We start from the raw sequence: 72,089 nt of genomic DNA on the forward strand, positions 1-72,089 counted from the left end.
CGAAGCATCGACATGTGAAACACACTGTGGACTAGATCCAGCTATGGTGGCAATGCTAAACGGTAAGCCATAGTCCCAATCCTTGCCAAAACATCGAATGGCCCAATATATCGAGGAGACAATTTCCCCTTTTTCCCAAACCGAATAACTCCCCGGTGCAGTCTGATTTTTAGGAACACATGAAAGATAAGGGTCTGCTCCTTTTGTCTGAGTAAATTTTTTGACGACTCTGGGCGGTAAGTAGTTTCTGTCGAATCACCTTAATCTTTTCAGTCGTATTTCTGACCAGATCTGGTCCAATCAATCCGGCTCCAACATCAGCCCCACAAACCGGTGATCGATAGGGTCTTCCGTACAAAGCTTCGAAGGGTGCCATCTCGATGCTTGATTGATAGCTGTTGTTGTAAGCAAATTCGATCAGAGACAATTGTTGTTCCCAGTTTCTAGAGAAATCAAGTGCACAAGCCCTCAGCATGTCCTCCAGAATCTAAATTGTCCTTTCTGTCTGTGGGTGAAAAGCGGTACTGAGCAGAATGTCAGTTCCTAAAGCTTTCTGCAACCCCTTCCAAAAATTGGATACGAATCTCGGATCATGGTCAGATACGATAGATACAAGTACTCCATGTAAGCGTACAATTCCTTGGATGTAGAGTAAACTTAAAGCCTCCACGTTCTCCGTCATCTTTACCGGTAAGTAATGCGCAGATTTAGTGAGACAGTCAACTATTACCCAAATAGCAGTGTTAGACTTAGGCGTCTAGGGTAAGCCGGTCACAAAATCCATGGAAATATGCTCCCACTTCCACGTCGATATTGGTAAAGGTTGAAGATCCCCTCCAGGCTTCTGGTGTTCAGCTTTGACTTGTTGACAGACCAAACATGTTGACACAAAGCTAGCTACATCTTTCTTCATTCCCTCCCACTAGTACGTCCTTCGCAGATCGTGGTACATCTTAGTACCCCCAGGATGAACAGCGAAATTCGAGTGATGAAATTCTTGTAGTATGGTTTCTCAGAGGGTCCTGATGTTTGGTACAAAAGTCGAACCTTTGAATCTGAGGCTGTTGTCATTGTGAATCGTCCATCTAGTAAGTGCTTTACCGACAATAATCTGAGACCGTATAAACTCATGGTCCTGTTCAAATCCTTGAGCAAGTAACATTTCTTGGTGAAGTGCAGGTACAACAATAAGAGCGCACAAGCGTGCTTGTCCATTGACTGATGACGCTTGCAGGTTGAACTCGTGGAGTGTCTCTACCATCTCCCATTCTTTCATGACCATTTTAGCGTTCTGCTCTCGACTCTTTCAACTCAAAGCATCGGCTACAACGTTAGCTTTTCCTGGGTGGTAGGACATAGTGAATTTATAATCCTCAAGATACTCCATCCACCTCCTCTGTCTCATATTTAGCTCCTTCTGTGTGAACAGATACTTGAGACTTGTGATCTGTGAAAACTTCAAATTGCTCGCCGTATAGATAATAACGCCACAACTCGAGAGCGAAGACTACCGCTGCCAATTCTAGGTCGTGCGTGGGGTAATTCTTTTCATGCGATCTCAGTTGACGTGATCCATAGGCAACAACCTTTCCATTTTGCATCAAGACACAACCCAAACCATCTTTAAAGGCATCACACAGTAAACTGTGTAACGTACATCGCTCTCTAGAATGAGGAGTTTGGGTGCACTGGTTAGTCTTTTCTTCAACTCCTGAAAGGTCTTCTCACAAGTTTCATTCCATTCAAACTTGACTCCCTTTTGCGTCAATCTTGTCATTGGTTTGGCAAGAATCGAGAAGGCCTAAATAAATCGTTGATAATAGCCAGCCAATCCCAGAAAAACTTTTGATTTCAAACATTATCGTAGGTAGCTTCCAATTCAGTATGGCTTCCACCTTGCTATCATCCACTGCAATTCTATCTTTAGACACTATGTGTCCTAGGAATTTAACCACCTCTAGCGAGAACTTGCACTTACTAGCCTTTGCAAAGAGTTGGTTGTCTCTAAGTAGTTGCAGTACGATTCTGAGGTGTCCTTCATGCTCCTCCTTCATGGCCGAGTATATCAGTATGTCATCAATGAACACTACCACAAATCTATCCAGGTGTGATTGAAAATTTTTGTTCATGAGACACATGAATACTGCTGGTGCATTGGTGAGTCCAAACGGCATTACTACAAATTCATAGTGTCTGTATGTCACGCCTTCGATTTTCAACATAAATATATAATCCATTTCAATTAAAGATCCTCACATAACATTGATAATACCCAAAAGAATTCCCACCTATTCAATTTATAAATTAAGTCCCCAAGTCAAAAGATGTACAACTTTGGCACTCCGGCCCAAATCAAGCTTAAGTTCTGGTACAGTAAAGTTATCAAGTTACAGACGATTTAGTCGAAAGAAATTTTAAAGTAATTAATTACAAACTCATTTTTATCAAAAGAAAGTCTTTAGAAAGATGATAAGGTAACTAAACAATATCAAGCTTCCAAAAGTCTTCAGTGTCCAAGCACAAGATGCATGCAGCTACTGTCCAGTATTTGAACCTGAAAAGAATGATTAGGTTGAGCTATACTAGCCCAGTAGGAAAATCTTTACCAATACTATGTGTAAATATGATGATAAGTGCATAAGGATGAAGACAAGAGATACAACTCAATCGATGGATAACAATCAATTCATGAGTATACCAACATTCAATACAATCATTCTAAGACTTGCCATTATCACAAAATGCCAACCACTTCATAAGACATTGACAACTTTGGTAATCTCGACATGACTCACTATTGCCAATCTTTACCATCTGTATTTCCACCCCTTACGTTACAGCATAACACTGCGAGGTTACCGCATTAATAGACTTACATTCTGGTTCTCGAGAACCCCATACGTCTCCCAGAGGTCTCCAACACGAGTCCAAGTAGCTCATTCTCCATTGACTCATCAAATAGTGAACTTAAGAGACTTTTCGGGTCTTAAGGCCCCATATACCCACAATACATTCCGGGTACTTGTGACCCCGTATATTCATTTTACATTCCGGGTCTTCGGGCCACATATACCCACAATACATTCCGGGTACTCGTGACCCCGTACATCCATTTTACATTCTGGGTCTGTGGGCAGCATGCCATTTGGAATTTTCTGGATTTCCAAATGCGAGGGCCCAGAATCGAGGGAGCGCGAGCGCGGATGACAAGCGCTCAAAAATACAGAGTTGCCACTCGGGTTTTGAAGGTCCGACACCCAAGGAACCGTATTTCAAAGCACCTGCCGCGCTATTTGATTTGAAAAAGTTAAGGAACCAATCCATCATAACCATATCTGGATTCGGGAGCCAGGTTACGAGAGAGAAAGGATTTTATGGCAACCCTCTCGCCCAATCCGGAGATCGATCTCGACTTCGGCATTTTGTAAAAACATTTGCGATTCTTCTTTTATTAACCAATTCTTAGCCAATTAGGGCGGGAAAACAGTTAATCGGGGATTAAAACAGTAACACCTTGCAGGATGTGATCGAAAAATGTCATGGACGAAAGATATGCTAGAAAATGAATTAGATAAAACCCCACACTGTGACTGGATATCAAACAGTGCATTGGTGTGAGTTTGACACGAGCAATGGCCAACTTGCATGCATGAAACTTCCAGCATGCAAATAAACCATCGCGCGTCGAACCCACTCCATCACGCGAGGGTTGATATCCTTCAAACATGTTGAATTTTGTCTCCTTCTAGACTCTGGAAGGACCAGTGCACACCCAGGGGACAAACCAAGTAGTTTATGTATACTGAAAATAAATAATTATTACAAACAGGGATAACAGGAATAAAATGCGATTCCTAAATAGTGGGGGTACCAAAACAGAGGCCACAGACCAAGTTGCCCATGCAAGGGCAATTACTGGAAACAGGCTGAGACATATTCAGAAGCAACCCAGGGGCATTCCCAAGTGAACAAGCAAATAAGCTAAGTTAAGCCACAAATTTTTATCAAGCAAGGCAGTGGATTAATTCTAATCTTGCTTCAAGGTGATTTATTACACTACGGAAAACAGAAAAAATAACTAGCATCCTATCCCCACGAGGAGCATCGCGATATGACCGGAACGGTCGTGCGTGGGAGTGGCTCCATCGCGCATAGGAGTGCCAGCAGACGATTCTTGTAACCGTGCTGACTTTGGGATCAGGACTGGTATTGATTACCAGTCTTGATCCTGCCAGCCCCCCTCAGGGACCAAAACAGTAAACAGGCAGTAAAGTTATACCTTTGCTTGAGTGATATGGAAATAGCTTGAAGAAGGTGGTCGAGCTTGTGAAATAAGTGTATGAAGATGGGTTGAGTGAGGAAATATCAAGAGTATTAGGGTTTATGTAGCCTTTCTTACTTGATTTCTTGTAACCCTTTGGAAGAAAAACCATAGGGGGTACTTATAAGAGATGGGAAAGAGTTTGGTGGGTGGAGGACTTAGCCTAGCAACCAGCCAACAAGGTTGGTCAGCCTTCTTTGGTGGAGAAAGAGGCCAACAAGGTGATGGGAGTGGTTGTGAGGGTGGTGCTACCCATGCACCTGCAAAACGCTATTCAGTCGACGAAAATGGGGTTCTACAGATCAGTAGCCCCCTGATCATCACAAAATCAAGTTGGAAAAAGGTGAAAGTGACAGGTGTTAACCATCGCGCGACACAGTGACTCCATTGCGTGATGGTTGAACCAACCCCAACGATGGTCAACAGTCAAGACTTTGACTTTGACCAACACCTGGCAGGCAAAGCATCGCGCAATAGATTCAATTAATCGCGCGATGGTCAAAACCTGAGGTCAGGGTTTTGACTTTTAGGGTTTTGGGTTTAGGATAGGTTCCACTCACTCCAAGCTCAAACCATTTCACTCTCAAGACTGTTTTTTATCTGATTCATCATCGGGGAAACAAGAAATAGAAAACAAATTAAAACAATTGGGAAACCAGATTTGGGTGTCTATAGTAGTCCCTTTTTGACGGCGCGCAGAGCACCGTTGACTGGTACGGGTAACGTCAAAAATTTCTAGACTCCCATCCAATTTACCCAAAAGCCGATAAAATGGAAAATGCAAACAAGTATATACAAATACTGTGCACCAATGGATCGAAGAGCGGATCAATCATTGAATAAACTCTCCTGGGGAATAAATAAAAATGGACGGATAGATCGTCGCTGAGTTGAAAATGGACGGATGGATCGTCGTTGGGTTGAAATCGGATGGATAGATCGCTGTTGATTTGATAGTTGGACGGATAGATCGTCGCAAATTGATAGTTGGACGGAGAGATCGTCGCAGATTGAAATTGGACGTATGGATCGCCGCTGGTTTGATAGTTGGACGGATTGATCGTCGCAGATTGAAATTGGACGGATGGATCGTCGCTGACTTGATAGTTGGACGGATAGATCGTCGCAGATTGAAATCGGACGGATGGATCGCCGCTGGCTTGAAATCGGACGGATAGATCGTCGCAGATTGAAATTGGACAGATGGATCACCGCTAAGTTGAAGATGGACGGATAGATTGTCGCAAATTGAAATCGGACGGATGGATCGCCATTGATTTGGTAGTTGGACGGACAGATCGTCGCAGATTAAAATTGGACGGATAGATCTTCTATGAGTTGAAGATGGACAGATAGATCATCGCAGATTGAAATCGGATGGATGGATCGCCAGTGATTTGAAATTGGATGGATGGATCGTTACTGACTTGATAGTTGGACGGATAGATCGTTGCAGATTGAAATTGGACAGATGGATCGCCGCTGGCTTGAAATCGGAGTGTGCGCAGGCAGACCACTGCTGGGGATACAAAAGTGCTCCGGATTTGAAGATCATTTAATTCATGGCAACCATCAAAATTGCTGCAGTGCCATAACGAGAAACCATGAGCCTTCGTAAGAAAGACGAACACGATTGGGCCCGTCTAGCGGTCCAGAAGCTGGATTGGGCTTGGAGGCCCAATTGGACCATTGCACGACAGAGCCATTCCATCGCACGAGGAAATCCTGTTAGCGCTTGGGTCTGGAAAGGGCCCAGACCCGGCCCACACCTGTTTTCTTCCCTTTTCTTCCCAGGGACGCTACAGAAATTAGTTCCCAGCGGTTTCGAAATTTCAAAACTCCTCACAACTCTTAAACTCTCCAAATCCCAACTCAAACCCTAGGATTTCTTCCCAAACTTTTGATTTCTTCACGAAAATCAATAAATCCACACGCAAACACACACCCATGGCAGATCACGGCAATGGTGGCGGTGGAGGAGAGGTAGTTGATCGTCCGGAGTACGAGGGAGGACCCATGGAAGTTGAAATAGCAGAGCAATAGCCAGCGGGGGTTGTCGGTGCAATGAGAGCAGGCGGCGGTGATGGCGTACAAGGCCACGAACAGGAGGTAGGTGGCGAAGGCGACCATTGCGCGACAGAGGAAGCTGGGGCCACGGGGTCTGTTGTTCGACCATTGGACCTGAGCGTAACAGTGGAAGGCTCGGTGGTGATTGGTGGCGATTCTGGAGGCGCCGGGGGCAGTGGTACTGATGGTGATCACCTGGGACCGAGTGGGTTTACGCCGAAGGACCCGGCGAGAGGCAAAGGCATAGCGGCTGAGGAGGAAGAGTTCACGGGGGTCCCTTTTGTGTACAGAGAGGAGGATGTACTCTTCCGGCCAGCAGCGACATCGTCGGGCCACAGGCCGATCACGAAACAAGATGTCGCAGAGCTCCTGAGCGATGAGCAACTAGCCCAACTTTTGGAGGATAACCCCGAAATAGGGGCTGCTATTTTGGAGGCCCGAGAGGAGCGAGAGAGGTAGATAGCAGCTTCAGAGGCCGCGGCGAGGGCCAAAAGGGAGAGAGCCGGGGATGAGGAGGCTTTGAGGGACATGGAGACCGAGGAGAGGGCCGGAGCTAGGGTGTACGGGCCCAAAGTGACGGCAGTGACAGAGGCGGAGAGTTTGACTCGGATCCCTTTTTTAACAGAGGGGTACGTGCCACCCACTCCACACTTGTTTGTGCCATCGGGCTTTGCGGCGTATAGGCCACGGCGGATAGAGTACGACTCTGAGCTCGTCCTGGGAGACATCGAGACTCAGATTTCGAGCAGCTGGACAGAGGTAAACTTCCAAAATCCCCCTTGTAGTTTCAAATTTGAATTTGCCTGCCTGTACTTGAATGTCGAAACACACACGGTGATCCTTAAAAGAAAAGACCGAATTGCGATACCATGATCCTCATATCGAATGACATGCATATAACATAATAACTTGAACCAACCATCAGTTACCAGGCTGCATTGATTACCTAGATCTTGAGAATGAAAACCCTACATGCTAACATGCCCTCTTGTTGCTTGTTTTTGTGTCTGAAACAGGCGAGATCGAGGCAGAAGGATATTCGTGGTTTCGGAGACGCGTGTAGTTCCTTAGCGTTGTACCAGGGTTTGCCCGAAAGGGTGAGGCAATTAGTAGATGAAGCGGGCTTTAGTGAGTTCATCCAAACTCTTACTCCGGTCAGAATTGACCATGCCGTCCTAGTAGCACTTGTAGAGAGGTGGAGAGACACTACCAACACCTTTCACCTACCGCCCGGGGAGATGATAGTGACACCTGCTGACTTTGCAGCAATTACCAGCTTGAGAGTTGGGGGTAAGCCTATCCCGTTTGATTCGGGTATTCACGAAGACCCAGTGGCTCTGGAATGATTCTTGGGAGAAGCGCCCAAGATTAAGGAAGGGATGGCGAGGTATGGGTAGTTCACCAAATACCTCAAGAAAAAGGTGATAACTGAACAGGAAGCGGAGCAGATGGTCCGGGCATACCTGTTGTACCTCTTTGGCGCGTCCTTGTATCCAAATAGGCATAGTAAAATCCATTTGTCATACTTGCCTGCACTGAGGGACTTGAGGACAGCTTCGCGCTTTGACTGGGGCGGAGCGGCATTGGGCGCGGCCTATGGTTTCTTGGGCGACTCGTCGAGGACGGAGATGAGTACTGCTGGGTATTGGAGGATCTGGGAGGTATGATTTCAATAGAGTAAAGCACAATCTCAGATTACACTTACATCCATTTGATTGTATAGCCTGCTTGATTGTATTATTGTATGCACTGATGATTTGCTTTGTTTGCGAACCATGCAACTCTGGGCCTATGAGGTTTTAAACATGTGCCGCCCAGCATCCAAGAGCTTGGACTTGGGAATTCTCCCGTGTGCTCACATTTGGAGCAAGAAGAACATGGGGGAGAAGAAAGGAAGGGGTGATCTAAATGACTTTCGAATATACTTAGACGAGCTCCGCCCCTCACAGGTATAATCACGAAACTTGACCAAACAAAGTACACATCCCTTTGTATTGCTTTAATGCTGTCGCTGATCAATACTTGCATTGTTCCCCTATCTTGTGTGCCAATCGAGTTGGATCCTTGGAGAGTGGCAGGGCCAGAGCTCGAGTACCTGGCTAGGAGCAGGGTTGTAACGGCTAGCAGAGTGTTGCTGGAGTCAGCCTTTGGTTGGCAGTGGTACTTGGGAGAACGGGTGACACGCCAGTCGCTCGGCTTTACTGAGTTCCAGGTGCCGGGGCCTCTTCCACCACGGGCCTGACACACAGGGGAGTACACACTGGCTGAGCTGGAGACGTTTACGCAGCCTGACACCGACCTTACACGCCACTTACGTCCTGACATGGACTATGCAACATACAAGAGGGAGTGTTTGGCGGGGCCGCTGAGAGTCCGGGAGTTCAGAGAGGTCCAGAGTCAGGCTCATGGAGCCGCTGAGGAAATGAGGGCTGCAGGAGAGAGACAAAGTGGTGGCGAGGGCCGCGTGAGACGAGGCTTGAGCGGACTAGTGAGAGGTGGGCCACCAGAGTTGCCGTGGAAGATAGCAGTGGTAGACTCTCAAGGCAATCTAGCCGAGCTACACCTAGCCCCTGCTAGAGTTGAGCCTGCACCGATTACTGTTCCAGTAAGACATTGTTGTTTCCTTTCACTGCATTTCACTAGAATTGAATTATCGTTGAATTGCCTTGATAACTCCCAAATCACTATTGCAGGTACCAACTGAGTGGGTGAACGAAGCTGTTCGTCGCATGCTTGCACTGGAGAATGCAGTAAGAAGAGCGGCGAGCGGTTTGCCATTGGACATGCACTATCCAGTACCAACTTCTCCACCAGCGATTCGGAGATCTCAGGTACCCCTTTCAGAAAACGATACGCTCCTGCTTTCAATACTTGATATATGCATCTCCTATCGATACATAATACACTTTAAAAGCCTTTCATTTGAAATTGACCATACCTTCTTTCAAACATACAATATGTAGTATGCATAACATATACACTAATGCTTAAAATTTCACAATGCAAGCACAAAGATAGGTGGCTCCTAGGAGAAAAAGCGTTAGAGACCCCACACACAGAAGAAGCTGGCTGAGAGGGCTCCTACTCCTCTGGTTACTACCATGCAACAGACGAGAGACTCACAGTCGACCACCACGAGTGAGGAGGCCCCGAGAGGCCGTGGCGCGCGCAGAGGAGTGGTACCAAATTAAGATGCGCCAGAAGGCCTCACAAGATGAGCCGGTCTGCAAGAAGCGACTAATCCTGCCTGAGGTCTCTGAGGAGGAGGACGAAGAGGAGGAAGAAGAAGAAGAGGAAAAGGAAGAAGAGGGGTTGTCCGATGGCAGCGGCTCTAATGACACCGCAGACGATCCCGGATACAAGCAAGATCCTAGAGAGATAGACGACGGCGACGGCGATGGAGATTGGCTCAGAGAGGATTGAGGACTACTACAAAGCCTCCTTTACTTCCTGCACTTTTGATAGGTAGATAGCAGGCGAATAGGTCCCAGCTGACATGTGATATTTGTTTTGAGGCCTGCGTGCCTTCTTGATTCGCGGGCGGATGTGCCCAAGTAGACATGATGATTTTGATTGGCCGAAGTGCCAAACATGCAGCAGCTTTCTTTATTTTCGACATGGATAGATCATGGTTTAGCTATAAAATTCGCATTTTCATGGTTTATTTATTCTTGCAATAGATTAGAGTAGATAAAATTCACCACTAATACCAAACTTGCATTGATGACATGCTGAGACTGCTTACAGACACATATATATGTACAAATGTGACTAGCTCAGAAAAAAAATCGAGGATACGGGAAAAATATAATGAAATTTTGGACATTAATAAACCAAAACTCAAAATATTCCAATTTGGACAAAACTGACACTTTTGTGAGATCGAATATATACAAAATGACCTGCACGAATCGAAAGGGCTAAGAAATACATCCCGAAGCAAAACTTAGAGCTAAAAGTGCTAAAATAAGACACAAAATGGATACGAGATGCAAAACATGACTCAATTATGTCCCAGACTGAAACCGACACCTCCGTACAGTCACATAAGGTCCATATGACTTGTACGGCATGAGAGAATGGGGTGAAAGCCTCTAAAGCGAATTTCGACCACCCAAAACCCTAATTAAAACTTGAAATGGGCCACCGAGGGTCCAAACCTTCGTTAAGCGCGATATTTCGAATCCGATGGTTGGACACAGTCACACATACCTATAATGACTTGTTGGAACCATCAAAACTGCAAAATAACCCTTGGAACGAAAATGACCAAAACTGGACAGTAGCTGTTGTAAACTGTCAAATTGCAGGCTGTAGCATCGCGCAATAGACAAGGAGGATCGCGCGATGGAGGAACAATCGCGCGATGAAGTGAGACCATCGCGCGATGGATAGTCCTTGCTAAGTCACCTTTGTTTGACCACATCAGATCTTTAAGGCACAAGAAGCCTTGTCATTGTCCTTAGCCGTCCAGAGCACCTCTGGGACAGCTCACAGGTGTGCCCTTGTATTGAAGGGGGCATTGCCACATTGCTTAGATATTTGCCTTGAAAGGAAGGATTTTTTTTTTCAAGCCCTAGGCTATAAAAGGCCATGCCCCTGCAAATATGAGGCATATCCTCCAAAGTTAAAACTTTCACCACCCTCACAATGGCAAACAACCTCCCTGTCTTGATCAGTCCATGGCTAACGGCCTTTGTAGCCGAAGATTGGCTATCATTTCGATCTCACGGGTTGGCTGCTTTTCGTTTCCTTCGAAATGTGAGGGTCCGCCCGAAATTCTGATGGCGGCCCTACACTTATGGGACCCGGAGGTTCATGTTTTTAGGTTCGGTGACAACGAGCTGTGCCCAACTATGGAGGAATTCCAAACATATCTCCAGGGATTTGCTTCTAGCGTGATCGTCGTACCACCTTATAGGAAGAGCATGCCAAAAGTTTTGCAGTCATGTCTCGACACCTCGAGGGGAGCATCCGAAAGTCTATTAACTGAGGGGCAAATCAACATCATGCACCTGATGGAGTGGTATGGGCCTGAAGGGAACACAGAGGACACCGCCTTGCAGGCTCGACGCCGATTTGCCCTAACGATCAGTGTACTAGCTGCTTACTTACTAGTATCTCCGAATGGGCGAGTCAACCCCTGGCTGGTGAGCATTACCGCTCAAATGGGTGCTCGATGGAATGTGGTGCCGCTAGTTCTGGCAGAAATGCTCATGGGCTTGGATTTGGTTTCTACTGGCCAAACAAACATATTCGGCGGTAGTCCACTCCTGCTGTAGGTAAACCCTCACTCAGCTCACCTTTTTTCAGTTTTCGCACATTGACCTTTTACTTCATCTCTTGGCCTAGGCTATATTGGGGCTCCTCACTTGTTTTCTCGCTCAAGTTTTATATGGCTCCTCACTTGTCTTTTCACCCACTCATACAGCTATGGCTATCAGACAAATTGGGACTGCTCACAGCACCGGAGGCAAATTGGCCTCATCTGCTCGGTCCAATGCATCAGCGCGGGATGATCTACCCGGAGATGTTCGTGAAACAGTGGTACACGTTCATGGAGGAAATGCTACCCAATGAGATCATTTGAAGGCATGAGGCCCTGAACATTCCAGACATGGCCCTTAATTCTGCAGGTTTCGAGAGGATGGTGATAGCCGGGCTAACCGCTTTCACATTCTACATTCCCGGTCGCATTCTCCGTCAGCTAGGGATAAGTCAAGGACTGCACCGAGCCGGAATCGAAACTTTCAATATTCCTGCATTCACTGCACAGAAACTTGGCCGGATATGAGCACAATTGGGGCCTGCGGCAACTTGGTAGAGCAGGACCAGATTTCAGCACAGAGCTCATGCATCGATACAGAGCGTGGCTAAGAAGGGAAACCGCGAGAAGACAAAGTGACGACTAACTCCCAACAGACTCTAATGATCTAAAATAAACTGTGAGCCTGTTAAGGCCTTTAGCATTTTATTTTGTTTTTATGCTTATCTGTTTTAAAGGCTTTGCTTAGCTGTGTAATAGGGGTTTGAATAAAATCGAAAGATTTAAAACTTTCTCCTCTTGATCCAAATGTTGAGCTCAACGCCGCTATGAACGTTGAAGAAAAAAATTCCAAAATGGCAAACCATGGATCAAATTGATGGAATGTGACCGAATCTCACGAAGAGACTACCTACGTATCCTCTTTCAAGGAATCTGGTCAAAACGTAGTTCAAGCTTAGGTTCGCTTGAGTATTTTTGACTCTCCTTTTACGCTCTAACTTTTGCCTAGTGCCGCCACATCAAGTTTTCGGCCTAGTGAGTTTTTGAATATTGCCTATTTATTTTGGCCTGAACCGCCTTCTCAGGTTTTCGGTCCAGCAGGCTTGCTCTAATTTTTGCTTGGAATCGCCCACCCTTGTGGTTTTTGGCCCAACGAGCTTCTCTCAGGGGTAGTAACGCTTGAGTTGATCCAGATTTACCAAAGTGGAGAACTCGTTGCTGTTGAGGTCTATGAGTTGATCTACTCCCCCAGAAAGAATGGTCTTGATAATGTAAGACCCCGAACACTTCGGACAGAACTTGCCGAGGGGATCGAACATAGGCGCCTGAATCTCCTTCGTAACCATGTCTCCCTCAACCAAGTCCCTAGACTTCACCTTCTTGTTGAATGCCCACGCGATCCTTCGCTGATACCCCTGAACATGGTATAAGGCATGGAGTCTCCTCTCATCGAAGAGCATGAGTTCCACAAACCTCCCGCTGAGCCATTCAGATTCCGTGAGTCCGCATTCTGCCATGATTCTCAAAGACGGTACCTCTAGCTCGATAGGGAGTACTGCTTCTATCCCATAAACTAAAGAATAAGGTGTCGCTCCTGTCGATGTTCGAATTGACGTCCGATACCCCCAAAGTGCTAGAGGTAGTTGCTCATGCCAGTCCCGGACAGACTCAGCAGACTTTTTGATAATCGTCTCAATATTCTTGTTTGCCGCTTCGATAGCTCCATTTGTTTGGGGGCGATAAATGGTCGAATGATGGATTTGGATTTTGAACTCTTCAAACAAATCCAAAACCCTACCTATGAAATGAGTCTCATTATCTGACACAAACGCTTGAGGTACACCGTATCGATAGATGATGTTCTTCCTGATAAAATGGGCAACTTGAACTGCAGTTAGGGTTTTGTAGGATTCAGCTTCCACCCACTTGGTAAAGTAATCTATCGCTACCAAAATAAACCTGTGACCGTTCGAAGCAAACGGTCTGATAATGCCGATGACATTAATACCCCACACAGAGAAAGGCCAAGGAGAAGTCATGCTAAAGAGGTTAGAAGGGGGAACATGCATTAGGTTGGCATGGATTGGCACTTATGACAACACCGTACATAATCCACACACTGAGACTCCATCGTGGACCAGAAGTAACCTTGCTGTAGGATTTTCCTAGCAAGCATGACACCACTCATATGAGGGCCGCAGACTCCTCCATGAACTTCTTCCATAATCCTTGAGGCTTCAGAACCGTTGACACAGAGTTTGTGCATCCCACAATGGGATCTCTTGATAACTTCCCTCCACAAAGGATATACTGGGCAGCTATCCTTCGTAACGCGAGTTGATCCTTTTTAGAAGCTTCAGCCGAATACTCCCGACTTTCAACAAAATTTCATATGTCGTGGTACCAGGGTAGGCCATCATCTACATCATCGATGGCGTTGACATACTAATAGATAGGACAGTCCCGCTATTCGATCAAAATAGGGCGGAGTTTGACACCCAAAGGAAGTTCAACCATGGAAGCCAAGGTTGCCAAGGCATCAGCAAATTGATTCTTCAAGCGAGGAATATGAGTAAAAGTAACATTGTTAAAATGAGGAATAAGGTCTTCCAAGTCCTGATGATAAAGTTTCAACTTCTCTTCGCGAACTTTCCAGTCCCCGTTGGCTTGAGATACAACAAGATTGGAATCACCGATGACCTCGAGTTTTTCCACACCGAGGGTAAGAGCGGCCTCCATACCAACAATACAGGCCTCATACTCAGCTTGGTTGTTTGTGACATCGAAATTGAGCTTGAACGCAAGCGGAATGTGAGAGCCATGAGGTGTAATCAACAGTACTCCGATCCCATATCCCTTCTGGTTGGCTACTCCATCAAAGTAGAGTGTCCACACGTCTTCGACAACTGTTAGCACTTCCTCATCCGGGAACATGAAATCTGAGTCCTCCGGTCCATCGACAGGGTGATCAGCCAAAAATTTTGCAACTGCTCGCCCTTTGACAGATTTCCTTGTAACATACTCGAGATCAAACTCTGCCAATAAGAGCAACTAACGTGCTAACTTACCAGTAAGTGCTGGCTTCTCAAATAGATACTTGAGAGGATCCATTCGAGAAATCAATTTCACTGGATAAGCCAGCATGTAGTGTCTCAACTTCTTAAAAGCCCAAACAAGAGCCCAACATGTCTTTTCCAAAGCTGTGTAGCGTTCTTCACATCAAACCAGCTTCTTACTTAACTAATAAATGGCCTTTTCGACACCTTTATCTCCTTCCTGAGCTAGTAAACACCCCATAGACGAAGGATTCACAGACAAATAAAGTATTAAAGGCTTCCCGGGAACCGGCGGCATGAGGACCGGCGGATTCTACAAGTAATTTTGAATGGATGTGAAAGCCGCTTGAGACTTGTCTGTCCATACAAACGGAGTGTTCTTCTTTAGAAGATGAATCATCGGCTCGCAAGTCAAAGTTAACTTGGCGATGAATTTGCTGATGAACTGAACCTTCCCCAAAAAGCTCTGCACTCCCTTTTCAGACTCTGGTGGCTTCATTTCAAGTACAGCCTCAATCTTTGATGGGTCAACTTCGATCCCATGAGTAATGATCAGAAAGCCAAGCATTTTAGCTGCTGTGACTCCAAAAGTACACTTTTGCGGATTGAGACGCATTCTATACTTACGGAGTCGCTCAATGAACTTTCGAAGAACAGGGATATGCCCCTCACGAGTTTTTGACTTGGTAATCATGTCATCTACAAATACCTCAACTTCCTTGTGCATCATGTCGTGCAAAATGGTCGTAGCAGCGCGTTGATAAGTAGGGCCGGCATTCTTCAAACCAAACGGCATGACCAAATAGCAGTAAGTCCCTCATTCAGTGATGAACGTCGTTTTCTCATGGTCTTTTGGTGCCATGAGAATCTGATCATAACCTGAGAAACCATCCATGAACGAGAGCATGGCATGTCCCGCCGTATTGTCAACGAGCACATCGATATGCGGTAGGGGAAAATCGTCTTTAGGGCTCGCTCTATTCAAATCCCTGAAATCGACGCATACCCGGATTTGTCCATTCTTCTTAGGAACCGACACGATGTTGGCGACCCGGGTAGGATATTTAGAAACCATAAGAAAACCAGCGTCGATCTGCTTAGTGACCTCATCCTTGATCTTCTGCACCCAATCCGACCTCATCCGCCTTAGTTTCTGTTTTACGGGCTTAGCATTTGGCAGTAGAGGAATTTGATGCTCCATTATCCCCGGGTCAATGCCGGGCATGTCTTGATGAGACCATGCAAAAATATCACCAAACTCCATGAGCAGTTCTTGAAATCCTGATATTCCTCTAGGGACAAAGTGGAGCCCACTTGAACCATTTGGGGATCGCTCTCATCTTTCAAATTTAAAGTAACTACTTCTTCTTTTAACGGCTGAGCATGCCTTTGATCTTCCTTTTCAATGAAGGCACAGACTTCCTTGGGAATATCCCCATCGAAATCTATCCCTTCATCGTCAGGGTCAACACAGTTTATATATAAATCATCAAAGTAGACAGAAGTAGGCTCTTTCATTCCAAAAGGCCCCTCAGGGCTACCAAGTACAGCAGAGTCAAACTCAAAATAAAAGCTATGACGTGGAGGGCCAAGAGGCACAAACTCCAACTCAAAGCTGGACTCAGAAGACTCCGTGTCAGACTCAGACTCAGACACATCATCAATGCAAGTTAAGCGCGGTTTGAAAATGCAATTTTTAAGGCTACCCTTGGCTTCTGTAATAAGAGAGGTGGGATCCTCGAGGGCATCGGGCCCGAGCACGAGCACTTCGGCTTCTTCAGCTTCCTCGGCCAAACTCTCTTGGGAGAACTCATGAAACAGCTGCTCCAAGCTTCCCTGATTGAAAGATCCCAACCAGTCAGTCTTGACCTTCGGCTGGCTGGCTGAGCTTCTGCTTGAATTCCATCCTTGCTGGCTCCTCATCGCTATCCGACCAGGTGTCATTAGCGAAAATCTCAAAACCTGGTAGCAGCTCCCTAGTCTCTGAATAGATAAAAGGGCTTAGCTTGCCCTGTGTAAATAGTATTTCCCTTCTCGCAGACGAAGTAGCTGTCAGGATCACCATAGAGGGTTCGAGATTTTTCCGTACATTTCCTTCTTTTTGCATCATTGGCTGAGGCGATGTACCCCAAACCAAAGCGGCCCTCGCAGGAAGGAAAGGTAAGGATTTCCGCGATCCCTTGTTGGTGAATCCCTAAGCCCAGCCCAGGTAGATAGGACATCCTACTCATAATATCCAAAGCAACAGAGCTTATGATAAAGTCCGCATCCACGTCGATGGCCAAAACAGAGCCAAATGTGTCGAAGGAGAAACCTCCGAGATCCACGTCTTCCTCACCGTGCATAGTTCCCAGAACCGGAGTACCATCCTCCTTAAGCGGGCGAATGCCTGAGTCCCCGCAAATTGTTAACGTGCCAGTAGGAAGTCCCAGCATGACTTTTTGGTGGAGAGTAGATGGCACAGCCATGATGTCAATGATGTGGCAGGGATGTCGACAATATGGAATTCAACATCCATTTCAAAGCCCTCAGCATTGAGCTTGAGCCTTAGCGTACCCTCGACTATACGACGAGTGCTGTTGTATGCTTTAACGGCCAGATTGGAAAGTGCAAAATCCTTCGTAGTCAATCCCAGACGGTAAGCCACCCTTAAAGGGCAAACATTGATTGCTGAACCATTGTCGATGAGAACAGTAGGAACCCAGAGCCCTCGGCATTTGACAGTGATGTGCAAGGGGCGATTGTGGTCGATCCCTTCAATTGGTAAGTCTTTATCAGTGAAGATCACAGTCTGCTTGGAAGTAGGTGGAAGGATGAGAGATATCATCGCTTCAGGAGTGATATTGGCCTGAACCTCAAGGCGGGAGAGAGTGTGGCAAAGTTTCTGTCGATGTTCACAAGAGGAACAAATCAGTCCCCAAATCGATATAGCAGCGGGAATCCGCTCAAGTTGTTTCTGAATCATGTCCGTATCCTGGGTGCCAGCAAGTACCTCAAGTGGTGCATACCTTGGGAAGGTAGAGGGCTCGTTCCTTTGGTTAGAAAGGTTGGACGAACTTCCAGCCTGCAGATTAACAGGCTGAAAAATCCGTCCACTCCTCGTAACATTGTGAACGTCTCCCAAAGAGGGCACGACCTGAGGGTTTTGATCAATATACCAGAGGTCAACAGGGACCTCACCCCATTTGCGCTTCCCTTTGTCGGTTGTTGGTGCTATTGTAGGCACTTCCAAGTTTAAACCCAAATCTTTAGCCAAGTCTTTTACCAATAGTGTGTCCCAGAAGTCCAAATCCTTGACCGCCACAATCTCTGCAACAGGTTCTGAGTTGCCAATGAAGGGAACATCCCAAAGTCCGCCATCAACTAAAGAGCGATTGATAGTCCAATCTTCTACCCCAACTTGGACATTGACTACATCATCGACATCCCAAAGATCGGCTGGCGGGATAAGGTCCGTTACCATGATATTGTAGTCTTCCCTAGGCGGAAAAGGAATTGTAGGGCGTGGAAGTCCTTCATCAACGATGTAGAAAGTGGGGTCATGCCCGACATCAGATACCGAGTTGACGAGCATGTCGATGGTAGAGGGGAAAAAGCATTCCCCTAAGACACGAGGTTCTTCTTGAACGAAATCATCCTCGACAAATTGAGTCATGTGATCTAACAAAGCGTAGCCATGAAGAGGATTAGTGTCAAAATCCAACGGAAATTGCCAAGCGGGTTCGGGATCCCAATAGTATTCCTCTTTGGGAAGCAAAGGTTCAGGCTGTTGGAATAGCATATACATAAAGATACCATCCAAAGGATCGAGCATCGCCTGGTTGTGTCCAACCTGCCATTCTTCGTTCCAGGCCTGGTCATGCTGACGGAGCGGGAGATACTCGGGGTGTAATGGGAAGCCTTCTAGCTCAAGTTGGTTCCACTCTTGGATTAAAGGAGCGGCATAATCATCATCGTCGGCTATAGACCAACCCACGGCTTGCATGCTGAGTTCAGGCTCTTGCTCAAAGAATGCTGGTAGTGCAGCCCTAAATTGGCTTTCAAAGTTCCAAGAAGAACTAGGATCCGTTATGACTGGGATAGGATGACAACGAGTCGAGGTAGGACCAAGTCGTATAGGCTGAATAGGGTCATCATGGAAATCACCAATAATTTCATTAAGTGTGGTCGAGGCCTGTCTGCAAGAGCTGAAGAGTTGGATTAGGATGAGAAGGTTCTCCAATGAACATGAGTTCTACTTCTGGCTCCAATGGTATAGTTACGACCGGTTTGGGCTGATTCATTGGGATTATATGGTTGGTAGGGTTGAATATGGTGGAGCAAGGGTTTATTTGAGTGGAGCTGAAGGATATGTGGTTGATATGTGGAGCAGCATTGTGCTTTGGCATGAAATTGGAAAGGATGTTTGGTTTTTGAGATGGCGGAGATGGAGCCTGAAGGGTCCCTTCATCTATAAGATCCTGAATCGCATGACAGAGGCGAAAGCAGGAATCTGTAAGATGGCCAGCCCCTTGGTGATAGGCGCAATAGAGATTAGCTTTGAAATTGGGCGAAGGATTTTTGGGTAGAGGAGTTGGGTCAAAGGGCTTCAGATGACCCGATTTGATCAACTTTTCCATAACAGAGGATAATGGAGCCTCGAATGCAGAGAAACTGCGGGGCTGATTACGAGGTCGGTTGTTCTGTGGAGTCTGCACTTGATTGACGTCGGCAATGTGATTGGTAGTGTTGGAGGAGGCATTGGTGCCACTGGTTGCTGCGTTGGAGAAAGTCCCACCTCCAAACAGTGCATTGGTATTTCCTGTGTATGCCCGAGGTTTTGACTTTGGAGGATTAGAGGATTCTTCTCTTGATAAAACACCACTTTGCAGCGCATCCTCGATGGCCAGGCCAGAGTCAAAGAAGGTTTCAAAGTTTGTCGACGCTTGAACAAGAACCAAATATTTAGCATAGTCTGGCTGAAGATTGCTGGAAATGATACGGAGTTGATCCCTCTCACTGGGACGCTCAGTCATTAGAGCAGCTTTGGCCCTCCACCTATTGACAAAGTCCGCGAAAGACTCCTTGGCTTCCATTTTGGTGGATTCAAGTTCCCGTGTCGTCATTTTCAGCAGGGAGTTATAACTGTATTGCAAAATAAACGCAGCAGCAATATCTTCCCAAGTCCTCCTCTCGACAATGTCAAGAGACAAGAACCAATGAAAAGCTGGACCAGAGAGAGTCTAAGGGAACAGTTGCGACATGGCTTCAGGCTCGACTGACAAGAGCTTCATGACAATGTGATAACTATAGAGATGAGTCTTAGGGTCACCACTGCCATCAAACTTGGCCAGGTCTGGCATTTTGAACTTGTCGGGAAGCTTGGCATTGGGATACAAATAGAGACGGTCCATGTCAATTCCCCCAGCACTGATCCTTTCAGATTTAGAGACAGATTCCTCCAGCTTGGTGATCTTGGCCATAAGCGCAGCCAAATCAGGATTTTGAGTAGGTCTAATGTTAGCAAGGTTTAGGCTTGTGGCTATTGGGTGAGCTTCTCTCGGATTGGGCTGAACTATGAGTCGCCCTGCATGATTTAGGTCCTCGACGAAGATAGGTTCTGCATGAACATCCTCATCGACCTCGCCTCCCACTTCTGCTACTAGCGGAAGACGAGTGTTAAAGAGGTCATTCAAACGAGTAACATTGGCATCTGTCTGAGCAGCCCTCTATTGCATGGTGGTGATGCTATTCTGAAGGCTTGTGAACATTGCTTCCACCGTGAGTGGTTGGGGTTGATCTGCCATGACTGGTATTTCAGAGGAACTTGATGAAGATGAAATAGTTGGTGATATCAAGGGTTTAACTTCTTGAATAACTGAAGACGAGCCTGACTGAAGAGTAGCCAACAAAGAACGCAGAGAGTCTTCCGTTGTGACTGACTGGGATTGTAACCTGACAAGCCTTTGAACCGGATTCTGATGCAGATGTTCCCAAGTGGGTTTGCCTTTCTACTTCGATACTCTCCGTGGTGGTGCAATGATTCAGAACTTTGCTTGAGTAAAGTAAGAAAAGGCTCAATAGGGGTCCTTCAATAACTTTAATCTAAATAAAAAACTAAAGCGAAAGCGCAATCACAGTCGTCAGTGTCATCCTAGACTCTAGAACTAGAAGACAAGTCTGTCTTGAAATGTTCGGACACTGCCAGAATCCTCGAAAATCTTTTTGAGGGTGTATCCTTGTTAGAATCGACTAACACTAAGAGATGTCAAAATAGTCTAAGCCTTTGACTACTCCGTTTTCGAAGTTTCAACTTTGAATGCAGAACAACTCGGTATTGATGACGTGATACCGGAACCGGGGTGGCGTAGGCGACATAGTGCCATAGCCTAAACGGTGTATGTCCTGCGCACGATAACCAAGGTGGTATAAGCATCACGACATTCTCTCCGTCGTTCCTTGTTTTCTGTTTGAAACCTCGATTGGGTATCTAAATAAGGACTTAGAAAGTCTTGATTTCCAAAAGTCTTGTTGATCTAAAGACTTTGAAAATTAGTAACATGCACCATTGAGATGCATGACTCTTCATTTGGCTCGAAGCAGTGTCCTAATACTTTAAGACAGACCCAAAGAATCGAAAACCTAGAAGCCGCCCTAAACATGTTCCTACGTAAACGGTATGTATGTACAGTAAATGCGATAGGGAAAGCAGTAACACATAGACAGTATATGGGGGTTAGATGCAAGTAAATCTTACCCTACAGGTACCTGTTCTAGTTTGATGAGTGCTAATGCTTTGTATATACAAAGGCTGGTTTTGGTTTGTAACGGGTTCCTCGGACTAGAGCTAAGATATACCTCCCACTGCTCGCGTAATCGCAGAGCAATAGTCAAACGGTAGAATGACTCATCATCATCGAAGGTTGTTGGTCATTTGGGGTCCCCGGGCTCTGGTAAACCGTGCCGGATTGCCAAAACGATCCAACAAGGCTTATCCCACATCGATGCAGATGAAGAATGCTGAAAATTGATTTAAGAAGAGAAGAATCACAAAATTGCAAAATTCTTTTTCAAATTTGGCTCACTTTATTTAGTCCATTCTAAAAGGAAACGACACAAATGATCAATCGAAAAAGACCCAGATTGGATTGGCCAGAAACAAGGTCTTATTAAATCACCATTCCGACCTTCGGCAGTGCAAAGCTCACCGTTTTGACAGACTTTTAAAGGATTGTTCATAAGTGTATTAAACTTTTAAGCATGGATTAATATTGGTTCGATTATCCCCAGCAGAGTCGCCACTATGGGCAGCATGCCCTTTGAAAATTTCCAGATTTCCAAACGCGAGGGCCTGGAATCGAGGGAGCGCTAGCGTGGATGACAAGCGCTCAAAAATACAAAGTCGCCACTCGGGTTTTGAAGGTCCGACACCAAAGGAACCATATTTCGAAGCACCTGCCGCGCTATTTGATTTGAAAAAGTTAAGGAACCAGTCCATCATAACCATATCTGGGTTCGAGAGCCAGGTTACGAGAGGGGAAGGGTTTATGGCACCCCTCTCGCCCAATCCGGAGATCGGTCTCTACTTAGGCATTTTATAAAAACATTTGCAATTCTTCTTTTATTAACCAATTAGGGCGGGGAAATAGTTAATCGAGGATTAAAACCGTAACACCTTGCAGGATGTGATCGAAAAATGTCATGGATGAAAGATATGCTAGAAAATGAATTAGATAAAACCCCACACTGTGACCGGATATCAAACAGTGCGTTGGTGTGAGTTTTACACGAGCTGTGGCCAACTTGCATGCATGAAACTTCCAGCATGCAAATAAACCATCGCGCGTCGAACCCACTCCATCGCGCGAGGGTTGATAACCTTGAAACAGGTTGAATTTTGTCTCCTTCTGGGCTCTGGAAGAACCAGTGCACACCCAGGGGACAAACCAAGCAGTTTATGTATACTAAAAATAAATAATTATTACAAACAGGAATAACAAGAATAAAATGCGACTCCTAAACAGTGGAGGTACCAAAACAGAGGCCACGGACCAAGTTGCCCATGTAAGGGCAATTACTGGAAACAAGCTGACCATCGCGCGATGGAGTCAGTTCACAACGCGAGTGTCATGACTGGACTTTCAGGAATTGCTTTACATGCCTGGCTCTGAGACATATTCAGAAGCAACCCAGGGGCATGCCCAAGTGAACAAGCAAATAAGCTAAGTTAAGCCACAAATTTTTATCATGCAAGGCAGTGGATTAATTCTAATCTTGCTTCAAGGTGATTTATTACACTACGGAAAACATAAAAAATAACTAGCATCCTATCTCCAAGAGGAGCATCGCGCGATGACCGGAACGGTCGTGCGTGGGAATGGCTCCATCTCGCGTAGGAGTGCCAGCAGACGGTTCTTATAACCCTGCTGACTTTGGGACTAAGACTGGTATTGATTACCAGCGTTGATCTTGCCAGGCCCCCTCAAGGACCAAAATAGTAAACAGGCAGTAAAGTTATACCTTTGCTTAAGTGATATGGAAATAGCTTGAAGAAGGCGGTAGAGCTTGTGAAATAAGTGTATGAAGATGAGTTGAGTGAGAAAATATCAAGAGTATTAGGGTTTATGTAGCCTTTCTTACTTGATTTCTTGTAACCCTTTGGAAGAAGAACCATGGGGGGTACTTATAGGAGATGGGAAAGAGTTTGGTGGGTGGAGGATTTAGCCTAGCATCCAGCCAACAAGGCTGGTCAGCCTTCCTTGGTGGAGAAAGAGGCCAACAGGGTGATAGGAGTGGTTATGAGGGTGGTGCTACCCATGCACCTGCAAAACGCTGTTCAGTCGACGAAAATGGGGTTCTACAGATCAGTAGCCCCTTGATCATCACAAAATCTAGTTGGAAAAAGGTGAAAGTGACAGGTGTTGACAGTGACTCCATCGTGCGATGGTTGAACCAGCCCCCCGCGATGGTCAACAGTCAAGACTTTGACTCTGACCAACACCTGGCAGGCAAAGCATCGCGCGAGAGATTCAATTAATCGTGCGACGGTCAAAACTTGAGGTCAGGGTTTTAACTTTTAGGGTTTTGGGTTTAGGATAGGTTCCACTCACTCCAAGCTGAAACCATTTCACTCTCAAAACTATTTTTGATCTGATTCATCATCGGGGAAACAAGAAACCGAGAAACAAAGTAAAAAAATTAGGAAACCAGATTGGGGTGTCTACAGGGTCTTAAAGCCCCATATACCCATAATACATTATGGGTACTCGTGACCCCGTACATCCATTTTATATTTCATCCCACATATTTCCAAGGCTCTAATTTCAAGAATGTAGATAGGAGAGAGATATTGATATTAAGTAGGTAGTTGACATATTAACTATCATTTTCGATTTGTTCCCAAACTCTCTATCTCGACTCCCCCCTCGTACTACATGGCATCAATTGTCAAGTTGTCACATCGTACATTATTGAATACCTTACGATCATGTTAATCCTCTGAGTCTATCACGACGCCCTTTGTCTCATACCATACCCACAAATGACCCCATGACACACTATTCGTTAGGTTCTAAACGAAAATCTTATAGAACGAGTGCCAAATGGACCTAGGAAGATCAACAAAATGAAGCATGAGGATACGAATTGTCATGCTTGCAGCTTTTGCATTGAAATGTATCATATTATGAATTGAGCTATTATTGATTGTATCATGTTGTACATGCTAGAATGGACCTAGGTTCACTGAGTGGTTACGAGTAGTGACTCACGTAGATGATGTTAAGTAAATGAAAATTGGTAAAGTGTTGAAAGTGTGATTGTGTGGATTGGGATTTGAGCCATGGTGATGACAAGGGTAACCAATGGGGTTCTGTGTTGAAATGAGTTACCTTCACGGCTCAGTGTTGTGACACTAACATATGATACGTCATGAGAAGTTTCTCTTCGAGGAAGGGAATGGATCCCATGAGACGGTTATAGTTAGTGAGATGCTAACGTATGATACGTCATGGGAAGTTTCTCTTCGAGGAAGAGAATGGATCCCATGAGACGGTTATAGTTAGTGAGACGTTAATGTATGATACGTCATGGGAGGTTTCTCTTCGGGGAAGAGAATGGGTCCCATGAGACTGTTATAGTTAGCGTGGGGCAGTGGATGTCCGACCCTAATGTACGATACGTCATGGGATGACTCGATCCTCCTGTTATGGTCTTAAGTGAGAACAAGCTCGGCACATAACTTGAAATTATACTAAGCACCAAAAGAGTCCTAGAGGGGGGGTGAATAGGACGATCAATTAAAAATTCATGCAACCTCCTATTTTAATCCATTAATCTAGTTCCATGCTATTCTATCAATTCAACAACTGAAGACAATAGCAATAAAACTAAAGAACTTGAACGCAAGGATATACGTGGAAACTACTTAGGGTAAACTCACCCTAAGCATAAAACCACGGCCTAATCTATCAAAATGCTATAAATCAAAAGGTTTACAAAGAGAATACAAATTAGGAATTACCCACAAGCCTCTTATGACACCTAACTCCGCTCTTTGATATAGCTCTCCAAGCCCCTTCTTGATTCCATAGCCACCACGAGTTCACTACCTCGATCTCCGCGTCAAGCCGGCTCCGGAATCATCCGGCCATGTAGAGTCATAGGCAACAATGTATGGATTTAAAAAAGAAGACAAAGTTTTTTTTGAAAAACCAATCAACCTAGAGAGAATACATTGAATATTAGAGTATTTCTCTAGGATGACAAAGGATGATCAATTCTCAATTTAGATCATCTCAAATGCATAAACACACAAGGGATATGAGTGAAATTGATTTTCTCTCTCTAAAGTGGGCTAATGCAAGAATGGGTTGCCCTAATAGAGAAAAATTCGGCATATATATTGGCTGGAACAAAAACCTAGAGCTAGCCAATAAGGGATGGACACGGCAGGTGCTAGCGTGCTCCAGCGGCGCTCTTAGCACGCGAGCTAGCGCTAGCGCGCTGCCAAGGCACTCCGCAAGCGCCCTTCAAAATCTGGCATTTAAAACTAAATAAAAAATCAAGAACACTTTGAATAGCGCCACCGGAAAGCTCTAGCACTCTTATGGCACTAACGAGTGCTACCGCGCTACAAGAGCGCTCTGCTAGCACACGGTTCTGTCCACTTTTTGCCTTAGAAAAATTTTCTTCGTTTAAACCAAGGCCAGCCACACCACTCTATGCATGCCTTAGAAAAATTTCCTCCATCACTCACAAACGTAAACCAAGAGAACCAATGCCTTAGAATTAAAAACGAGATTACTCTATTTCAAGTTTAGAAATGACACAAGAAGTGATGCATGGAAAAAAAAAATATTACGCTAAATGCATATGAATGCATATACCTCTTCCGAACATAATCTGAGCATCCTTCAATGCAAGAGCTTCTCAATATTTCTTCATTCACCGGGCGGAGTATCTAGACAAGATAAAATGAAGGAACCACCTCCCAAACCCAAATGAAATACAGACTCCAATGGTTTTGACATAATTCGGAAAACGCCAATAATACTAACATAACTTAAGTGCGCTCACCTAGGACCCTGGTGCAAGATAAGCAAGAGAAAGGTGGACCCATGAGACGATTGTAGTTAGTGGATGTGGGAGGAAAGGATCTCGTAGAGATGATCCTTAGATTTCATGTAAGATGATGGATAGTAAAGAAAAAGACGATGTGCTATTATTCTATACCTCTCGTGTATTATCAATTGTGATATTATTGTTTTTTTTTAATTCTAATTATAGAGTAAAGGGTTTGTAGGATTGAGATTATTTTACTGGGTGAATTATCACTCACAGATACGTTTGTATCCTGGTAAATCGGTTGTTTCAGCAATCAATTTGCCAGAGGGTGCAGGATTCAATAGTGGAGCTGTTCGACACAGGAGGAATACCAAGAGCGGAGACCGAGTATTCTTGAGATCTGTATCAAGACTAGAGTTGCTCTGAAGATGTTTAAATAAAATGTTAGTTTCTTTTTTGTATTTTTTTTAAATGTACATTTTGTATAACGACAAATAGGGGCCTAGTAGTTTATAAAATTCAGTGTATTTTAGGGTTAATGCTTCCGAAATTTCTTAGAAAATCGGAGCGTTACAAACAGAGAGAGAGAGAAATTCCCTGTTTCGGTTGCTTTTAAGTCAACCTACTCTCTATGGTCCACTCGTTATATATTCTGGGCTTTCTCTCCTTTGAAGTATAAGAAACTATATTTATTTATTTTTTTGGCTAAAATTGGTGGAGACCATCTCGATTTTGTGTATAGATGTGTTTCTTTCAAAGGCGCATATAAACTGTTTGTTGAAATGCATGTTAAGAGAGTGAACACAGTAGCCATATGGTTGAAGTTTTGTTAGTATAATATTCCATTTTTAGGAGTAATTTTTTCATTTAGCATGACTTTGTTATTAGGAAAAAAAAATGTTTCAGGACCTTTCATGTAACGCCCCGATTTTTCAAGGAATTTCGGAAGCATTAACTTTAAAATACACTGAATTTTATAAACTATTAGGCCCCTATTTATCCTTATACAAAAATTTCAATTTCAAAATAATACAAACATCTATGTACATTTATTTAACAAAAGCAACTGCAGAGCGACTCTAGTTTTGACATGAATTCCAAGGAACGTTGTCCCAGACTCCGTTTCAAGGGTCCCACCTGTATCAATTGCTCCACCGTGGAATCCTACACACTCTGGCAAATTGAACGCCGAAGCGAACGATTTGTCAGGATACAAACGTATCCTGAGTGATAATTCACCAAGTAGAAATCCTAAAAGCCAATACCACAATATGCAGATCAACAATACAATAATTCATAATACACAAAATGTACAGAATAATAACACATCATTTTTTTCTTTACCATCCATCATCTTACATGTAATCTAAGGATCATCTCCACGAGATCCTTTCCTTCCACATCCACTAACCATAATCGTCTCATGGATCCACCCTTCCTCTTGCTTATCCTGCACCAGGGTCCTAGGTAAGCGCACCTAAGTTATGTACTGAGCATGTTCTCACTTCAGACCATAACAGGAGGATCGAGTCATCCCATGACGTATCGTAAATTAGGGTCGGACATCCACTATCCCACACTAACTTTAACCGTCTCATGGGACCCATTCTCTTCTCCAAAGAGAAACTTCCCATGACGTATCATACATTAACGTCTCACTAACTATAACCGTCTCATGGGACCAATTCTCTTCCTCGAAGAGAAACTTCCCATGACGTATCATACGTTAGCGTCTCACTAACTATAACCGTCTCATGGGACCCATTCTCTTCCTCGAAGAGAAACTTCTCATGACGTATCATACGTTAGTGTCACAACGCTGGGCCCCGCAAGTAACCCATTTCAACATAGGGCCCCATAGGTTACCCTTGCCATCGCCATGACTCAATTCACAATCCACACAGTACTCACACTTTCAACACTTTACCATTTTTCATTTACTATCATCGTCTACATGATTCACTACTCGTAACCATCCCGAGAACCTATTTGTCCAATCTACAGCCACAACAAAATATCACACGGTTCAACATTTCAACTAATAGTACTAACATGCTAACAACACATAACCATGCGATAAAATTAATCCTGTCATAGAATTAATCATGCGAGTAACAAAATAATATTCAGTCAAACAATTAATTACTATACATAAAATTAAATCTATTTCTCTCGTTTAGAAATTTTATAAAGTATTTCTACTATTTAAACATTATCTTTAACTCTCATTTTATTCATAGATTTTACAAACTAATTTTTTATTGGAAAATACTTATTGCTAAATTTAGTATTTACTAACTATATTAAATATTAATATGAGATTTTTATAACAACAAAATTATGAGAGGTTATTCTAGTCAATATTTATTAGACTTAAAGATTAACTAATATATAATCTAAAATATTTCTTGTTTACCATCTAAATAAATTTTTACTAGTAAAATATTCTTGTTAATATTTCATAAACATTTATCTATCCCAATAATTTATTAAACACGTAAACATCCACTCAATTACAAATCAACAATGCATCATTAATAGTAATTTCGGAATCAAACACTTGTTAAATGATCATAAATTTTCAAAGGGTATAACAATAATCATTTCAGCATAACCGGACTAAATTTTAATATAAATAAGACTAAAAAATAAATTGACAATTTAACAGCAGGTCATCATATTCAATAAACTTTAAATCTAAGTCCTAACTACATTAAAATGCAGATTAAGTTTTTGGGTTTCCGAAAAACTATCTCAAATGCGATTCTATATCCGGATAAGTGTTGTACGGTGTCCGTAGATCACCGTGGTGGTTCCGAAATCTCGAGGCGGCGTCCGGTGACACTCCGACAGGGCCCGCAGTGGCGGTGTGCCCACGAAACTCATGGTGCGCACACACCCACGGCCACAACTCTCTCTCTCTCTCTCTCTCTCTCTATTTTAGACTCAACAATAGAATTGAGAGTGAAATAATATACTGGTGTTCAATTTTCAGATTTATGTGGGTATGTATAATGAGAGAGAATAAGATAGTGAGAAGGTGAGAGGATAAGTGTGAAAGTAGTGGAATGAGGAAGCAGAGTGAAGGAGAGGAATAATGATAATGATAAGAGGGATAGGAGACAAGTGCCACATTTGGGGGGGTTTTCAATTCTAATGGATGTGGACGCATGTATGTACAGGGTGAGAATGTATCTGGACGCGTGTATGTATAGGATGAGAGAGAGAGAAGTGAAAAGTTAGTTTGAATAGAGTTCTAGTTAGAGTTTAGATAGAAAAGATAAGAGATGAATATGAATCCCTGATTCCCTGTATGTCTAAAGTTTAAATATATATCTTATACAAATGTGCAAATAATATCAATTATACACATAATAATATATTTTAATTATTCAATCTAATTAATTATTGAATTAGGAATTTAACAATATAAATTTGTATTAAAAAATTTTGGGTCGAAAATCCGGGTCGTTACAACCTATCCTCCTTAAAATAATTTCGTCCTCGAAATTGTGTGTTTAGGAATTCAAACTAAAACAATAAATTTTTTTTTATAACTCATTCACGTTGATAAAAGATATTTTCAAAATGTTTTGTTTTTAATAGTTTAAAAAAAAATCCATTTTAAGAATCCCTGAAAGATATATTTAGATTCCAAAAGACTTTTGTTCAAAGAGATTAAGGATGATGAGCAACCGTATGTCAAATAAAAGCTTTTCATGAAAATTAATTTTGATAACAAACATGAAATTATAGTTTTCAAATTATTATTTTTTTGATCTTAGAACCATTGGAGTCAAACGACAACACTGCACTCATTTTATTAGAAAATTTTCAAAAATGTTAATTTTTTTTAATATTATAAAGTAACAAATCTTGTATTCGCTTCATGAATTTTATGCAAAACTAATCCAATGCGGCTAACATAATACGATCCGTTTTAACGAGTGGTCCAACCATTTTTTTTGTTTGTTTATTTGACATCGTACTCTCTCACTTATAGTACAAGTAATTGATTAAATATATAGGATCATATTAATTTTTAACCATATAAGTAACCTCACAAAAAAAAAAATAGTTAACTTATCACATAAAAGTCAAGCAAGTAAAACCTATGTTTTCTCACATTACACTCTTGAAGTCTAAGTTGAATGATGGCTAAATTGTACTTATAGTTTTGATTTAAAATAAGGAATAATCACAACTGGTAACTCAGGTTTACGCTCTCGGAAAGTGATCTACCCAATCTATCCAAAGCTGAGAGTTGAACCTATGCTCTGATACCATTCTGCAAAGCCCCGATTTTTCAAGGAATTTCAGAAGCATTAACTTTAAAATACACTGAATTTTACAAACTATTAAGCCCCTATTTATCCTTATACAAAAATTTCAATTTCAAAATAATACAAAAATCTATGTACATTTATTTAACAAAAACAACTTCAGAGCGACTCTAGTTTTGACATGAATTCTAAGCAACGTTGGCCCAGACTCCGTTTCAGGGGTTCCACCTGTATCAACTGCTCCACCGTGGAATCCTGCACACTCTGGCAAATTGAACGCCGAAGCAAACGATTTGTCAGGATACAAACGTATCCTGAGTGATAATTCACCAAATAGAAATCCTAAAACCCAATACCACAATATGCAGATCAACAATATAATAATTCATAATACACAGAATGTACAGAATAATAACACATCGTTTTTTTCTTTACCATCCATCATCTTACATGTAATCTAAGGATCATCTCCACGAGGTCCTTTCCTTCCACATTCACTAACTACAATCGTCTCATGGGTCCATCATTCCTCTTCCTTATCCTGCACCAGGGTCCTAGGTGAGCGCACCTAAATTATGTACCGAGCATGTTCTCACTTAAGACCATAACAGGAGGATCGAGTCATCCCATGACGTATCGTACATTAGGGTCGGACATCCACTACCCCACGCTAATTATAACCGTCTCATGGGACCCATTCTCTTTTCCAAAGAGAAACTTCCCATGACGTATCATACATTAACGTCTCACTAACTATAACCATCTCATGGGACCCATTCTTTTCCTCGAAGAGAAACTTCCCATGACGTATCATACGTTAACGTCTCACTAACTATAACCGTCTCATGGGACCCATTCTCTTCCTCGAAGAGAAACTTTCCATGACGTATCATACGTTATTGTCACAACACTGGGCCCCGCAGGTAACTCATTTCAACACAAGGCCCCATAGATTACCCTTGCCATCGCCATGGCTCAATTCACAATCCACACAGTACTTACCATTTTTCCTTTACTTATCATCGTCTACATGATTTACTACTCGTAACCATCCCGGGAACCTATTTGTCCAATTTTCAACCACAACAAAATATCACACGATTCAACATTTCAACTAAAAGTACTAACATGCTAACAACACATAACCATGCGATAAAATTAATCCTGTCATAGAATTAATCATGCGAGTAACAAAATAATATTCAGTCAAACAATTAATTACTATACATAAAATTAAATCTATTTCTCTCGTTTAGAAATTTTATAAAGTATTAATTTCTACTATTTAAACATTATCTTTAACTCTCATATTATTCATAGATTTTACAAACTAATTTTTTATTGAAAAATACTTATTGCTAAATTTAGTATTTACTAACTATATTAAATATTAATATGAGATTTTTATAACAACAAAATTATGAGAGGCTATTCTAGTCAATATTTATTAGAGTTAAAGATTAACTAATATATAATCTAAAATATTTCTTGTTTACCATCTAAATAAATTTTTACTAGTAAAATATTCTTGTTAATATTTCATAAACATTTATCTACCTCAATAATTTATTAAACACGTAAACATCCACTCAAATACAAATTAACAATGCATCATTAATAGTAATTTCGCAATCAAACACTTGTTAAACGATCATAAATTTTCACAGGGTATAACACTAATCATTCCAGCACAACCGGACTAAATTTTAATATAAATAGGACTAAAAAATAAATTGACAATTTAACAGCAGGTCATCATCTTCAATAAACTTTAAATCTAAGTCCTAACTCCATTAAACTGCAGATTAAGTTTTTGGGTTTCCGGAAAACTATCTCAAATGCGATTCTATATCCGGATAAGTGTTGTACGGTGTCCGTAGATCGCCGTGGTGGTTCCGAAATCTCGAGGCGGCGTCCGGCGACACTCCGACAGGGCTCGCAGTGGCGGTGTGCCCACGAAACTCACGGTGCGCACACACCCACGGCCACAACTCTCTCTCTCTCTCTCTCTCTCTCTCTATTCTAGACTCAACAATAGAATTGAGAGTGAAATAATATACTGGTGTTCAATTTTCAGATTTATGTGGGTATGTATAATAAAAGAGAATAAGATAGTGAGAAGGTGAGACGATAAGTGTGGAAGTGGTGGAATGGGGAAGGAGAGTGATACTGATAATGATAAGAGGGATAGGGGGCAAGTGCCACATTTGGGGGGGTTTCCAATTCTAATATATGTTGACGCATGTATGTACAGGGTGAGAATGTATCTGGACGCGTGTATGTATAGGATGAGAGAGAGAGAGAGAGAGAAATGGAAAGTTAGTTTGAATAGAGTTCTAGTTAGGGTTTAGATAGGAAAGACAAGAGATGAATATGAATTCCTGATTCCCTGTATATCTAAAGTTTAAATTAATATCTTATACAATAGTGTAAATAATATCAATTATACACATAATAATATATTTTAATTATTCAATCTAATTAATTATTAAATTAGGAATTTAACAATATAAATTTGTATTAAAAAATTTTGGGTCGAAAATCCGGATCGTTACAATCCATTCCCAAGTCCTTAGATCTCGAGGTTTTCGTGCCCTAAACCCATGTTTCTATGGAAAAGTTTAGTTCAATTAATAGTAGTTAAAAAGAATATTGTTTTGCAATTCAAGACATTTGATGCCGAAGCATCCTAGGCGGGAAGGAGACCAAATTCCGAATTGAAGTCCACTGTAGAAGTTTATCCCATGTAAACTCTTATGTTCAAAATGCTCGCATCAGATCGATTTAGTTATGATACAAAGTTTCTCAAATGCACTGAGCACTTAAAAGTAAGCATGGAGGTTGGGACTTCTTTGAAATATGCATTTTCAATCTTTCCAAATCCGAGGCCATGGCTGTAAGGACTTTTGTGGTTCTTGACTTCTTGTCTCGGAAAACTTGATGGATAGTTTCCCTTTTGGCATTAATAGAAGAGTACTGCTATGGGTACCGACGGTACCCATAGGGAAAATGCACCGACGGCCACCGGACGGCCGTCTCCGGTCACCGGACGGCCGATCCGAGCCGTCCAAAAATTTTAAAAAATAAAACCAAGTGGCCTTGAGCGAGAATCAATGGCATCCGAGGTGTGTAGGGTACTTGATCCGAGCACCCATTTTTCGTGTATATTTGTATATATATGCGCGCAAGTTGGCCCGGCCAGATACTCTGTGTTATACAAAAGAAAAGTTAGTCCTGCTTCAAATTTAACACCATGAAAGCTTATTACTGCTAAAATGCATAGAATAAGGTTAAAAGATATAACTGGACTACTTCGCTACTCATGAACGAATTTTACAGCCAGTCAGCCACGGACTTGGCCGGGTTTGAATCTCATCATTTCAATCTTCAACAACCTTAATGATATTCATATATATCAATCACACAGATAGATATCAGTTATCACTTTAACTTATGTTACTTCCATGCAAGAGTACTTAATTTCTTTTTTGGATGATGGTGAATGACAATGAAGGAAAACTTTACCTTGACGTACACTTCCATATATAATTGTTTCATGCCAAATATGAAAAGTGAATAATATATTGGGCGCAAGGAGTTAGCACAATGGTTCGGTTGGCTTCCAACTTGAAATGACGACTTTAATATTTAAATGAGGTCGCTAGGCTATCCTGTTATGGTAAAATTAATTAATCTTTCTATAGTTGGTTTAATAGGTAAGGTAATTGATATAGTAGTTTCCTCGGTTTTGAATTCCATTAATTATGCCATAGAATATCTCGAAATGATTTTGGAATGATACCCTAGTTGATAGGATCCTTATAAATGTTTCCGTCCTTGTAAAAATTTGTTGAAACAATTTTTTCAAAATTGAAACAAAATCAATAATCAAGTGATTGTTTTGGCCAATCAATTTGTGCCACTTGTTGCATCCACGTTGCTCCTCATGAAAACTCATCCTGCGTTAATTTATATAGATCGATAGCCCCACCAGTGACCAGATTTGTGGAAAATTTTGATATTGCCAAGGTGTTTCTGACAGACTTGTGGAAATTTTTATTTATGGAAGCTCTTAATTAATAATGCTAGCCACTTCGGAGCATTTCTGGAAATTAAAATCACCTCTATTATACCTCTTTCAAACTCAATTTTGTGGGCGGATCAAAAAAAAAACTCAATTTTGTGGGTTCAACAGTCTCAAAATATTGATCCCAACGGTTTAAGTCATGATGCCGTAGGGGAAAAAAAAACTGTCAGAAATTAATAATCAATTTCATCGGATTTCGACAGACAGAAAGCAATCTTCTCATATTTCCTTCGATGGCAAATACAACTTACACTTGACCGGTATATTTGAGAAATAAAACACGATACATTTGCATGTCCATCAAAGTTCAGTCAAGCTAATTATTTTTTTTTACAAAAAAGTCATTTTTTTTTTACAAAAAAGTCATTTTTGTGTCGTCTGCAAAATGAGCTGGTTGGATCAATATTGTAGAACTGTGTTAGGAGCTAGAAATTCAAGTTTGAGGATTGATAACATACATGAAATGGTTCCATAAAAGTGTTAATGGAAAAAATATGGATGGTCCAGATTCACACTCGATCATTCATTCCTTTTTCATGAACACATTCATGGAATCTTTTCAAGCATCCTACTAGTTTGGTTCGAGCAGTTTAGAGAGATCGTGAGAGATGTGGTACGGGAGGGAGATCCTCTGTCTGTAGATATTAACGCAAAATTCTTCTTCTTCTTTTTTAAGTGCCAAAATCATTGTCCACCAATGTCCTCTTCATCAACCCCACATGATTTAATTTTACGCAGATAATTCCACACATCCACTGTACCCCATGCTCTAGTAGCCACCAATGTCGTTTTCCTTGGGGCCACTTCACCCAACTCGTTAACGTGTGAAACAGCAGTGGGAGGGACTATATGAATTAGTTTGAAATGTGCACAAACTGACCCTGGACATCTGCATTACAAAACATTAAAAACAAAAACATTGGTTGAACATGGACCTTCATGTTACATATATAATTGTTCAAAACTAGATGAGAACTCAAACCACCCATGAAGATGAGTCTAATAACCAAATCTCTCGCAATCTATCTCATAGCCTTATTTCTATCCCTCATCCAATATTGCTTGAACACTGAGGCTTTAAAGGACTTCTCTATTACATTCGAAGCAGCATACTCTTACCTATTGAGTAAAATGCAATTTGATACAGTATATGCCAGTTTTAACGAAGTAAGGAAGACAGATCAATCAACTTGACATTTGTGCTTTGGGTATCTTTAACTCTCACTTCAGATTCGATCTGGCCCATGACAGAGTTATTAGGGGATCTTAGAATGCCCTTGAAAATTCTGTTGTTCCTTTCTTGCTAGATTAAATAGACCATAGCAGCTAGACTGCTAGAGCAAGCCTTCTAAGAGTATTTCTCTTTTCGAAATTGGAACAGCACCGAGCAACTTTCTGGTACTAGTAAGACCAGCTGGGATAAAACTCAGCTTAGCACCCGAAAAGAAGAGGCTGAAAATCATTGGAGAGATTTGCGAAGAGCATTGAAAATTCTTAGGCCATTAAATTAATAATGGCCCCACCAGTGACCAGATTTGTGAAAATTCTTGATATTGGCTAAGCGTTTTTGACACTCTTGTGGCAATTCTTAATAGAATTTCAATAACGACCGCTAGAGGCTACAGTGTTTCTAAAGTCACTTGACTAGACTTTGAGGGGATTCAGGGGCCGTGCTGCACACTTTTGTGCAGTGCACGGTGCTGTGCATGGCCGGTGCGGCCGTGCCGGTGGCGGTCAGATGATCGGAGACGTTCACCGCGTAGATCTCGTCGAGTACTATAAGCGTACCAAAAATAAACTCAATCAGATATCATTAATTGTGTCATCGGAACACATATAACGTGAAAAAAAAATGGAACACTTATAACTTAAAACACTGGATCAAAATCATTAAACCAATTTTTTTCCCGTATATGTGTTCCGATGACTTACTTAACGATATCCGATTGAGTTGATTTTTGGTACACTTATAATACTCAACGAGATCTACGAGGTGAACGTCTCGGATTGTCCGACCGCCACTGGCAAGGCCACGCTGGGTCTGCACTGCACACAAGTGTGTAGCACGGTCCTTGGATCCACTTTGAGGACTTACTCGTAGTGTGTAATCCAAGGTTCTGAATACCGTTTTGGCGAGGGTACCGGATTTCATACTGAAATGATACGTAATGGTACCAGTCAAATCGGGTACCGTTTCGAATTTACCGCAACTATCAGTATATATATATATATATACACAAATTATCAAGTGAGGGATCCCTCACTTTGTTAAAATGCGGGACTTTCATTTTCCGATCAAATTTTAAAAATCCGAACCGTTCAATGTGTGCAGAACGTGATTTTAAGGGTCCACGCGAGAAATCAGCAAAAAAAATGACCGGGAAGGGCTTCATCCGAGCAGTTTTTTTTGAACCGTTCAATGAAAACTGCTCGGATGAAGCCCTTTCCGGTCATTTTTTTTGCTGATTTCTCGTGGGGACCCTTAAAATCACGTTCTGATCACTTTGAGCGGCTCGGATCATCGAAATTCAATCGGGAAGGGGAGTCCCGCATTTTAAAAAAATGCAGGATCCCTCACCGGAACCCGACTGATATATATATATATATATATATATATATATATATATATATATCTATATATATACACAGTCATTTCTTCCATTTCCCGATTGAATTTCAATGATCCGAGCCGCTTAATGTGTTTAGAACGTGATTTGAAGGATACCGGCATGAAATCGGCAAAAAAAATGATCGGAAAGGGCTTCGTCCGAGCAGTTTTTGTTTGAACCGTTTGATAAAAAATAAACAAAAACTGCTCGGATGAAGCTCTTCCCTATCATTTTTTTTGCTGATTGCTCACAAGTATCCTTAAAATCACGTTCTGAACACATTGAACGGCTCGGATCATCAAAATTCGATCGGAAAAGTGAAGTCCGCATTTTATTAAAATGACGTGGTCCTCATAAGAGCCGGACTCTATATATATATACAGTCCAGATCCAATGAGAGATCCCTTACGGCCTTACGGTGCGAGACTCCCCTTTCCCGATCGAATTGTGACGATCCGAGCCACTCAAAGTGATCAGAACGTGATTTTAAGGGTACTCGCGAGAAATCAGCAAAAAAAATGATCGGGAAGAGCTTGATTCGAGCAGTTTTTTACTGAACCGTTCAATAAAAAACTGTTCGGATCAAGCCTTTCCCAATCATTTTTTTTGCTGATTTCACGCGGGTACCTTTAAAATCACGTTCTGATCACTTTGAGTGGCCCGGATCGTCGCAATTCGATCGGGAAAGGGGAGTCCCGCATGGTAGCACCGTGCAGGATTCCTCATTGGATCCAGACTTTATATATATATATATATATACATACACACACAGTCATTTTCAAATAAGAAGGTCCTTATTTTAGTTAAAATAAGGACCTCTCCATTCCTCCCATTTCCTGTTCGAATTTCGATAATCTGAGCCGCTCAATGTGTTCAGAACGTGATTTTAAGAGTAACTTCGAGGAATCAGCAAAAAAAATGACGGGGAAGGACTTCATCTAAGCAGTTTTTATTTGAACTGTTCGATAAAAAATAAACAAAAACTGCTCGAATGATGCTTTTCTGGTCTTTTTTTTTTTGCTGATTTCTCGCGGGAACCCTTAAAATCATGTTCTGAACACATTGAGCGGTTTGAATCATCGAAATTCTATCGGGAAAGGGAGGTCCTTATTTTATTAAGTTAAAGTAGTCCTTAGAAGAATGAGACTATATATATATATATACAACTCTAAAAAATTTCTAAGAACACTCATAACATGATAAAAAAAACATACGCAATGTCAAGTACATATTAGAGTGGACGAAAAGGGAACCAAAAAAGAAAAATAAAACAAGGGAAATATGGGAAAATAAAAACGATAAATAACTACATGGATGAACTGTTATCGGATTATTTGGTCTTCTACGGGATTTTTACTTAGAAGACACCAAGAAAACATGGTCTAGAAAATTCAGAAAGTGCAAACACTTGTTTGAGATCGAAGGTCGTGGAAACCTGGAACCGGCCGGAATTGCATGGAATTACAAAAGCGCCCATTTTGGAAAATTCCGCCCGAAATATCCGGTACCGGCCGGTATTGTCCGGAATTGCTGGAACTGGCCAGAATTGGGCGGATTTTACCCCGAGATGGAATTAGACCCTCAGCGTTTCGTTTTCCTTCAAATTCGGTACGTACCGACCGGTACGGAACGGTATCAATAACCTTGGTGTAATCTCCGATATTGACAGTGGTGGGGCCAACGCAATTGATGCAAATTGTAGAGGGTCCGGAGGTGAGCAAAACGACAACATTGGAGGAAGGGAGGGAGAGAAGAAATTTTTCAGTGCTGGGTGGAGTGGGTAGGAGACGTGGTGCCCATCGGCGCATCCGGGTTGTCCATTCCGGTTTTGGGTCCGGATGTGTAGAGAAAAATAGGAGAGAGAAAAAGGTGATAGGAGATATGGTATTTTAATTTGGGACATCCGGCACACTTTTGAACAGCCCAGATTCGCCGAGCGGGCACCACATCGTCTCCTACCCGCTCGATGCTAAAAAATTTCTCGAGGGAGAGGCGCAGGGAAATCTCCAGCTATTTCAATGATCAAAAGTGTTCATTTTTTTATAAAAAATACTTTTCAAGATTATCGATCATGCCCACAATTAGATTGATTGAATCATATTCATTGACTACTATTTTCAGAAAACATTTATCTTTATCTTAATTTCAAAAGAAAATGGATAACTACATTTAGATGAGGGGATGTTGATGGCTTTAACATCCCATTGACGTTTTAACCAAGGAGGGGTATCGAGTGATTTCGAAGAATAGAGGGGCCAATTGTGATTTGAAAAGAATATATATAGCGGTTTAATAATGTAGAGAAAATATGCATTTTCAAGCTTTCCAAATCTGGGCCATGGCTACAAGGACTTTATGGTTGGTTCTTCTATCTCTCACAAAAATTGCTGGAAAGATTTGCAAAGGTGTTGAAAATTCTAAGGCAATTGATACAACGGCCCAACCAGCGACCACAAAATGTGGAAATTTTTTTATTTCTGGAAGTTTGACAGAGCCACAATGGTAAACATTATGCTAAAAAAAATAAAAAGATGGACGATAATATGCATATTTATTGACTGCGGAAAAAATTAAATAGAATATTGGAAACTATAATGAACAATGTTTGTCATATGCATGTATGGTACCAAGAAAGGTATTTTTAATTGAATATAACTATATACAAAAGTAAGGTATCTTGAATTGTTATGCTCTTTCATGTTGTTAAAAGCATCGATAATGGAATCGGCATCAAAATTTTTAGAAATGTTCTTTTCAATGTAGGGGAAATTACAGTAAGCCCCCTTCAACTATACCTCGGTAACGAGTTGCCCCTTTCATCGTTTAACTCGGATACTTAACCCCCTTCATCATTTATCGCGTGACACTTAAGCACCGTCCGTTAGTGAGCTGTTATGAATTTAACGAAAGAAGGTCATGTGAGCAGTACATGACCATATTAATGACAGATCATGCCCTTATAAATACATAAGTGTTCCAAATTTCAATCCGTTTGAACCGGGGGAAAGATTTTTGTTTTCTGATCATGTTATCCTAAATGGTCATAATTAAATTTTGACTCTAGGTTTCTGGTTGACTAGTCCTAAGAAAGTCGTAGAATCAAATAGTATCTCTTATGGTTATTCAATGAGAGCCATAAAGTCAAAATTTAATTATGACCATTTAGGATAAAATGATCAAAAAACTAAAATCTTTCCACCGGTTCAAACGGATTGAAATTTGGAATATTTAATTTTTCAGCCTCTTTGGACCGTTTATATATTAAAAAATATGGTTAAAAAATTAAGTGTTCCAAATTTCAATCTGTATGAACCTGTGGAAAGATTTCAGTTTTCTGATCATTTTATCCTAAATGGTCATAATTAAATTTTGACTCTATGGCTCTCGTTGATTAGCCCCTAAGAGATATTTGATTCTACGACTTTCTTTGGGCTAATCAACGAGAGACCTAGAGCCAAAATACAATTATGACCATTTAGAATAAAATGATCAGAAAACTAAAATCTTTCCACAGGTTCAAACGGATTGAAATTTGGAACACTTAATTTTTTAACTATATTTTTTAATATATAAACGGTATAAAAAGGTTGAAAAATTAATTGTTCCAAATTTCAATCCGTTTGAACCGGTGGAAAGATTTTAGTTTTTTGATCATTTTATCCTAAATGGTCATAATTAAATTTTGACTTTATGGCTTTCGTTGATTTGCCCTAAGAGATATTTGATTCTACGACTTTCTTAGGACTAGTCAACAAGAGTCCTAGAGTTAAAATTTAATTATGACCGTTTAGGATAAAATGATCAGAAAACTAAAATCTTTTCCCCGGTTCAAACGGATTGAAATTTGGAACACCTGTGTATTTATAAGGGTATGACCTGTCATTAATAAGGTCATGTACTGCTCACATGACCTTCTTCCGTTAAATTCATAACGGCTCACTAACGGACGGTGCTTAAGTGTCACGCGATAAACGATGAAGGAGGTTAAGTGTCCGAGTTAAACGATGAAGGGGGCTTACTGTAATTTCCCCTTCAATGTATGAGTACTTCTCCTTCTCGACTTTGACTAAAGTTTCTTTGCAAACGTGGTCAATTACAGTCGTGTATGCGTTGCTTTCTATCTATTTGTTTGCTTTAGGTGTTTTTCTTGTTCGTCTCCAAAACCAAATCAAACCGAGTCGTATATCCCAATCACTTGGGGTTGGCTACATAAATTCATTTTTTTCATTGAGTTCTGTTCAGGACTGTTTGTTCACTCAAACTCATAATACTCATATCCTTGCGCATAACCGCATCTAATGTCAATTTAGGTCTTCCCCTAACCATAACGTTACTACCTAAAACTATCATATCTGCTCTTTTAACTACTGCATCTACAAGTCTATAATAAACATGCCTAAACCATCTTAGCCTATGTTCCCTCAACTTCTCATCTTTGTTTGTCTCCAAAGAGAAAGAAAGAAAAACTACTCAGGCCAATGCTTTAGAACTCTGTTAGGATCACCTACTACAAAATTGAGTGTCGAGGGATTTTAATAGATAGGGTAAGGAAGTAAATGCCAAAAATGAATGTATTCTTCTTCAAACCCACTGAATTTAATTTTCTTGAGATAATTCTACGTGCCCAAGTCTGCCACTATATAGGAGTATTTCACTCAAATTCTAGAAGTCCAAACAAAGACTTGCAAGTTGCACCAATGAAACGACTATAATTATGTGGTTTGACTTGGACGTTCGCGTTCCTTATATAGTTCAAACATACTGTAATTGAGAGCTCAAACCACACACCAAGATGAGTCTACAAACCAAATCTCTCTCAATTTCTCTCGGAGCCTTATTTCTCTCCCTCATCCCATTGCTTCACATCAAAGCCCTTGCCCTTGACACAACATCCCTTGGTCTTACGAACACTATTAATGTTGCTGGCAACAAGACTGATTTCCATGCATTATTGGCTTTCAAGTCAAATATTTTCCCAGATTATCAATAGGCCTTGAGCTCATGGAACGAATCTCTACATTTCTGTCACTGGAAAGGTGTCCAATGCATTCACCGACACGAACGAGTCACCGTTATAGACCTCGCAGCCAGAGGTATAACGGGTTATTTGTCTCCTTCAATTGAAAACCTCAGTTTTCTCTGGGAGCTTTGTTGGGTAAAATTAATTAATCCCCGAATCTCACCCACAAGCACAACGGAAGCATAACGAGAAGCATAACGATAAAATCAAACACAAACCAAACGCACAATATACGTGGTTCTTCAAACTCGGGTACGTCCACGGAAGAGAGAGAGCTATTTCCATTACAAGGGTTTACAAAGAGATTCACAAATCTCACAATACCCTATCCAATAACCTATACAAGAGTGGAAAGATCTTACCCAAATATGGCTGCACAAAACCCCCGAATCAAGCCGGAATGAAGAGCCCAAATCAAGCACAAAATCAGCTCCGAATGAACACAAGAACCAGTTGTTGATTGCTTGAACAAAGAAAGAAATGGCTGCCCTTTTTCTTGTCTTTATCACCAAGAATACAAAGACAGAAGGAGCACTCACCTTTTTCTTCCTTTTTCCCTTTCTCTACGGCACACACACAGTGCACTCCACTCTCCTCTTCTTCACGGCACACACACGGTTTTTGTTGCCTCACTTCTCTCTCTCTCGATCTGCTGCTGCTCACTCTGCCAGGAAAACAAAACCCCTTATTTTCTCTTTTTGTTCCCCTCAGCCCCGAAAAACTAATCTCAAATTCCCCTCAAAAGTGATAAAACCCTATAATTAACATTTTGGGCTTTCAAAAAACACTTGGGCCAAACACAATTTTCTTGGGCCTATTTTTTATGGGCAAACCCAACAAGCTTAGCCTTAGAAACAACATTTTTATATGTGAAATTCCAACTGAACTCGGTAATCTTTTCAGGTTACAGAAACTGGATCTTTGCAATAAGAGTTTCAAAGGTACAATTCCAACAAGCCTATCTCATTGCTTGAATCTCATGTACCTTAATGTAGCCAGAAATAAGCTAGTTGGAGAGTTCCTGAAAGAACTTGCTTATTCAATGCCACGACTCATCATACTCTACCTTCGTGAGAACAATTTGACCGGAGGGATTCCTCCGTCGATTGAGAATCTTACTTCTCTGGAAAACTTTGGTGCAGTTTACACTCCCTTTGGAGGAATTATCCCAAATGCTTTGGGTCAATTGAAATATCTAACGTTCTTAGGGTTGGGTGGGACTCAAATTTCAGGTACCATCCCTCCTTCCTTGTACAACCTATCATTGCTAGATACGTTATCCTTGTTTGATAATCGTCTTTCGGGTAGTCTTCCACTGACATTTGCTTTCATATTCCCTGAACTTCGGATCCTACGGCTATATGTCAACCAATTTAATGGTCCAATCCGCTTTCAATATCCAACTCTTCGAAGTTGGTAACACTCGAATTGGGAAAAAACAATTTCAGTGGAAAAGTAAGAAATGATTTTGGAAACTTACAAAATCTGGATTGGATAAGTCTAGCTGAAAACAATTTCTGAACTAAGGGATCGGATGGACTAGCCTTTCTTAGTTCTTTAGCGAACTGTAGCAATTTGAGAGTGATAGGCATGGGGTATAGCCAATTTGGAGGGGTATTACCAGACTTTGTGCGCAATCGATCAATCTCTCTATCTTGTTTGACACTAGGTGGAAATCAATTGTACGGATCTATTCCTTCAACAATAGGAACCCTTGTGAATCTAGAAATCTTAGGTCTACAGGATAACCTATTCACAGGCTCCATTCCGGGTAGCATAGGTTATCTTCATAAGATGCGAGCATTGGCATTTTCAAACAACAATATCTCAGGTCAAATTCCAGAGTCTATTGAGAACTTGTCATTGCTTAATAAACTTTACTTGGATGGAAACAGCCTAGAGGGGGCCATACCTGCAAGTCTTGGCAACTGTCGGTTTTTGTTAATTCTGACACTTTCTGATAATAACCTTAGTGGGAGCATAGCAAGACAACTTTTGATGGTTTCTTCTCTGTCAATTGCATTGGATCTAGCTCGCAACCGTTTGTCTGGATCCTTGCCACTTGAGGTTGGAAACCTAAAAAATTTAGCAGAGATCGATATCTCCGAGAATGATTTGTCCAGTGAAATTCCTAACACTCTTGGTAGTTGCAGTAGCCTTGAAAATCTATATTTACAGCAAAAATTCTTTCAAGGATCTATCCCTCCATCAATGGAATCTCTAAGAGGTATTTAGAATTTGGATCTCTCTCACAACAACTTATCCGGTCAAATTCCTACATTCTTAGGGACATTCGACCTGAAGAATCTCAATTTATCTTCCAACAATTTTGAAGGAGAGTTACCAATGAAGGGGGTTTTCACAAATGCAAGTGCAGTATCAATTGCCGAAAATCCTAGGCTTTGTTGTGGCATTTCTGAACTACAACTACCGTGGTGCACTAAAAAAAATCAAGAAACAAGATGTCTCGTTCACAGACATTAGGAATCATGGCAGCTTCGGTACTCGTAGGAGTAACCGCTGTATCATCTTTCCTCATATGTTTCTTCAAGAAGAAAAGAAACACAAAACCTAAGGTTTCATTGTTGAAAGATCCATTTTTGAAAGTCACTTATGGAGAACTTCTCAAAGCAACTGAAGATTTCTCTTCGACGAAATTGCTTGGTTTTGGTAGTTTTGGTCGTGTTTATAAAGGTATTATTGATCAAAACCACAAACAAAATGGGGAGTTAGTTGTTGCGGTGAAAGTATTTGACCTTCAAACTTGTGGCGCTACCAAGAGTTTCATGGCAGAGTGCGAAGCCTTAAGGAATATTCAACACCGAAACCTTGTTTCGATCATAACTTCTTGTTCTAGCATTGATTTTCAAGGGAATGACTTTAAAGCTCTAGTTTATGAGTTCATGCCAAATGGAAGTCTAGATAATTGGTTACATCCAATTCCGAATACAAATAATTATGGGGGACTTGAGTACGTGGGACTCAATCTTCTTCAAAGAATAGACATTGCCATTGATGTGGCTTGTGCTCTCGATTATCTTCATCACCAATGTGAAAGGCCAATTATTCACTGCAATTTAAAGCCGAGTAATATCCTCCTTGACTACGACATGGTAGCTCATGTTGGAGATTTCGATCTAGCTAGATTTCGTACAGAGTTCACTGCTCCAAATACAAGTAGTTCAACTGCAATAAGGAAACCATTGGATATGCAGCTCCAAGTAATTTATATCTTCCTCTTTTAATATCTACACTCGAAATTTCACCACAAAGGCAGGTTAGACACCGCCAAAAGGATTGAATTAACATTAGGTTTTGATCTGTGTATGCCATTCGAGATGTAGAATTTGTTATTGTTATCTTGAAACAAATCACATTCTTTTTTTTTTTTTGGAGGAACAAGAGGGCAATTTTACTTGACCAATCACCTAGGCAATTGTTAACTAGAGTCAAGATGGATCCTTTAAACACACAAACAAATCAAATTCAATTGTTCGATAGCTGAATAATGATGGTAAAATAAGTAGTTGAAGTATAACTTTGCCATAGAAAAGAGTGTCACGTAGACATAAAAAAAAGGGGGGGTCCACCCACTACATATTAGTGTAAATGTACTAGTTTTATATTAGAAAACCACATCGTTTATTGAAAGCAAGTTTTGTCTTTCTTTACGTATCACTTTTGATATCTTAACAACCATCCTTTTATGTTGAATTAAGTTTGAATTTTATGAATTACAGAGTATGGATTGGGAAGCGAGATGTCAACTAGTGGAGATGTTTATAGTTATGAGATCTTGTTGTTGGAGATAATAACAAGGAAGAGACCTACTAACAAAATGTTTGATGCAGATCTTAACCTTCATAACTTTACAAGGATTGCTTTGCGTCAACGTGTAATGGCTCTTAACCGAGGGGAGAAATGGCAGGAAAATGATGGAATATCTTATCTCCGTTATAGAGATAGGATTAGCATGCTCTACAAAGTCCCCAAAATACGGAATGAACATAGATATTGTGCTTTGTGAGCTTCATCTGGTCAAGAACAATATGTTGAAGGTAATCAATTGGTTTTATTACTCAATATTTGTAAGTTCATCCTTTTATGGTTTTAAACCTTCATTTTTTCTCTGACGTTGGTGTTAATCCTCCATGGTTTTACCTTGATAGGGCGACAAGGATAGCTATAAGATTTTGATCATTCAAGGTGTTCGAGCTAGCATACGCACACTTTGTTTAATATCAAGGGACCAATCCCACTTCCATTAGACAATGTTGGAAGCAAGCATGAATCCAATCACCTTGGCAAAGTCCACCATGACCCTACAGCGCGGGCATATTTAACAAGAATCAATTTGATTATATGGTGTGACCAATAATGCTTTCATCTTGAACTTCATGAATTATATGTTAGGACCACATAAACAATATTGCATAAGTTTCTAAGTATGTCTTCAACTTCTCTTAACTTGTTGGGTTCACCTCGTTTATATTTGCTTACTTTTTTCGAGTGAATCCTTATCTGTGCACTTATTGTACCTTTTCAATTTCGACCAAAAAGGCATGTAAGAAATGCTGCTTAATTTAGGTTTTTTCAGTTATATTCTCTCTTTTTCTTCTTTTTTGAATCCCTCCTCGAGATGAACTGATAAACTATAGACCTTTGCAAAAAATATCAAAAAGATTAACAAAAGAAGAAAATATCACACGAAAAAAAGAAGAAGCAGCAGCAAATAACCCAACCTGACCAAACAGTTTGAAGTGCCAAGAAGCTTGAAGCTTCTTTACAGAAATGAGTGATGCTATGAACATGCACTAACAGGAAACGCGCCCATAAGAAAAAAAAAAACACACTAACAGGAAACGCAACCAAGGAATCACTAGTGTACGTTGAGGGCCCTTGGGATGGGTAAACTATATGCGACAAATTGTATAGATATTAATTTGCATAGCGAAATTATCCATTGGGTAGTGGCGATTTAGAACCATTCAAAGTACAAGTCAATTTACCTTCTTCTGTTCCCAGATCTTCAACCAAAGTTCAAAGAAAACTCCACTTTTTGGAGGAGAAGTTTTGATGAAGTAGAAAAATCCTACGCACCCATCCAGTAAAATGATTTTCTTTAACAGTGAACTTCTCATTTTGTGGAGGCTCGTGCCACCGATGCTTCCAAGAGAGTTCGCCCTTAAATCGTCAGCCATCGGGATTTGATACCACTTGTTGTGTGTATCAATGTACTATTTACCACAACAGGGAGTAAATAGTTGTGTGTATCAATCGTCAGAGCCTTGAGGAATGTTCGACACTAAAACCTGGTTTCGGTCATAACTTCTTGTTCTAGTGTGGATTTTCAAGGAAATGAGCTTAAAGCTCTTGTTTACCGGTTCATGCCAAACGGCAGTCTAGATAATAATTGGCAACAAATGGGGAACCAGAGTTCGTGGGACTCAATCTTCTACAAAGACTAGACATTGCCATAGATGTGGCTTGTGCACTTGATTATCTTCATCACCAATGTGAAAGGCCAATTATTCATTGCGATTTGAAGCTGAGTAATATATATCCTTATTGACGGTGATATGGTTGATCATGTTGTAGATTTTGGTCTAGCTAAATTTCGGGCAGAGCTCACCACTCCAAGTACAAGTTGTTCAAATGCAATAAGGGAAATCAGTGGATATGCAGCTCCAAGTCAGAACAAACAAATGCAATAAGGGGAATCAGTGGATATGCATCTCCACGTTAGAACAAACAATGTCGTCTATTTTCTTCTACTACTATGGAAGCACCAGATTTCAGCACATTGGGTTGTGATCTATATGTCGCTGACATTCATGATGTGGAATTTGGTATGTTTATCTTAAACCAAATCATAGTCAATTCTTGATCTTAAAACAAAAAGGGTATGCACACGTGGTAATTGAATGACGATGGTTCAATATAAGTTGTTGATTGATAAGCTTGACGATGGTATCCAAATACAAGTTGTTTATCTTCGATGTGTCCCCTATTTCAAATAATGGAATTTATTTGATATGCCACGTGGCGTGGTGTGTTCTATAAGTGTCCCTGACATGTCATGTGTCCCCAAAGTGTAAGACACACATACGGCATGGACACGTAAGCAGTTAGGGGTTCGGTGCTTCATAGCCCCTGTTCAAAACCTTAATCTAAGGACAAAAAAAACCTTAATCTAATAATCCTCCATCCAAAACATCCCTTAATCTCTTGTTTTGGTGTGGTCGTGTGCTTGAAGTTGAGATGGAATCGGATGAATTCTGTGGGGGCGTGATTTCTTCGTGATTCTTCTGGTGCGGCTATCTCCGAAGGTGAGATCGTGAAGGCTAACGCCGGTCTTGATGTACCTGCAGAACCGGAGGGGGCTGTTCCTCCGAGAAGAAGCTCCGATGATTAAGTCAGTAGGTGGAGAGAAGAAGTTTAGTAAGAACAATATGTTGGAGAGAAAGAAGTGTTCTTCTAGATCAGATTTTTTGGATCCCCTCTCTCAGTGGTCATGCTTCTCTATTTATAGGCAAAGAGGTGTAGTGCTGAGCAAGCTGGCCATACTTTCCACGTGTCACGTTCTGCTCGGTTGGCGCCTTCTAGCAGGGCCAGTTAATGAACACCACTTCCCTAGTCTTTCAGAGCCACATGGGTTGATGTCAGGATGGTCACATCGTTCAGAGATGTCACTTCGAATGTCAGAGAGGACAGCTTACTTATCAGTAGATATTTATGGAAGGTTCCACAATCGTCCAGGTTCAGCGGGACCCATGTCCGGTATGCGAATTATCCGAGCGTAGGATATCCCGACCGAAGCAAACCCTAGCCGAACAAACGGAAGTTCGTATCCGTGCGCTTGATAAGACCCCGAGCGAACTCATATGTCGTACGTTCGGATATAGCTTATAATTGTTCGGGGAAGTACTTGTGGTTCCGTCTATCCTTCGGTCCGGCCGATGTCCAAACTTATTTACAGGTGAACTGTGATAGCTTTGATGATGGGTCAAACAGCGTATGAACCCTCATCCCCCCTTTTGGACCTTGTGAACCTTCGGATATTTCGGCCCCCTACAATAGCCCCTCAACTCCTTCTTTTCTTGCTTGGAAATGAAAGAGGAGTTGAATAAGAATCTGGCCGAACGAAGACATAAATCCGAAGAAACATAAGTCCGAAGAGCGATGAGTCCGAAGAACGATCGACCGGACGAATCGTAGAAGTCGAACGAACAGAAATGCTTGGAACGCTTCGATATGTGCGCGCAGCTTTCATTAAATGCTTCTGTAACCGTCGATTTGAATCGATGCCAGGTGTCACGATTTCATTGGGTGGTGGTACGGCACGCTTCACACCTGCCACACGTCCTTCATCGAGCGGCACATCAGTCTCCCGCCCAAATCCGACGGTCAGGGTGAGAAGCCGCTTCGAATTCTGTACTCAGTATAAAAGGGGCAAGGGGAGGAGAGAGAAACTCACTTTCTCTCTCATTCTCGATTGCGTCTCTGTTGAAACACCGTTTCAGACCAAAAACCGCCAGAAATCTGCAACTTTGAAGGTTTTGATCACAAATTTCTCTTGATTTCTAAGGTATTTCTCAAGTTCTTTCATCCGTTGGTATGATTTGTGTGTTTTTTGAGTGCTTTTGCCCCTTTTGTCGGCTTTTTCCTTTTTGTTTGGACTGAAACGATCGCCTGATAACCTAGGTGTTCATGTGTTCTCGAACACATGAACACCTTCAAGTCGTGTTCTTCCGAACACGCGAACACCTTCAGACGTGAGGTTTTTCCAAAGGGGCAGTCTTTAAGAAGCTTCACAAGCCCTATTAAGCTTCTCAATCTCTGTTTCCCCATTGGCAACGCGTAGGGTTCCCCATCGTTTTCCTGAGCAGCATAAGTCCTTCCTTCGGAATTTCTTCCGAGGGGATATCGCTCGGGAAGTAACCGAGCAGAGTTGGAATCTCCCCTAACGACACAGAACACCGAACGTAGGCACTTAGATTCCTGGCCATGCAAATCGCTAACGGTCTTATCCCATGCACTTATTTGTTTTTAGGTATGGAGTCTGCAAAGTCAACTTCTTCGAGCGAATCTTATCGATCGGTGAATTCCGAAGATTCGGATTTTGGTAGATCCGAACCAGGGTTATCCGAAGCTATAAGAGATTTCGCCCGGAACTACCGAACGGGGTCAAGTGGAAGGATCCCCGAGGGTGTAGAAGGAATCGACTACCCCGCCATGGTGGCTCCTCTCCGAACAGTGGGACCGGACCCCGATATTATAGATGTAGGCGAGTCGTCATCCGAAAGTCCTCATGACGAAGCAGAAGAGGAAGAAGAGGCCGAAGGAGCTGACGAACCCGAGTCGAGACCAGGGACTCCACTCGTTTCGTCAAGCCGAGCGAATGAAAGAGCCGGATTTGTTGGGGAATCCTCGTCGCATCCGCCGAAGGCGAAGAGGAAGATCGTCCCAATGGATCCCGATGTGATCCCTGACCGAACGGGAAAGGACCCCTGCCCTTACTTGGAATGCTTCCAAGATAAGAAGAGCCTGGACACCTTCCGAGCCGTTTACGACATCCCCAACGACGTTATTATTACACCCGTCAGAGGGAACCGAATAAGATACAGTGACGAACACGTCACCGTCCCCTTGATGGCAATCACAGAAGGGGGGCTTCAGTTCCCGATGCACAGAGTTTTGAGAGAGATACTTCACCGCTTCAATCTCACTCCGTGCCAGCTGAGCGTCAATTCCTACCGCATCATTCACTCGGTAATCGCCCTTGCTGAGGTGAAGATGTTCCGACTGGAAGCCTTTCACTTTTTTGAGAATTATATGGTGTCGAGAAACGTTCGGTACTCTCGATATTACCTCTGCTCCCGGAGGAAGATGCAAAAGATCATTCCCGAGGGCATGTACGACTCGGAGAAGTGGGCGTCCGATTACGTCGAGGTTCGGGGAAATTTTCAGTTTCCCGAACACGAATACGGCCAATTTGAAATAGCCACACGAAGGGGAACGCCGAGTAAGAACACTTGTCCGTTATTTCAAATGTTTATTCCATCTGTTGCTCTGTTTTTTCTTGTCGAAAATTTTAACTAATCAATTTCATGATTTCCTTCGGCAGATACCACCAAGCTTAACAAGGTACTGTTAAGGGCGGCCAAAGGTTGCGGTCTCGCCGACTCCCTGCTCACTATCCCAGCGGAGGAGAGAGACGCCCCAACCATACTCAAATATAAAGCTACCTACGGTGGTCGGATCCGAAGGAAGGTAACCGAAGATCTTGAGCAATTTGAGGAAATCCCAGAAGAGCTACAACCAAGCGTCGACAAACCTCTCCGAGGGACAATCCGACTGCCAGCCGAAGAAGAAGAACCTTTTCCTGAAAGAGAAGAGATGCCTCCAAGGAATATCAAGGATGTTCTCCAGAAGAGACTGGAGGAAAAAGAGAGAGAGAAGGCCCAGCTTCGAAAGGCCCAGCTTCGGGCGCTTCGGGCTCGGCCCCAAGCAAGAAAACCCCACCTCCCCCCCCCAAAAAAAAGACAGCTGAGCGCCCCTCCTTCCCCGAAGGAACCACCCGCGAGCAAGAAGTCAAGGGCGGGCCCGAAGGGAAAGGGCCAAGAAGGGGAGTTGCCGAAGGAAGGTGCGGCAGAGGGGGAAGGGAAAGCGCCTTCCTCTGACCTCGACATCCCATGGATGCCGAGCTTCATTACTTCAAGCAAGAAACAGGTTCTTAAATCTGACAGCCTGAGGGAAGACCCCTCCCTAGCTTACGCCCTTCACTCGGGGCTAGCTTTGCCGAGGGATGTGCAGAGTCCCCCCACTCTGAAAGCAGCCCTGAGTGAATATTACTATCACGTCGGAAGGGTAAGCAGAAAATTTTTATTTTTAGTTGCAATGATTTTTCTGTACATTTGCTCTATTTCGTCGCAGTAACCTTCACTTTATTTTGCTTACAGGCCACCCAGTCCATAATGAGTACCCAACTTCATCTCACCGAGCATGACAAGAAGGCGAGACTGATGAAGCAGTCTGTGGAATACAACAAGGGCCTGGCCGAGGATTACAAGAAGGGCCTGGAGCAATCCGAGCTTATGAGGCAAAGCCTCGAGGTCCAGATTGCCAACCAGAACGACCTCATCAAGGGGCTGCAAGAGTTGGCCGAGCAAACCAGAGCCGAAGGCAAAGATGAGGGGCTGGCTGAGGGGAGGGCCTTGGGGAGAGAAGAGATGAAGAAGGAAATGGAGAAAGAGGTGCTGGGGCAATACGAGAAAGGATATGCCCAGGCCGAAGAAGATGTGGCCGATCAAATCCTTGAAGTGCGGGATGAGATCAAGGAGGGCCAGCACAAAGAGAGTTTTATGCTCGGCTATAATAGGGGTCTTGACGATGCAGGCGTTGAGGCTGACGACGAGAGGAGGAGTCTGGTGGAAATACCACCCTTCGCCCTTGCCGAAGTTGCAGCAGAGGAGACAACAGCTGACGCTGCCGACTCGACCACCCTACCTGCCCCTGCCGACGCTCCAACCCTACCAGCCCCTGCCGATGCTGCAGCGGATTAGATTTGTTCTCGTTTAGTTTTTGTTTTTGAATATTTTTGAATATGTTTGGCTCCGAACAATGGGAACCCTGCCAACCATTGGATGTAACTAAAACATGGAGAATTTCTTTTTGAATGACAATCGTCTATTCGTTCGGTATGGATGTTGTTTCTAAGTATATAAATATTTGCCAAGTCTTTTTATTCGGTATATACATCATAACTCAGAAATTTTCGAAGTCTTTTCATTCGGAAGGACTGTTTATGAGATTTTGAAGTCACTAAGAAATGAACTCAGGTTTACCCATATAGTAGCCCCCTGCCCTATTGTATTACTGGAGGAATAGAATAAGGCAGTAGGATGGGAAAACTGAACCGAAAAAGTGATCATGGGTTTCGAGAGTTTCACCCGAACAAACAAATGGCTTCGAGAATTTCACCCGAACAAACAAATTATCATGGGCTTCGAGAATTTAAACCAAACAATCAAATTAGCATGGGCTTCGAGAATTGCACCCGAACAAACAAATTAGCATGGGCTTCGAGAATTGCACCCGAACAAACGAATTATCATGGGCTTCGAGAATTTCACCCGAACAAACAAATTATCATGGGCTTCGAGAATTTCACCCGAACAAAAGATGTTACCGGGGCTAGATGAAATACCCCCTGTACAAGAATAAAAATAAAGCAGAAGCGGTCAAATGGGGAATGCCAACACTAGCCATGGAATTTTCTTAGTTTTTGAGCATTCCATGGATTGGTGATTGGCGTTCCATCCATCTCAGCAAGCTTATAGACACCGTGCCCGATCTTCTCCACCACTCGGTAAGGGCCTTCATAGGGATCCTTCAGCTTGGTCAACTTTGTCGATTCGGTAACCATCCGAAGGACTAAGTCCCCGACGTTGAATGGTCGAGCACGAACATTGCGGTTGTAGCCCCTTGCAACTTCTTGCTGGTACGCGGCGTGCCGAAGGTTAGCATTGTCACGTAGTTCTTCGGCCAAATCTAACTCGGCACCCACAAGAGCACTGTTGTCGGCTGGGTTAAAATTCTCCGTCCGAACTGTAGGGATCATAGTAGATAAAGGGAGGACAGCCTCCATACCGTAGGCCATAGCGAACGGAGTACGGCCGGTGGACCGCCGAGGCGTTGTTCGATAGGGCCACAAGACGTGTGGAAGCTCTTCCACCCACTTACCGAGCTTCCGATCCAGACGGCGCTTCAGCCCCCGAGTGATTGTCTTGTTCGATGCTTCGGCTTGTCCATTACCTTGAGGATATGCCACCGAGGAATTTTGGATGGTAATGTGGCGCTTCGCATAAAAAGCTTTGAATGCGGAGGCAACAAATTGGGAGCCATTATCAGAAAGGATGGCGTACGGTACGTCGAACCTGGAGATGATGTGCTTCCAAATAAAGCGTTCCACGTCCCCGGCGGTGGTCTTGATCATGGGGGAAGCTTCTACCCACTTGGTGAACAAATCTGTGGCAGTGAGCATGTACTCGAATCCTCCAGGCGCCTTCGGCATCTTGCCAACTATGTCAAAAGCCCAAACCGCGAACAGCCATGGACTGGTGATCATTTTAAGGGGGAACGCAGGCTGGTGGATGAGAGATGCTTGCTTTTGACACCGAACACAGAGCTTCACGTATTCTTCGGATTGCTTGACCATCTTCGGCCACCAATAGCCTTGTGTGAGGGCACGCTGTGCAAGGGATCGTCCTCCTGAGTGAGCCCCACAGCTACCCGAATGAAGTTCTTCCAGAACGGCTGGCACAAGGTCGTCGTGGATGACACGCAGATCGGGGCCAGTGAAAGTCCGTCGGTAGAGATTGTCATTCGGTCCCAAGAAAAAATTGGCAGCTCGGCAACGGATTTTGTATGCTTCGCGCTTGTTCGTCGGTAGCGCTTGCTTCTTCAGGTAAGCAATCACAGAATCCAGCTAGCTTGGGCCGAGGGTGATGGCCATAACCTGTTCAGACAGCTTTTCGAAGCTCGGTTTGGGGACCTCGTCAAAGGTGATGGTGCGACAACCCGAGGTCTTGTAGACTGAAGCAAGACCTGCAAGGGCGTCAGCATGGGCGTTGTGCTCCCGAGCGATCCACTCCACTTCTACGCGTCCAAATCTTCCGAACAAAGCTAAGACGTGGCTCACGTATGCATTCATACGTTGATCTTTGGCTTGATAATCATCGTTTAAATGCCCCACAATGAGCTGAGAGTCGCAAAAGACATGAACCGAGTCTGCATCCAGCCGAAGGGCAAGTTGGAGGCCTGCAATTAGAGCTTCATACTCCGCCTCATTGTTCGTCGCCGTGTACCCAATCGAAACCACGCTTTCGTGAACAGTCCCGCTGGGTGAGACAAGGACGATGCCTGCACCCACTCCGTGAACATTAGAAGCTCCATCGACGGTCAGTCGCCAAGCGTCGCCGGAGAAGAGCTTCCATTGTCGTTTGGGTTTTTTGCGTCCGAGGGAATACCGAGCACGGAGTGGTTCGGCATGACAGATGGACGGCCCTTCCAAAACCTCTTCTTCTTGAATCCGAGCTTCTTCAGCAGCAGTTGCCAGGGCATTGGCCTCGTCTTGTAAGCCGGGAGTGAGTTCGGCAAAGAAGTCGGCCAAGACTTGCCCTTTGATAGCTGTCCGAGGCTCGAATTGGATGTCGAAGTTGGCCAAGTCTTGAGAGAACTTCAGGATCCTGCTCGACGTGTCCGTTTTCCGAAGAACAGCTTTGAGAGGAAACTCAGTGAGGACCACAATCCTATGGGATTGAAAGTAGGGCAAGAGGCTCGTTTTAGCAGAGATGAGAGCCAATGCCAACTTTTCCATAGGCAGATACCGCGTCTGAGAATCCGTCATCGTTTTACTGGAATAGAAGATCGGTTGATGGTCCATCCCCTCTTTCCGAACAAGAACCGCGCTAGTGGCATGGTCGAAAACGGCAAGGTAAAGATATAGATCTTCATCGGGCAGGGGCTTGACGAGCAAAGGAGCGTGAGATAGGTATTGCTTTAAAGATCGCAGAGCCTGCTCGCACTCCTCTGTCCATACAAATCTGCGTCGGCTCGTTGTTATTGCTCGGAAGAATGGGCGGCAGAGATCGCTCGAACGTCGAATGAAACGGTTCAAGGCAGCAACCATCCCCGTGAGCCGCTGTACCTCTTTAATTGTCGTCGGAGCTCGGAGCCTCTGTACAGCCAAAATTTGGGTTGGGTCAGCTTCGATTCCTCGGTGACTCACCATGTACCCCAGGAATTTCCCCGAGCTAACGCCGAACGCACACTTCTCGGCATTGAGACGTAGCTTCCTATGTTTTAGAACAGCAAAGACCTCTCCCAGATCCCGAAGGTGATCCCGAGCGAATATGCTTCTGCAAACCAAATCGTCGATATAAGCTTCTACTTTTACGCCGAGCATGCCAGGAAACATCTTCGTTATGGAGCGTTGAAAGGTGGCGCCTGCATTCTTCAGGCCGAACGGGACAACCTTGTAGCAGAAGGTTCCCCGAGGCGAGATGAAAGCCGTTTTCTCTTGATCTTCCGGATCCAAAGCTATTTGATGGTAGCCCCGATACGCGTCCATGAAGCTCAAGCGCTCGCATCCCGCCATTGCATCTACCAGCTGCTCAATCCGAGGAAGCGGAAATCGATCCATAGGGCAGGCGTCGTTGAGGTTCGTGTAATCGACACAGACCCTTAGTTTCCCATTTTTCTTCGGGACTACCACTGGGTTGGCAAGCCAGGTGGGGTATAGCACTTCCCGAATGACGCCAGCTTCCAACAGTTGGTTCACCTCTGCTATCACAGCTTCGGTATGTGCGGCCGACGAGCGTCGGGCTTTTTGCACAACCGGTCGCCTATTCGGATCTACATTCAATGAGTGCATGGCGAACGAAGGGTCCACGCCCGGCATGTCTTGTGGAGTCCAAGCAAAGACCTCCATGTTTCTCATCAGGAATTGATACATCTCCTCACGTTCGTCCATGCTCAATGAACTCCCGATCAAAAAATATCTTCCTTCTTCCCCAGGGATGGAAAAACGTATTAGCTCCTCGGTTGACCGTTGTTCGGCAAGTACACCAACATCCTCAATCACTGGGATAGGAGCGGCAGCCACGCACTGTACCTCCATGCAGCTCTGTTTGTTCGTTACAGTGCTGATGTAGCATTTCTTGGATTGGATTTGATCACCTCGCAGGCTTTCCTGTCGTCCGTTCCATCCAACGAATTTTACCACCTGGTGATACGTTGAAGCAACCGCTTGCATTTCGTGTAGCCAGGTTCGGCCAAGAATGACGTTGTACGGACTTGGCGAAGCGACCACCACAAATTCGATTTCCAGGATGCGTGATCCAGCTCGCACAGGGAGGGTAATCAGGCCGAGTGGCCATACCGGAGCTCCCGTAAAACTGACAAGGGGAGTTAACGCTGTCCGAAGTTGAGCGGGAGATAATCCGAGGCTCTGATAAGTGGAGAAAAACATGACATCGGCCGAGCTTCCCTGATCTATCAACACCCGTTGTACGGTTGATTTTTCAATGGCAATAGTGACGACGAGGGCATCTGCATGTGGAAGTTGCACTCCTTTTAAGTCGTCGGAAGAAAAAGTTATGGTACCGCCGAAGCTCGGATCTTCCCACTTTCGCTTTCCCGAAGCGCCCACGTTGCAGACTGATACAGAGGCGACAGCCCTGTCAATTTTTGAATGAAGTTCGGCCGCCCTTCCTTCGGATACTAGCCCTTGTATGACGCTCACGAGATTGCCAACAAGAGGGGGAGGTGGAGGAAGTGGATTTTGCCGAACGTCGATCCACTGATTGAGGTGACCGGCGGCTGCTAGCTCTTCTAGATACCTTTTGAAAGGTGGGCATTGCGTGGTGTAGTGGCCACGTTCCTTATGATACGTGCACATCCCCGGTCCGCTTCCGACGGTGCCTAAGAGTACCGTAGGCCAAACAAAGAACGGCAATTTGCCAATAATGTTAAGAAGTTTATAAATAGGTTCAATGAATACCGTACGTTCGGCGATGTACTCGTCCGGCCGGGGTTCTCTTTTCGTTTGTGTCCAGGATTGTGGCTGAGGGTGCTGCAGGGGTCGGCCCTTGTTGTTCAACTTGTTGGATGCCTGGCCCGAGCTACCCTGACTTCCTTGCCCTTGGCGAACGTTCGATACCTGCTTCTTCGGCCCTATCGTCTTGACAGGTTCAGCCTTTGATGTATGTCGCTCGGCCATTGCTTCTTCGTGAACGCAGTCTTTCTCGATTATTGTCATGAGCTCTCCCATTGTCTTAGGTGGATTTCGTGAGAGGTCACGAAACATTGCGGAGGTTGGGTCCAACCCATTCATGAAAGACTCGGCTGCAACCCCTTGATCACAGTCGGGAATAAGGTTATAGACTTCCCAGTAACGCTCGGTATAGAGTCGCAGTGTTTCTCCCGCCGCTCTTCGCATGTTCACCAGCATCGATAATGTCTTCGGTTGAATGTTGCTGGTAACGAAGCGTTTGCTAAACTCCAATTCTAGCTCGTTGAAGCAAGAAATGGATTTGGGCTTCAACTGATTGTACCATAACATGATCGGTTCACTGAGAGTGAGCGGGAAGATCTTACACATAAGGGCGTCAGAAAAGTTATGGAGGCTCATGGTTTGCCTGAAGCGACAAACGAACGCGACTGCGTCTTCTTTTTCCTCATAACGCTTCAGCTTCGGCATGACGAATCTGTCTGGCGGCCGCTCTTGTTGAATAGCATCCACGAAGGGGGAAGCCTTTGCCTTCCCGAGCTTCGAATTGTCTTCGGTTTGCCCTTCGGCTGCGATCTGTGGGACGACAGGGGGAAGAACATCAGTATGCCGCTCCGGAGTCTTTCTTTTTTCCCGCCGATGGCGCCGACGGTGCTCCTCTTTTTCCCTCGGTCGTGGAGCAGCTAGCATTAAGGGCGCATGTGCCTCCCTCAAGCTCGTCAATGGAGCGTTCCGAGGTTGAAGAGCTGGGTCAATGGGTTGGTACACGGTTGGCAGGCCCGTGAATTGATCGTACAGGATAATTGTATTATCGTGCTCTGAACGGTTTCCTCTGCTTTCTGTTCGGTGTTGACTGCCAGAGTTGGCAAAGTGTCGCCAATCGTGACGTTCGGAATCATGTCGCGATTGTAATGAATATTCCCGGTTGCTACTGGTATGGGGTCGCCGAGGTGGATCATTTAAGTCCACGGGCCTCTTCCCGCTTTTCTGACTCATCCGTCGTTCGGAACGGTGTTGTGTTCGGAGAGACTCGCCTCCCATATTGGTTCCCGCCGTGGAGCCCGTTGCCGAGGATCGAGTACTCTCGGCACGAATGATGCTCGTCAGCCGAGGTCGTGAAACCCCCTTATCAAGGCGCTCAAAGACAGTTCGTCGTTCGGTAACGGCGAGTTCGACCGTTTGGGCTGGGCGAGACGGTCTACTTCGTTTGTGGGATCTCTTCGGTTGACTGGGCTCGGCCGGATGTTCGTTTGCAGGGGTTACGGTCAACCCTCCGTCTTGCTCCTCCAGTCGTTGTTGCAGCATGGTAATAACCGCTGCCTGACGTTTTTGTTCGGCCAAGGCGATATCCAACTCGGTCGGTGGAAAGGAAAGTTGGCGGGCTACGTGTGGAACCGCCCTAGCCATTTGACGGGGCTCAAGGTTGATAGATCCGTAGCCCTCCAACCCAAGGGTAAAGTTCTCTGGGCCCGGAGGTGAGAGATGTTGAGCCATTTGTTCCGTGCAAATACGAAGATCAAACAGGATCTGAGATGAACACAGGCCTTCAACTGATTATGAACGCGAAGAACACAAAGAACACCCCGAAAGTTGTCTTCTTATCCCCAGCAGAGTCGCCAATTGTGGGGGCGTGATTTCTTCGTGATTCTTCTGGTGCGGCTATCTCCGAAGGTGAGATCGTGAAGGCTAACGCCGGTCTTGATGTACCTGCAGAACCGGAGGGGGCTGTTCCTCCGGGAAGAAGCTCCGATGATTAAGTCAGTAGGTGGAGAGAAGAAGTTTAGTAAGAACAATATGTTGGAGAGAAAGAAGTGTTCTTCTAGATCAGATTTTTTGGATCCCCTCTCTCAGTGGTCATGCTTCTCTATTTATAGGCAAAGAGGTGTAGTGCTGAGCAAGCTAGCCATACTTTCCACGTGTCACGTTCTGCTCGGTTGGCGCCTTCTAGCAGGGCCAGTTAATGAACACCACTTCCCTAGTCTTTCAGAGCCACATGGGTTGATGTCAGGATGGTCACATCGTTCAGAGATGTCACTTCGAATGTCAGAGAGGACAGCTTACTTATCAGTAGATATTTATGGAAGGTTCCACAATCGTCCAGGTTCGGCGGGACCCACGTCCGGTATGCGAATTATCCGAGCGTAGGATATCCCGACCGAAGCAAACCCTAGCCGAACAAACGGAAGTTCGTATCCGTGCGCTTGATAAGACCCCGAGCGAACTCATATGTCGTACGTTCGGATATAGCTTATAATTGTTCGGGGAAGTACTTGTGGTTCCGTCTATCCTTCGGTCCGGCCGATGTCCAAACTTATTTACAGGTGAACTGTGATAGCTTTGATGATGGGTCAAACAACGTATGAACCCTCATCCCCCCTTTTGGACCTTGTGAACCTTCGGATATTTCGGCCCCCTACAAATTCAATAGTTACACATACATATATCCCTTCCAAAAAAATACTTACACATATACCTACACGGCTGCACTTAACCCCCATAACTAAGTCCATATAACAAAGCCCGTCTTTTACCTTACATCTTCAGGTTACGCTTAAGAGGTGGTCATTTAATTTGTCGATCATTCGCTAAATTATGAATAGGAATTACTCGTTCTGGGTAACCCCCTGCCCCTCAGTCCAAATCGGACCAAATTTTGCAAACAAAGGTCAACACCAGGAAACTAATTACGACATCCAATAAAGTTCTTCAAACTAAACAAAATCGTGATAAAACGAAATAATGCAATAGTACCTTGACTCAAAAATTTTAACATTGTCATTTCAAAGCATCCATTGGAGAGAACAAGCATGGTACATAAGCATACGGAGCGCCCCCTGAGTAAAATACCACGATGCTTAATCTTTTTCAACACTCTTGTTTTTGGATTGTAAGATGCTAGATAGAGTAGTCTTGAGATCCTCCTTTTGCCCCTTCATATCTGATAAAGGTTGTGAATAGTCAAACACGTCCTTGACGACCATCATCAACAAGCTTCCATCTTTCCAAATTTTCAATGGCTCAACAAATCCATTAGCCCCGTTGTGACGACCTGACCCAGCTGACCTGTTAACCATTCGCCTAATTACATGATTCAAAAGATTAATCTCAAGTTATACAGTAGCCTGGACGAAATCCTTATATTTCACAATTCATTTCCCACATCTGCCGATGTGGGACTTACTTTTGCCTAAGTGGGCTATTACAATCTCCCTACTTTAGGATGCAACATCCTCGCTGCATTGGCCTAACAACTTTTTCCTGGTATGGTGTGCTACTTAGTTACTTAGGCCAAATTAAGTCCCACATCGTCAAATGTGGGAAATATATATACGGATTTCGACCAGTTACTGTATAACTTGAGATTAACCTTTTGAGCCACGTGATTAGGTGAATGGTTAGCAGGTCAGTTGGGGCGAGTCATCACAGTTAGTATCAGAGCACAACCCTGGTCCACATGGTGGGGGCCACCTCTAGAATTTGATACGAGCACACTAACGTGTTGTACATAACTAAGTAACACACCATACCAAGGAAAGGTTGCTAGGCCAATGCAACGAGGACGTTACATCCTAAGGTGGAGAGATTGTAATAAGTCACTTAGGCAAAAGTAAGTCCCACATCGGCAGATATGGGATATATAATCATATGTGTCTCATGTATAGAGAACAGACCATATATTTCTTAAAATATGGTTATATGTACAAATAAAATAAAAAATTTATACATGAAAACTAATAAAAACTGTTAAATTTATCTTATTGAATTGGTCCGCGCAGCAGTCTAATAGACATGAATATATAACCATATAATTATATTATAGCAGTCCATATGTAACCATATGATGACATGATACAAGGTACAAAATTTGACATATAACCATATATATTCACAGAATAAAATGACAACCAGAACAAATTGATATATATATATATATATATATATATATATATAAACAACCAAAAGGAAAATATATACTGTCATATAATGTTACGCGATAACATGTAACATTACAATGTTATAACCTAATGTTATATATTCACATTTGAACTCATGTGTGTGTGTGTGTGTGTGTGTCTATATATATAATAGAGTTCTTTTCAGGTCCGGACGCCTTACCGTCTGGACCGTCCGGACCTCGCATTTTCCGATCGAATTTCGATGATCCGACCCGCTCAAAGTGATCAGAACGTGATTTTAAGGGTACGCACGAAAAATCAGCAAAAAAAATGATCGGGAAGGGCTTGACCCGAACAGTTTTTTATTGAACGATTTAGTAAAAAACTGCTCGTATCAAGCCCTTTCCGATCATTTTTTTGCTGATTTCTCGCGGGTACTTTTAAAATCACGTTCTGAACACATTGAGCGGCTCGGATCATCGCAAATTGATCGGGTAAGGAAAAATCCGGACCATAAGAAAATCTAGGCGAGTGGACCTGAAAGTTACTGTATATATATATATATATATATATATATATATATATATATATATATATATATATATATATTATGTATGAGTACATACCTGAACATATAACCATATATGTTACTCAATAGCCACTTAAAAGAAGTACAAAAAACCTTTCAAAGCCAGCAAAAAAACCAGTTTCAGTGCAATTGGACTACCATTACTGAAATAGGAAGTCATTAATAAAGCACCTAACTCCACTTCAAACGACTCCAGTCATTCTATAGATAGATAATCACATATGTTAAACAACCCAAATACTAAACGTTATATGTTCTCTATTTTTGGATTTACAAAGTACAGAGACTCACATATAATCATATGTGTCACTTAAACAACCAAAATCCTACTCCATTATCCATTACCTATATTGAATTGGTCCTCGCAGCGGCCTCATTGACTGGCTTCTATAAAATGTAGAGAACAAATTTGGACATATAACCATATATGTCAGTTAAACACACAAATTAATCAAGTAAAAAAATAAATTATATGGATATGTACATATAACTATATATGATGGTTTCACTGTTAGGGGTGCAAACAACCTTCAGCAGTGGTTCAACCCGGAGGTGTGGGGGCGGAGAGTGAAAAAGATATTTTCAAAGACTTGGGGTGTAATTTCGGCCATAGGACCTGATCACCTAATTATATTACAATATGTACATAATAAGGGTTATATGTTAAAGAATCCGATGTAAACATATAGCATCATATGTTCTTCCATTGCAATGAAAATGATTTCAGAAGCTCATATATAACATTATATGATCCCATAAGTTCATCAAAGACCCTAACCAAACCAGATCTGCACAAATAGTAACAAATAACCATATATATGTTCAATCCTAAACTAGACTTGACTTTCCTGTTTGTGTTAAAAATAACAGTGATGGTGGGAACCGAAGCCGACGGTGGTAAAGGACGGTAAGAATGAAGCTGAGGTGAGATACGATGGCGAGGTTAGGACGGGGAGGTGGGACAGGATGCAACAGCGACGGGGGGTGGGTGATGATGGCAATGTCGATAAGAGGCTGGGACGGGATGTGACGGCGGAGGGATAGAGGTGGGTGGCGATGGCGGCGACGACTGGAGATTGGGACGGATGTGACGGTGACGGGATGAGTGGCGATGGCAACGACGACAGGAGGCTGGGACGAGATGCTTGTTCCCGGCAGCCTCTCTCTCTCTCTCTCTCTCTCTCTCTCTCTTCCCCGCTGAAGGAAATGGAAAAAAAAACTACATAATGGGGTATATATAGGACTACAAATAGTGATTAGGGCTACATATATTGGGGTATATTGGTATTTTTGTAGGCTAGTAGACTTAAGAGGTTATGAAACTTAGAAGTGGACTAGATGGGTTTGGAAACTGCTATAGGGGACTTATGCAAAATTCTCTCTATAGTGTGCTACTTAGTTCTGTACAGCACGTCAATGTGCTTGTATCATATTCTAGAGGTAGCTCCCGCCATTTGGACCAAGGTTGTGCTCTGATACCAACTGTCAATAACGACCCAACCCACTTAACTTGCAAATTATTCACCTAACCACATAACTCAAAAAATTAACATCAAATATTATACAATAGCTTGGACAAAATTCTTATATTTCACATTTTATTTCCCACATCTGCCGATGTGGGACTTACTTTTGCCCAAGTGGGCTATTACACCCGTTCCCACGAAATGGATCTTCAACGACACATTCTAAAGTCCAGGACCCGAAATCGCCGTATTCTTTCATCACCAAAAATTTTATTACACGTGTACGATGGCGATTGTACAAGCAACTATCCACAACCCCAAAATACGTAAAAGTGTTTTCAATATGGCTTATTGGCTTAATATTTTTTTATCCTTATTCAAATTTTTTACGTGTTTAGTAGTTTAGTGTCAATTTTTTTACGATTATTGAGCTTTTGTCTTGGATAATTCCAAAATTTTTTGGGCAAAAGTAAAAATTTTTTGGTTTTCGGATTCCTCTCATCGAGACGAATCAATAATCCTCAAAAATATGACGCAAAACTACTAAATGCAAAAAAAAAATTAAATAAGGACAAAAAACCATTATGCCAACAAGCCATAGTCCAAAACACCCCTATGTGGGTTCTATTGTTGTTAGTTGTTGTACCGGTCTTGGAGTGTAAGGATTGTCCATTTGCCAGCTTGAGATATTGGCTAGACATGGGCTGGATTCTTAGAAGTGTTTTTTGGGTTCTAGTCCAATTCAAATGTCTTTTAATTTATAGTCAAAGTCTTTAGAGTCATTTAGTTTTTTCATGTCATTAATGCTAAATGTAGTCAAAGAGTCAATTAGTTAATCTAAGAATTGTTTGATTTTTCCATGTCATTAATGCAGTCAAAGAGTCTATGTCCAATGTAGTCTAAAGGTTATTTATTTTGGGAAGTTCTAGAGTCAAGTTGAAGTGGGTATAAATAAAATTGTAAACCTTGTGGCAAATTATGATTGAATGAATGAAAATTGTGTACCTTTCAAGCTATTAGATTGTGTGATGCAATCTTTTCTTTGGTGTGATGCTAAAGAGCCCCTAGGTGTGATGCCTGGAGCTACCCTGTAACGACTCTGATTTTCAATAAATAAAAATCTCGTTAAATATTGGAATTTTATTTTAATTATTTGGTATTACTTTTAAAATTTCTTTTTAATTTCTAATAATCCGTCATAATTAGATTTTAGTCCTTTAAAGTTATATTTCTTGGCTAGAAATCCTACATGGCAAGTAAGACTAGTTTCCAACCGATTAGTTGGAGAAACCGAACTACAACTTCACCTAGTTACAATCTCCTAACCCTAGATGAACCTTTTTGACCATCTTTGAGCTTTGTGAACCCATCCAAACCCTAATTGAACCCTTGGACCTTAGGAAGTAATCATTATACTTCAAGACTAGTCATTTCAAGACCTTACTTATCATCACTTCATCTCTACCCATTGGCTAATAGTTGATGGGTGCGTAAATATGCCTATTTACGCCCCCCTAACTTAGGCTTTTTATTTCTGTTTAGCGAGCTACTTGGAGTTTGATATTTGTTAATTGCATTTCAGGACTCTCGAGGCCGATGGATAATATGGGAGTTAAAAGCGGAAAGTTAAATTTTATTTGGCGTCAAAGTGAAGCCCGTGAACAACTTAATTCAAATGGTGGGTCTTATTAGAGGTCTCAAGAAGAGAAGCACCAATTTTGGCCACAACATATTTTTGATTGTGGTCCACGTACTAATTGGTTGAAAATTTGGTCAAGTAACTTATGTGCTAGTAATTTACTTGGCCCAGGAAGTTGGCAAGGATTTTGTTCAAGTGGGTTCAAGAATAGTAATTGGACTAAATGAAATTGGAATCACTAATACTTGTTTCGGAAAACAAATTAAAAGAGGGAATTGGGAACCGACTACGGGGCAGTACAAAAAGAACAGAGGATGGACTTCAGCAGCTTTTCTTTGGACGAGACTTCTGGAACGTAGGAAAAACGGAAGAACGGCCGAAGACAGAAGTTCGTGGGAATAATTACTTTACAGTTTCAGATTTACGTTCATTCATTCAGAGTATTTTTTCTTCTTCAAGTTATTTTAAATTTTAGTGCTATGAACTCTACGACCATGCCTCTTTTTTTTAATTATTTGAAAAGTACAATTAATTTCTAAGTTTTAATTAATCTTCGTATAAGCGACAAGGGGTGGCTACCTAAGAGTCAGTTTAAATAAGTAACAACCCGAGTTTTTAGTCAGCACATATCACTGTCTCTGTGGATTCGACTCCGGACTTACCGGATATTGTGCTACGTCAGTCTCCGCCCTACGCTTGGGGCAACCCATTAATTTAAGACTAGGAAATCGTCAAGCATTTTTGGTGCCGTTGTCGGGGACAGTAACATGTGTTAAGAATTCGGGTAGTTATTTTTTTATTTGTTTTCTTTTTAGTTATTTTCTTTTTATAGTTGAAAAAAAAAATTTAGCACAATGGTCTTGTATAGCCACCTATTCTTTGCTCACCGGCGACAGATGGGGAGAAAAGTATGACACGTTGATCGCGTGAAGATTTGGTGGAGTATTTTAGGAATGTGTTGTCTTTTTGTTTCCATTCATCTCTATGTTTTGTGTATTGGGACTACCATTGTGCAGGTACTTTGCTTCAAGTTAGGGGATGTCTCCCACCTCTTCTTTTGCCTTGCCTTTTGTTGCTCCTCCGCGAGGTGATATCTTTCCTTTCTTTTTCCGGCTTGTCTTTTATTTTTCTATGGTTGAGCCATCGCTGAGGACAGTGTCGTTTTAAGTTGGGGGATGGGTCACTTTACTTTTAGTTAATTTCTTAAAAATTTTGAAAATTAAATAATACTTGTTGGATCCTTTCTACTTGAGACTTGGAGATTGCAATGTTTACTAGTTGGTTACTTGTGCTGAGAATCTGTGGGCATCCATTGAATATTTATGTTGCAAGATAGTTCTTTTTGCTAGCTTGGTGATAGGAATTTATCCTGGCATACACTCTTAGCATCTTTGCACTGCACGTTTCTTGGACCTTGACTGCTTGTGAGTTGTGACTAGAGTGCTTTCAATGGCTAGATTAGTGGAGATTTATGCCCATGTGAGCTTTAGCGCCTTACCTTCCTTTAGAGTTGTGTTACACAAATTCTTTTGTTTGTCATTAAAAAAAATGAAGCTTAATCGTTGTCGATCTCATTATCTTTGTTGTCAAGTATTGAGACTTAATGTATGCCTATTATTTCTTCTTTTGGGAATGGAAAGTTACATGGTTGTATTGCCCATAGGAGATGATAGTAGGCCATTTTTGTGCTTTGAGCCGGTTCGTTTCTTTTTCTTAAACACTAATCCCTTGCAAGCCACATTGTGCCTTTTGCATGAGCTTTTTTCTTGTTAAGCTTCACCAACCATATTGTGTCTTTTTGAAAAGAATGGAGAAAGTGTATTTGAGAAATGTGTTTGAAATGTGGTGTGTTCTTCCCCATAGCTAAAAAGGAAAAAAAAGAGAAAATAGCAACAACAAAAAAAGAGAAAGGAACTTGAATAAAGAAGGGGAAAACATCCATGCATTTGTGTGAAGAAAGAAAGATGTGAACCTCGTAGGAAAATTTTGTGAAGGGTGAAGAATATGAGGGATATGGCGGAGTTGAAAAGAGTTGAAAGAGGGCGCACATTATTATTTGCCTTATGTGTTTTGGCCTATTCTCGGACACTTGCTTATGATTTATCCTAAGCTTTGAAGCATTTTTCCTTACCCAACAATATAACCGAATACAAGTCCTATTTGATCTTAGGGGCAATGAGTTGTGGATCGATGGATAGATAAGTCTTTAATGCTTGACATTCCTTTCATGAGATCATGTGTCTACCTTAAAAAGCTTTCTTTTCGTGTCTAAAGTGTGCAGGTTACTTTGATTCTTTATTGCATAACTTCCACTTGCACACATTGAGAGTATATTAAATGTACCTTGTTTCGAGTGTTTTCTTTTGTTGAGTGTATGACACGGTGAGACTTGAAGTCGAGACTCGGTCCGGAGAGAGTACTTGATTGTAGTTCACTTTTGGTTAAGGTCCTTTCTCACACAAGCTGAGCATGGGTGCCATGATTTATTTCTATGTTTTGATAGCCTCCAGAACTATTTTTCGCATATGCTATATTCTTGGCATTGGCGTATCAATGAGTCGCATTGCAGGTTTTTGGTTTCCTTGTAAAGGGATCCGCGGTGTTTTGTGGGTGATCACTGCTGAAAACCCTCACAAGACTTCACTCATCCTACCGGGGCCACCCGGAAGTTTAAAAGATCTATCCTTTAGTCAGTTGTTTTATTTTATTTGTTTATCTTTTCTTTGCTACGGGACTAGCAAAGTGTAAGTTGGAGGATGTGATGGGTGCATAAATATGCCTATTTACGCCTCCTAACTTAGGCTTTTTATGTATGTTTAGCGCGCTACTTGGAGTTTGATATTTGTTAATTGCATTTTAGGACTCTCGATGCCGATGGATAATATGGGAGTTAAAAGCGGAAAGTTAAATTTTATTTGGCGTCAAAGTGAAGCCCGTGAACAACTTAATTCAAATGGTGGGTCTTATTAGAGGTCTCAAGAAGAGAAGCACCAGTTTTGGCCACAATATATTTTTAACTGTGGTCCACGTACTAATTGGTTGAAAATTTGGTCAAGTAACTTATGTGCTAGTAATTTACTTGGCCCAGGAAGTTGGCAAGGATTTTGTTCAAGTGGGTTCAGGAATAGTAATTGGACTAAATGAAATTGGGCCCACTAATACTTGTTTCAGAAAACAAATTAAAACAAATTAAAAGAGGGAATTGAAAACCGACTACGGAGGCAATATAAAAAGAACAGAGGATGGACTTCAGCAGCTTTTCTTTGGACGAGACTTCTGGAATGTAGGAAAAACGGAAGAATGGCCGAAGACAGAAGTTCGTGGGAATAATTACTTTATAGTTTCAGATTTACATTCATTCATTCAGAGTATTTTTTCTTCTTCAAGTTATTTTAAGTTTTGCTTAATTACTCGCACTTCGGTATTTCGTTTTAGTTTTTGTTCTTAATAAAAGTTATTTGCTGGTATTTGATTAGTTGATATTTATTGTTTATTTTGCATCTTGCGTAATATAAGCATGTTTCAAATTAGGGTTTCTTTCGTTTGTTGCGCAATGATTAGTGAGTAGTTATATAGATAGGGTCGCGGGGTGATTAGCACACCGTGGCCAGTCCGGGCACTGCTCCTATTTTCAAACAATGAAAAAGGCAATTTTAGATTGGTAAAATACTCCCCGTAGACAAACCCAGGCATTGTCGGAACCCATGTGAATGGGAGAATGGGGGTCCAAAACTCATTCTCCGATGCGCATGGGTAAATGGCGACCATGAGGTTTTACATCTTTCGGGGTATCTTTTCCAAATTAAAGTTGAACGTTGTTAAGAACTGTAATACCCAAAATTTGAATAATATAATTACTCGTGCAAAAAGTGGGTTTCCAGTGGTGCTTGGATAAGATTTAGATGATACGGAGTAATAGGTATTATGGTTACTGTGTGTATGTGCAATGAGAGTACGTATTCAGAGGAGTTTGTTTATACATGTGAGATAAAAGTTAGAGATAAGAATTGGAAGAAAAACAAAAGGTGGTGGGGTGTGTGCGGGATGGAAATTAAGTAACCATGTGTCACCCATTGAGACTAGCATCTCATGACCAACCATGCTCTATAAAAACAAAAGGAAGAAGAAATAAAGCGGGGGGGGGGGGGCGGGGGGAACGAGAAGAAAGGAATTGGCAAAGCTAATGGACATGTGGCCATCAGAGACAACTTGGAGAGGTGACTCACCAATTTTTATAAAGGAGGGGGGAGAGATGAGAAGAGAAAGGGGGGAGGAGGAACGGCTCTTAAAAATTTTGAGTCGTGAATTTTTGGCAGTGGAGATGGTAAAAAAATCATCTATGTAAATGTGGGAGTTTAGGAAGTGGAGGTTATGCGTTTAGAGCTTATCCATTACTTTACATTGTGGTGCTTGTGGATTCGGACTGTTACAAGAACACTAAATGGAGCAGGTTAATCTGGACTAGCTATGAGTGCTATGAACTTTACGACCATACCTCTTTTTTTTAATTATTTGAAAAGTACAATCAATTTTTAGGTTTTAATTAATCTTCGTATAAACGACAAGGGGTGACTACCTAAGAGTCAGTTTAAATAAGTAACCCCGAGTTTTTAGTCAGCACATATCAGCGTCTCTGTGAATTCGACTCCGGACTTACTGGATATTGTGCTACGTCAGTCTCCGCCATACGCTTGGGGCAACCTATTAATTTAGGACTAGGAAATCGTCAAGCAATAGTTCCTAGGGAAATTTTTATCCCTTGGATAATAGAAATAAGACTTGCCAATGAGTACATAGTTTTGACAAGACAAATCATTAGAACCCTTCAATCATTTGATTTCAAAAGAAGCAAACTCAGCCTTGCCATGCATGCCAACCTAAGACTTATAGTCCTAAACCTAAATTGCCCACCAAAGTTACTTTCCTAAATTCTCTAAGTACATGTGTATACATATACATACATATATATATATATATATATAGGAATATATACCTCATAGCCTATCATAAACATGCCTATATAACCATATATGCTTTCTAGGAAAGTTTTAATCATCTTCTTTTCAATGAGTTGTCACTTGAAAGCCCATAATTCTTATTCTTTTCCTAGACTTAGTGAACTAGACCTCGTAGTCCTTAAGAGTACTTATATATATACATAGTCATATACATACATAATGAGAGAGGGGGAGAGAGAGAGAGGAGAGAGGAGGGGAGAGAGAGGCCAAAAGAGAGGGAGAGAAGAGTGAGTGTGTGCATGTGTTTAGTCACTCAATCAAGTTACCTATTGATCCAACTTCACACTCAAGGCCTAACACTATTTAGAGAACTCATTTATAGGCTTCTTTAAACACAAACCTAGCCAATCATTTTGTGCTTATATTCTTATAAGCAAGCCATCCTAGGACAAGACAAGGCCAAAAACCCCTCATAATAACCTAGATTATGGCTTAAAGTAGAAATGACTTTTCCTAGACTTAGTGAACTAGACCTCATAGTCCTTAAGAGTACTTATATATATATATATATATATATATACATATACATACACACATACACACACACACACACAGAGTCAGTCTCCCATGAGAGGGTCCTCATTTTAGCTAAAATGCGGACCTCCTCATTTCTCCCATTTTCCGATCGAATTTCGATGATTCGAGCCGCTTAATGTGTTCAGAATGTAATTTTAAGGGTACTCACGAGAAATCAGAAAAAAAAAAAGATCGAGAAGAGCTACATCAGAGCAGTTTTTATTTGAATTGTTCGATAAAAAATAAACAAAAACTGCTCGGATGAAGCCTTTCCCGGTCTTTTTTTTTGCTAATTTCTCGCGTGTACCATTAAAATCACTTTCTGAACACATTGAGCGGCTCGGATCATCGAAATTCGATCGGAAAATAGGAGGTCCGCATTTTACTAAAATGAGGTGGTCCTTACGAGAGATGGACTGTATATATATATATACACACACACACACACACACATAGTCATATACATACATAATGAGAGAGAGATGAGAGAGGCTGAGAGAGCGGAGGGGAGAGAGAGGCCGAAAGAGAGGGAGAGAGGAGTGAGTGTGTGCATGTGTTTAGTCACTCAAACAAGCTACCTAAGTACCTATTGATCCAACTTCACACTCAAGCCTAACACTATTTGGACAACCCATTTATAGGCTTCTTTAAACACAAACCTAGCCAATCATTTTGTTCTTTAAAACCCCTCATAATAACCTAGGTTATGGCTTAAAGTAGAAATGACAAGTGAGAGTAGGCTTGGCATGCTTGATTTGACCAAACAATGAAGCAAATCCATGGGAAAGAGAGAGAGAGAGAATTCGGCTATGAGGGGGGAGGGGCGGGGGGGGGGGGGGGGAGCCAACGTTTTGCTATAAATAGGACCCTTGTCCAAGCATTCAACTCACACCTTCACGTCTTCCAACTTCTCTCTCTA

At 42.3% G+C, this 72,089-nt stretch overlaps 2 protein-coding genes across 2 annotated transcripts; both read left to right on the forward strand.

The window, feature by feature from the left end:
* The first annotated feature begins 39,571 nt into the window (after positions 1-39,571).
* On the forward strand, positions 39,572-43,673 carry LOC131317314 (LRR receptor-like serine/threonine-protein kinase EFR). Its single transcript, XM_058346872.1, has 2 exons — positions 39,572-39,735; positions 43,157-43,673. The coding sequence occupies exons 1-2, from the start codon at positions 39,572-39,574 to the stop codon at positions 43,671-43,673; spliced, it is 681 nt and encodes a 226-aa protein (XP_058202855.1).
* A 1,069-nt stretch (positions 43,674-44,742) lies between these two features.
* LOC131317315 (probable LRR receptor-like serine/threonine-protein kinase At3g47570) lies at positions 44,743-46,280 on the forward strand. Its single transcript, XM_058346874.1, has 2 exons — positions 44,743-45,430; positions 45,994-46,280. The coding sequence occupies exons 1-2, from the start codon at positions 44,743-44,745 to the stop codon at positions 46,278-46,280; spliced, it is 975 nt and encodes a 324-aa protein (XP_058202857.1).
* The last annotated feature ends 25,809 nt before the right edge of the window (positions 46,281-72,089 follow it).

This window comes from Rhododendron vialii, chromosome 2a (genome assembly GCF_030253575.1).
Source record: "Rhododendron vialii isolate Sample 1 chromosome 2a, ASM3025357v1".
Lineage (NCBI taxonomy): Eukaryota > Viridiplantae > Streptophyta > Magnoliopsida > Ericales > Ericaceae > Rhododendron > Rhododendron vialii.

Bases quoted from the DNA above. Each gene is read 5' to 3' on its own strand.
- LOC131317314 (XM_058346872.1), top strand. From the start codon at position 39,572: ATGGCTACAAGGACTTTATGGTTGGTTCTTCTATCTCTCACAAAAATT. The intron at 39,736-43,156 runs GTAAACATTATG...TAATCTTTTCAG, and splicing joins AGTTTGACAGAGCCACAATG to GTTACAGAAACTGGATCTTT.
- LOC131317315 (XM_058346874.1), top strand. From the start codon at position 44,743: ATGGCAGCTTCGGTACTCGTAGGAGTAACCGCTGTATCATCTTTCCTC. The intron at 45,431-45,993 runs GTAGTTCAACTG...TATGAATTACAG, and splicing joins GTTCACTGCTCCAAATACAA to AGTATGGATTGGGAAGCGAG.